Source organism: Dipodomys ordii, unplaced genomic scaffold, assembly GCF_000151885.1.
Source record: "Dipodomys ordii isolate 6190 unplaced genomic scaffold, Dord_2.0 Scaffold26, whole genome shotgun sequence".
NCBI classification, from domain to species: Eukaryota; Metazoa; Chordata; class Mammalia; order Rodentia; family Heteromyidae; genus Dipodomys; species Dipodomys ordii.
In genome coordinates, this window is record NW_012267242.1 from 8161770 (window position 1) to 8233858 (window position 72089).

General features: G+C 44.3%; 1 protein-coding gene and 1 pseudogene across 1 annotated transcript; both read left to right on the plus strand.

The window, feature by feature from the left end:
* The first annotated feature begins 2523 nt into the window (after window positions 1-2523).
* On the plus strand, window positions 2524-13966 carry Marc2 (mitochondrial amidoxime reducing component 2). The gene is made up of 7 exons (XM_013014990.1): window positions 2524-2572; window positions 3794-3992; window positions 5910-6069; window positions 7249-7389; window positions 11578-11639; window positions 11729-11800; window positions 13647-13966. The coding sequence occupies exons 1-7, from the start codon at window positions 2524-2526 to the stop codon at window positions 13771-13773; spliced, it is 810 nt and encodes a 269-aa protein (XP_012870444.1). The 3' UTR covers window positions 13774-13966.
* Window positions 13967-20817: 6851 nt separating this feature from the next.
* On the plus strand, window positions 20818-41818 carry LOC105984712 (annotated as a pseudogene).
* The last annotated feature ends 30271 nt before the right edge of the window (window positions 41819-72089 follow it).

The window sequence follows — 72089 nt, forward strand, 5'->3', positions numbered from 1 at the left end:
GAAGAAGGGGAGGGAGGGAAAAACTTCATTGAGCCAGGCGCGGTGGCTCAGGCCTGTAATCCTACCCAGAAGTCTGAGATCTGGGGATCCTGGTTGGAAGCCAGGGCTCCCGCTGTGGTGTGGGCAGACCACGTGCTCCTAAGGGATGTTCCCCCTCCCCCCCCCAGATTTCTAATCCTGCAGAGCTGTTCGCTATTATTATTATTTTAAATAAACAATCGTTGCCTTAGATCTCAACCCTAGTCCAAATGCAGAATTACCAGGTCTGGGGCCCAGGAGTGCGGAGCGGCGGAGACCCCTCAGGTGCTTCTGGTGCTGTAATGGAAAGGTTTTCTCTGGGACCCATCTGCTAAGAGCTGAGTCGAGTCTGAGTGATGGGAGACACCTGATTTGTGCTGGAAGGACTTCAGGCTCAGGGGGAATGGACCCCATCCCGCCACGCTGGGGAGGAAGCAGAGTGTCCACACACACACACGGGAAGTGGCCTGTGTGCTTTCTTCATGCTCAAGGCTATCCCGCGGTGTCTGCTCCTCTTTCTGTTCACTCTAATGGTGAGAATAACTTGCTTTCCTGGGCTTCTGATCATCGCGGTGTGGCTAGACTAGTGCTATCTTTGCATTTCTGCTTCCTTGAGCAGCGTCAAATCATTAGAACTGTAGCCAGGTGCCAGTGGCTCATGCTTGTAATCCTAGCTAATCAGGAGGCCTAGATTTGAGGAGGTTTGAAGCCAGCCCTGGCAAGAAAGTAGGAAAGTCCTTGAGACTACAATCTGCAATAAACTACTCAAAAAAAGGCCAGAAGTACCACTGTGGCTCAAGTGGTAAGAGTGCTTGAGCAAAAAAGAGACTCGGAAACAGCATCTGGGACCTGAGTTCAAGCCACAGGCCGGACCAAAAAAACAAAACAACTATCACTTTTGTTTTGCACTTTCAGTATATGTGTTGCCAAAGTGGGCACAAGATACATTCTTGAAATGACACTAGGTGAGGCTGAAGAGGGTGGAGGAGAGGGCCATCAAATGAACTTTTATTCAGTGCTCAATATGCAGAGACATGGGGTGAAATCCTGTCCTGTAGATTAGCTGATTCACGCTTTGTAAGTATCTGCTGGGCTACAATGAGCCCAATCCTGCTAATGGGAAAATGGTGTCAGACAAGATGAGTATCTTACCCAGGATCACAGACCAGTGTGCGCTGGAGGGATTTGAACTCAGACTCCAGCACTCCCTCCTGCTCCTTCTGCCAAGGCAGTGGGTGGTGTGTGAGTAGAAGAGTTGTCTGGAGGACCGGGAGCCTTTGGGCAAGGTCATCTAACCTCACAGAGCCTTGGCTTTGTCAGAAAGTGGAACTTACTGGCCTCTAAAGCCTAGTCTCCCCTAGACTTTATTTAGTCAAGGATAACATATTTAGAAGTGAGCTGGCCAGGAAGAACTGAGCTCACTGAGTTTTCAATAAGATGACCACAGGCATCCCCAGAAGGCAGGGAAAGGTCTCTGGAATAACTACCTTCTGCACCTGTGCCTTTGGAACTGTGTGAAGAAGCTGAGATTTTCTTCTCTAAGTGCTCTTTGCTCTCTGTTGCTTGTGACACTTCCGTTCAAAGCTCAGCATATTTGCCCTTGGGACTCTGAACTTTGCCATTCAGCCGAAAGTTGGCATGGACAGGAGCTGGGCAGGTCTTCCCTGTCCTTGTAAACCACATGCAGCCATTTTCTCTGTCTGTACCCTTTCTGAAGCCAGCCTAGGTTTCCTCTGTGTAGACAACAATGCCTTAGTGAAAAAGCGTCCCCATGTTTATTATGGAGGAGGCTTTGGGAGGTTACAGGGCCTGGCCCGAGATCTTCTGATCCTCCATCCAGTTCTTACACCCGCACAGCACACACACTACGGTGTTCACTCAGCTCTGAATTCAAATCCTGCCCGCACATCTTGGGTTTGTGATCCTAGGTGAGAAACTCAGTGTGTCATTTCTCGCCCTGTTCCGCTTGCCTTTTCCTTTCCACCCTCTGTAGTGGGGTTCCCGCCTCTCCTCCACGATCAGGCTCAGGCCTTCCTGCTCAGGTCACTTTGTAACAAGCAAATGAGCTTCCCTCATGGCCTCTGCCTTGGCCTCCGCATGGTGGTCCCTCTCTTGGCACAGTGGCACTTTTGGAGGATCTGAGCCCCGTCCCAATCCCTTTCCCACAGGCTCATGTTTTACCTGTACAATCACAGCGCTCGCTTGACTCTTGCTGACAGGGCTCGAAGCCCTTTGAGAAACTCATCCTGTCTTTCATATCTGACAGAAGAACTAATTATTCCTATTAGACGATGTTACGTGGGCGCAGGGGATGCAAAGTATCATTACAAAGTTGACAAGGTAACCAGGTGGCTGGCATAACAGATGACAGCCATTAATCTCTTACAGTGTGTGGGTTTTGCTCTGTCCCAAGTCGGAGCTCATTGCAATTCTAGCCTTTGTCAACCGCAGCAGCGAAGCCCCAAGTGGTTGTAGAAGGCTGGATCTGGAGCAGGGCTGCCAGCGATGACTGCTGGACTAGAGAGAGTTGGGAACACGCAGCAGTCACCCATCGGTGCAGAGTAATACCTCTGTGTGACACCTTTGTGGTTGTACATAGCTCACACCCGAGGGAGTCTTGTCTGGGAAGGGAAGAATCTGTCAGAAAGGAAAGGTGTGGCCTTTGGTGAGATGACCCAAAGTCATTTTGCTCTGTGGTAGCAAGAATCTCTGTGATTGGGCAATTAATAATTAAACGGAGGGTGTTTACTTAGCACAAGGTTGTAAATGATGGAAAGTCCCAGCGCTTGGCTCTGGCGGGGCTGGTGGTTGTATCATAGCTAGGCCTAGGGCAGCCCTGCGTGGGCCAGAGAGACCTGGCTTTTCAATGAAGCCACGGCTGGAGTCATTCATCCATGAGGACAGTCCGTGCTCACAGGTCTCACCTCCAAATGCCATTCCATCCATTTGAGGATTAAGTGTGAATACTCAAGGAGATATTCCCCATGCACAGAGCCCAAAGATAAAGCCAGAAGTGAGCCATAGCCTCAGCCCAGGGGCCAGGACTTGAATGAAACAGTGAGAATTTCCCTCCGTTACAGGTGAGCGGATCAGAGAAACCTAGAAACCAAAGAAACACCTAGAAAGAAAAAGGTAGATTCTTTCGAGGGGAGGCTTGCCACCACCCAGCACCGCCGGCTTTTGGGAAGACAGTAGCAAAGTAAAGGAAAATAAAGATAGGGAAGGAAGGAAGAACAGAAAGAAGGAGGAGTGGGAACAGAAAGAGAAAGCGGGAAAGAGTAACTTCATAGAAGTGCTTCAACAGGAAAAAAAATAAGAAACACAGAGGAAAGACATTTAGGTATTAAAAGAAGCTGGCCGCTGCCGCCAGGTCCTCATGGCTACTCAGGAGGGGAGGCTGACTGCGAGGATGAGTGTTTGAGGCTAGCTGGGGCAAGAAAGCTCATGAGATTCAATCACAACCAATAGTTGGGCATAGTAATCCATGCCTGTTATTCACAGCGACCGTAAAGATGCATAAAAATGAGGATGGTAGTCCGGGCTGCTCCAGGGAAAAAGCAACACCTTATCCAAAAAACAACAAACCCAACCAAACAAAACCCCAGGAAAAAAGAGCCAGAGATATTGGCTCAAAAGGTAAGCTTGCCAACCTAGCAAGCATAACACCCTGAGTTTAAACTGTAGTACCACAGAAAGAAGAAAGAAGGAAATTAAGAAAGAAAGAAAAAGAATGAATAGAGGAAGATCTGGCGAGGCAGGAGAGCGATTTTCTGAGTGTGCGCTTGTTGGCTTCCCTGCAGGTTTTGGTTGGTGATTAAGGAAGATGGACACATGGTCACAGCCCGGCAGGAGCCTCAGCTGGTGCTGGTCTCCATCACCTTTGAGAATGACTGCCTGATCTTCAAGGCTCCAGACATGGACCAGGTGGTTTTACCTACCAAGCTGCCTTCCTCGAACAAGATCCATGACTGCAGGTGCTGTTCTGTTGGGGGACAGTGGAGAGCTGTAACAGAGATGGTTTTCCCTGGGCTCCTCCCTACATAGGCTACTGTTTGTACGAAGGGTGAAATTGGTCAAGGAACTATTAAGGGACTATATAGTCTGGCTTGGGATTGGGCAGGGCTCAGGTTTGGTAAAATGTTGCTTTGAGTGCACCTTGGACTAGTTTTTTTGTTTTTGCTAGTCTTGGGGCTTGAACTCAGGGACTTGGTGCTGTCCCTAAACTTTTCTGCACTTTCTACCACTTTAAGCCACAGCACCACTTCTGGGTTTCTGGTGGTTAATTGGAGATAAGAATCTCACAGACTTTCCTGCCCAGGCTGGCTTTAAACTGTGATCCTCAGATCTCAGTCTCCTGAGTAGCTAGGATTATAGGCGTGAGCCACCAGCACCCAGTGCAGGACTAGTTTTAGTCAGGTATGCTAAGATTCATGGCTAGAGAAATGACTGTCTTTAGAAAGAAATCATTCCATGAGCAGCTTCCCCCAGTAACAGCAGCCAGGGCACAGAGAACCACCCTGTGACCAGCACGCCCTAGCAGGTGGCCTGTGCTTCTGACTGGCTAGTTTTGAAGTTGAGGTTTCCACAAGCTTCTCCTTGAATTCAGTTCATCTGTCCGAATAGCCTACAGAACTCAGGAAAACACAGGTACCAGTTTATAATATTATAAAGAACATTCCAAGCTGGGCCCTGGCAGCCCACGTCCATAATCCTAAGGAGGCCGAGATCTGAGGATCGTGGCTCAAAGCCAGCTTAGGCAGAAAAGCTTGTGAGACACTTAGCTCCAGTGAACTAGCAAAAGGCCAGGGGAGGAGGTATGGCCCAATCTATAGAACACCAGCCTTGAGTAGACAAAGCCAAAGGGGAGAGCATGAGGCCCTGAGTTTGAGCCCCAGAGCCCAACACAGAAAGAAAGATTGTCTCAGAGGTTAAGGGTGAAGAATCAGCTGGAGTTGGGGCAGGGTGCCAAGACTGGGCAGGGGGTGGAGCTTCTCCCATGGCCTCTACTGGTTGGATGTCTCTACTCACTTATATATTCCCAGCAACCTAGAACCCAGACCTTTGGGATTCTATGAACCCTTGCTTATGTGGACATGATTAATGAGATAACTGACCCTGGATGGATTCATCAGTCCAGTGTACCTACCAATTTATAGTCCTGTGACAATTCCATGGCTTTTAAAACCTCCTAGAGAAATAAAGTGGAAAAAAAAAACAAACCCAAAACAGACTTAAAGACCACTATGTTAGCTAATGTGACCCATCTCCCCATTTGCAGTGGGTAGATATTCTATGATTATCTCCAATTTACACCCCAAAATGGTCCAATTTATACCCCAAAATGGAGTGTCATAGTTGATGAATGATTTGAGACCAGGCCTTTGTTTTTCAAGCGCAGCGTGAATCTGACTTGTGTCTCTCCCTCCAAGAGTAACTCAGTCCTCACCACCCATGCCCTAGCATCTAGAAGCTCGTTAAGAATGCGCCCACCTGGGTGACCATGTCTGAAATAGATGTACCGATGACCTGATTTACGAAACCGTAACCCCTCTGTACATCACCATTGTATACATCACCATTGTGATAACAATACAAATTAAAAATAAAAGCAACGAATGCCCATCCCCTGTCCCCCTGGTTGTAACTCAGACCCACTGATGCACGCTCTGCATTTGACCATGTTCTGTCAGCTGACTCACAGGCACATTAGGGTTTGGGGAGCTCTTGCCCTGCCTGCTGCCCCCCTCTATCTCTGTGTAAGTTTTACCCCTGCTTCATCCACTCCTGCCCAGCTTTGGCCCAAGGACCATGTATTAGCCCCCTGGGATGTTGTTGACACATCATTCAGTGTGACCCTAGAAGTAACCCGGTGCTGTCTTTCACTCCTGCAGGATCTTTGGCATTGACATTCAAGGCCGAGACTGTGGGGATGAGATAGCCCAGTGGTTCACCAAGTTCTTGAAAACAGAAGCATTCAGGTTAGTTCAGTTTGAAACCAACATGAAGGGACGAGTATCAAAGAAGATTTTACCTACTAATGAGAATTACCAGGTGAGCTCACAGAGGGTCTGTATCTGTAACCAAATCACTCTAAACCTTCTGAGTTCCTTTTGGGCCCATGGGAGATTCCCAGGAGCCCCAGTTAGTAAAACGTGGTCCTGGCTTGGGTGGGTGGTTCCAAGGGCGTAACCTGGGCAGAGACACCGAGGCTGGAGAGGAGGGTAGTCCCGACACTGGCATCTCTCAGGATTCTCAAGGACCGGGTTTAGTTGGTGCCATGGGAGGAAGGGCCAGGGATGATGTGCAACTTGGGAGGACAGTAGTTGGAGAAGCAAACATGACAAGTCTGTTTGGGACGAAATCTGATTTCCTGAAATGGCAGAAGGGTTGGCTCTCTCCCATCTCCCCTCCCTCCTTGCCTCCTTCTCAGTTTGGGGTGATGTCTTTATTTCAGGCACTGGGAAGGATTTCTTCCCAACAAAACTGTCCCTGCGACCCAAAGACAGAGGTCTTTGTTTCTTCTACGGACTAAAGTTCAAAATGCAAGGATTCCAGGAATTTTCCCCCCTCTGTAGCCCTTGAACTAGAAGCACCTTGAAGTCAATGCTTTTTTCTTTTTTTTTTTGGTCGGTCATGGGGCTTGAACTCTGGGCCTGAGCGCTGTCCCTCAGCTCTTCAGCTCAAGGCGAGCGCTCTGCCGCTTGAGCCACAGCGCCACTTCTGGTTTTCTAGTGGTTTATTGGAGATAAGAGTCTCACAGACTTTCCTGCCCCAGGCTGGCTTTGAACGGGATCCTCAGATCTCAGCCTCCTGAGTAGCTAGGATTACAAGCATGAGCCACCAGCGCCCGGCTGGAAGGCAATGCTTTTTAATTTTCTGTTTCTTATATGGAACAGTATCTGGTGCCTGTATATGATCAGTAAATACTTGATGAGTGAACGGAGGGGACCAAATTCTTACTAGAGTGTAGGTGGTTGGCAGCAGAGTCTTCTTTGTGAGGTGAATGGCAAATAGCATTTGGTAAGAGGGTGCCCCAGCTGCGGTTCTGCTGCTGTGTGTGTGGACAGAGGCTGTGTTCTAGCACGGGCTCAGCCAGTTTCCAAGCCCAGACACCTCTGTGTCCTGAACACCACTTAGGTGGTGTTGCTTCCGTACCTCACCCAGCTTTGCAGCCAGGCTCAGAGGTCTCGAAGGGTTCTGCAGCCTGGCTGTGCTATGTTCTCTGTGCAGGTGGCCTATCCAGACGCCAGCCCCGTGCACATACTCTCTGATGCCTCCCTGGCAGATCTGAACACCAGGCTCAAGAAAAAAGTCACCATGGAGAACTTCAGGCCAAATATCGTGGTGACAGGCTGCGGTGCTTTTGAGGAGGTAAGGGGGCCTGCCAAGCTGGGCGTTCTGGTCAGACCCCCTCTCAGGGGCAGCCAAGGGAGCTGGGTAGGGCGGCAGCTTCTCTAGTGCTGGCCACTTGGAGTTGTTCACGCGTTTCTGCCGCCATCACCTCACTGGCCACAGGGGGGCGCTACTCTTTGATGTTCTGGCCCTGAACCATAGCCAGTCTGAGCCTTAGCATGTATGTGTCATCCTAGTTCAGGAATAACAACAGGGAAAATGAAGAAAAGAGACAGCCATTTTCCCATTTTCCTCTTTCTTGTACCACCAAGGAGTGCTGTCAAACACTGGAACCCAGGCCCTAAGGTGGAATCCACCATGATACAGAAAGTCACTTGTGAACTGAGCCCTTACTGACATTTTTTTTTTTTTTGCCATGGCCTGAGTTTTCTCCACGATGTCCTATGTGACTGACAGTAGAAAATCCCACCCATCTCATCTCCTGTGGCCTTAAAGGGCCAACTACCTCAGAAGCCAGTAACCTTGTCATCTGCCTATGATGCCCACATGGCTGAGTGTGTCTTGATTATCAGAAGTATCGGCCATCATACTGAGCATGAAGAAATGGGGGGGAAACTTGCTGATCCCAGAAGTAGCAACAGGTACCACGGATTGGGTGCCAGGCTCTGCTCTTGGATTTTCCGATGACCCTCTATGATATGGATTATTATCTTCTTTTTATAAGGAGGTAGAGGCTAAGCAATGTCAGCTAGCTTTGTCCAGTGGGTGCATGATGGTATTTTTAGAACACAGGACTTGTCACCCCAGCCTCTGTGGTGTTAGGGTAATGATGCAATATCGAGTTAAGTAGTTAGCTCAGAAGAAATGCTTTTAAACATCGCTCAATTCTTTGCTTCCCTGGACCTAGTACTTATTATTTTTTTTCTAGAAAGTCCTCTGGCCATGCATATTTTTAACAAAACAACTTTTACTAGGAAATGATGCTAACATTGCTGATTTATTCTGCCTTAAATTAGGGCACCCAGAAGTTTGGGGCTAATGCATTAACCTGTCTACCTCGCACCATCAAAAACAAACAAACAACAAAACTCGAACCTTTTCAATGAGTATGGTTCTACACAAAATGATAATGCACATAAATATTTAGTAGACCAGCTAACAATAAAGAATAGCAAACCTGAGCATGTGGCAAAAATAAAACAAAACAAAACTCACATCATAAGCGGGGTGCTGTTGGCTACTTAAAAAGGCTGAGATCTGAGAATCATGGCTCAAAGCCAGCCTGGGCAGACAAATTCATGAGCTGTTCTTACTTCCAATTAATCAGTAGAAAGCTGGAAGTGGAGGTGTGGTTCAAGTGGTAGAGTAAAAAGCCAGGTAAGAGCTTGAGTGCCTGAGTTCAAGCTCCAGTAGTGGTGAAAGAAAAAGGAAGAAGGAAGGAAGGGAGGGAGGGAGGGAAGGAAAAAAAAGAGGGAGGGTGAAAGGAAAGGAAGGAAGGGAGAAAGAAAAGAAAAAGAAAGAAAAAGAAAAAGGCAAGCAAGAAAGAAAGGCAAGCAAGCAAGCAAGCAGGATAATCTATACTAGGTATAGGTTAAGTTTCATACATGTAATGGCTTGCTAAGCCCTTGTATGGATTCTGGTGAAAAGTCTTGTAGCCCATTATCTGTGTGTCCTATGCTGCTCAACACCAGCACCCTACCTGCCTTCCCTCAGCTCCTTTTTCTGATTGCGATACTGGTTGTGCTGGAAAACCTCATGTCCTCTTAGCATTTATAAGATGTCTACAAACTCACAGAAAATACTTAGGATTCATTCCAGAGTAGAGCCCATTGTACTCAGCCTCAGCCTTCTCTTTGACCTTTTCTCTTACTTCCAAATCAAAAACTCCAAAGTGCTGGGTGCTGGTGGCTCATGTCTGTAATCCTATCATCTACTCTGGAGGCTGAGATCTGACAGTTGTGGTTTGAAGCCACCCTGGGCAGGAAAGTCCATGAAACTCTTATCTCCAATTAAACACCAGAAAACTAGAAGTGGAGCTGTGGCTCAAAGTGATAGAGTGCCAGTCTTGAGCAAAAAGAGCCCAGGGATAGCGCCTAGGCTCTGAGTTCTAGCCTCATGACTGACAAAAACAAAAACAGAAACTCTATGGTAAACGTCTTCACTGGAAGCAAATTGTTCTAAGGGGTCTGATTTTGTCATCCAGCAAATAGGCCATTAACCAGCTAGTGAAGTAAGCCCCTCTAGTGGGTTTCATGTTTATGGAAAACCCTAGAATCTTCCTAGAGAATTCATTTTATTAAGTTGTATTTATTAGATGATAATGGGAAGTTGAACTATTATTAACTTAATTTCATTTTCAATCATTTACAATTTGTTATTTTCCTTTAAAATGGAATTAATATTTGCACTTAAACAGAATCAGCTTGTTATTTAATTTTACCGCAAATAACTCTTTATGACAACATACAGTGATCAGATTAGGCGTGATCTAATTGTGAATAACGATTGTTAATTAGAGCAGTGGGCATTTGGAGATGCTGGAGATGATTCTTAGAAAGCCAGACAAATTGCTAATCTAAACAAGATTCCTGCAGTTGAAGAATAGTTTGATAGCAGAAGACCTGAATCTGTTTTGTTAAACTAAGACATCTAACTGAACTGTTTGTATTTTCTGGCTTTCGATCGTAGTCTCTCTGCAGAAGCTTCTTGGAGAAGAGTAGAAAGTGCTTTGACACTGGTGGCTCACGCCTGAAATCCTAGCTACTCAGGAGGCTGAGATCTGAGGATCATGGTTCAAAGCCAGCCCGGGCAGGAGAGACCGTGAGACTCCTATCTCCAATAAACCACCAGAAAACTGGAAGTGGTGCTGTAGCTCAAGTGGTAGAGCGCTCGCCTTGAGCTGAAGAGCTGAAGGACAGCGCCCAGGCCCAGAGTTCAAGCCCCATGACCGACAAAAAAACAAAAAACAAAAAGAAAGTGCTTTGAAAGCCTCTACAGTACATTGTTCCTGTGGCCACAGCGCCCTCGTGTGGTCAGAGACCGCCAGTGATTTTTATTTATTTATTTTAATCTTACTTTATTTCTGTTTTCTGGCTGCCTTGATCCAAGGCGTCTGACCACTCTTCACTTCCCTTCTAGGAGGTCACAGTCACTGGGAAGTCTGCGACAGGCTGTGGTCATCTCATAGTTTGAGCAATGATTTTTACAGGTCTTGGTGGGGATATGGAAGCTCCATTTGTCACAGGCTAGGCCCTGGACTTCTACGAAGCAGACAGTTCTCCAGCCAACTGGCTGTAGAATATGAAGTTTGTTTCACCCCAAAACACTTTCCTGTTGGGAATGCAGAGCATCCACAGAGACCTCTGTGTGTCACTCTGTAGCTATAGTCCTACCAGGTGGGAGGAGGTTTTTTTGAGTTTTGAAGACCCAGTTAGTACTGTGGTGCTTTTTGTGTGGTGTTAAATCTCCCTTCTAGGCCCTGCAGAGTTTGATATCTGAAATGAGGCCCTGGCAGCAATCCCCCTTGGATGCAGCGAGGCAACCACATCTACATTAGTGTGTATCTGTCAGAGTAGATCATATCACGTGTGTATAGGTAATATAACCAATACCTTTCACCTATTGTAGGTATATGTTTATATATATATATATATATATATATATATATTTGTGTGTACCCATGTTTGTATATATGTGTATGTGTTGTGCAGTTTTTGAACCACAATCATCAGATCTCAGCCTTCTGAGTAGCTAGGATTACAGGTGTGAGCCACCAGTTCCCAGCTTGAACATTCATGTGTGTGAGTCCGCGTAAGGAGAGTGGCCTCTCACTGTCGACTAATGAGTCTTCTAGTTCATTGTGAAGCTCATTGCACACTGTACCACGTGGCAGCAGTGTGATTACTGTGCTGACAGAATCAGGGTTTCGAGATGCCAAGTGGAGAGGTAGATGTCCGGGGCTGGAGTTCAGCCATGGAGAGCTTGCCTAGCGCACACAAAGCCCTGACTGCCACCCCCAGAAAAAGAGGGGTGGGGGAATGGGGAATGGACAGACCCTGGACTGGGCCACACGCTGCCTGCCTTCGGTCCTTGTTGGAGATGGTTTTTGGGGTCTCCTCTTCCGCTGGGTTGCTCCGTGATGTCGGCCAATGGATGAACCAACCAAAACCCGATTCCCAAAGATGACATTCCCCTTTCTCCTTCCAGGATACCTGGGATGAGCTGGTGATTGGTGACGTGGAGCTGAAGAAGGTTCAGTGTTGCTCTCGGTAAGGGCAGCAGTGAGAGCCAGCCTGGCTGTGTGGGGTGCCCATGGGCATGATGCCAGCCCTCCTCACCCTCGCTTGTTGTGTGACAGGTGCATCATGACCACAGTGGACCCCGACACTGGAATCATAGACAGGAAGGAGCCCCTGGAAACCCTGAAAAGGTAAAGTATCCCCACCCCTGCATCCCCTGGTGACCTGTGGGCTAGGGGGCTGTCTGCCTAGGCTTCGTGGAACCTCCTTAAACACTCCACCTTTAGAGTGTGACTTTGTGGGAATACTTGTAGCTCTCTTCCTGCTCCCCCCATAGGAGGAGCTTTTGATAATTTTGTTGTTGTTGTGTTGGGGAGCTTTGACCTGAGTGAGTTTTAGACTGCAGTCCCCTTACCTCTGATTCCCAAGTAGTCGGATTGCAGGCATGTAGGATTCTTCTTGAGATAGGATCATAACTAACTTTTTGTTTGGGCTGGCCTCAAATCATGATCCTCCTATCCATCTCCTTTTTTTGGGGGGGAGGGCCTTGACCTCAAGGCCTGGGTTCTGTTCTTGAGTCTCTCTGTGCTCAAGGCTAGTGCTCTACCATTTGAGCCAAAGTGCCACTTAACGGCTTTTTCTGAGTAGTTTATTGAAAATAAGAGTCTCAAGGATTTTCCTCCCCAGGCTGGCTTCGAACTGTGACCTGCAGATCTCAGCCTCCTGAGTAGCTAGGATTATAGGTTTGAGCCACCAGCACAGTGCTCTACCTCTTATTTAAGTGGGATTACAAGCATGTGCCAACACTCCCAACCTGGCTTTTAATTGTCTACAGTTCCATTTTGAAATGTTAATATTCTCATCTCAGAGACAGGCACTGTCTGAGTTTCTTTTGCTCAAGGCTAGCACTCTACCGCTTGAGCCACAGTGCTATTTCCAGCTTTTTCTGAGGGATGGAACCCAGGGCTTCATGCATGCTAGGCAGGCACTCTACCACTAAGCCACCTTCCCAGCTCCTCATCTCAATTTTAATATGTTTGTGTGTATACTTCCAAATGAAAGCCTAATATGTATTCAAGGGTTTGGTTGTTGTTGTTAGTTGTGGGGCTTGAATTTAGGGCCTGAGCTTTTCCACTTAAGGCTAGTGCTCTACCCCATTGAGCACCACTTCCAGTTTTCTGGTGATTATTTGGAGATAAGAGTCTCACGGCCTTTCTTGCCCAGGCTGGCTTAGAACTGCGATCCTCAGATCTCATCCTCCTGAGTAGCTAGGATTACAGGTGTGAGCCAGCAGCACCTGGCTCAAATTCTTTTATTAGAATTAGCATAATTGAAATTATGCATAATGAGATATGAGAAATAATGGAACATAATGGGTTGTGAGAGTTTGTATTCCAGAGAATTTTTATTGTGCTATAGATTTTTTCTTTTGTTATTTAAAGAATTTTGACTTTAGCTCTTAATGTAGTATCTGTCCCCCCCCTCCCCCCATACCAAGACTTGAACTCAGGGCCTCAGAATCCACTCAGCTTTCTTGCGCACAGCTAATGTTCTACTACTTGAGCCACATTTCCAGTTTGGCATTTTACTGGTTAATTGGAGATAAGAGTTTTATGAACTTTTCTGAATGGGCCAGTTTTAAATCATGGTCTTTCAGGTCTCAGCCTCCTGAATAGCTAGGATTGTAGGTGTGAGCCACTGGCGTGCCCAACCCTTATTCTGAGTTTTCATAAATACTTGTCTCATTGAAGTTTGTGTCTGTGTGAACAAAGAATTTGTATTATAATCACACATATAATAAGGCTTTTTGTTTTGACTTCAAACTGAAGCCTTGTAGGGGGGATTGTTTAGATATTTGGGTTCCTTCTAGAAAACCCAGAATTGTTTGCAATTTGATTGTTTACATAGTTCCCTGATAACCTTTTAAGAAAAGGTTTGCTGTTGGTTTTATAACCAAGCTGGGAAGGAAACTGAGTTCTGTGGCCTTCCATTGTTATTTCCTTGGGTGTCTGATGACGAATTCGTTGCTGCTTTCAGCTACCGTCTGTGCGATCCTTCTGAGAGGCACCTGTACAAGTCCTCCCCACTTTTTGGGGTCTATTATTCTGTGACAAAAGTTGGAAACCTGCAAGTTGGCGACCCTGTGTATCGGCTGGTGGAGTGAGGATCCAGCGGGGTGCCTGGTAAAAGCTCGACTTTGTGCCTAGATCTCCGTGTCGCCCAGCTGTCTCCTCGTTTGCTTGTGTGAAGATGGTTTTTACATTATGCTACTTTGATTCTTTGGCAAATGAACAGTTGGTGAAGTGGAAAAATGTCCTTGTGTTCCATTCCCTTTCAGTAATCTGTATGCTTTTACTTAGTCTTCTCCAGCTCTCTTTCCTATTTGAATATAATGAGAGAGAGAGAGAGAGAAAGAGAGTTTGTGTGTGTGTGTGTGGGGGGGGTAATCTTGAAATTAGAACCTGAATGCTGTTCTTGAGCTTTTGTGCTCAAAGCTAATGCTCTACCACTTGAGTCACAGCTCTACTTCCAACTTTTTGGTGGTCAACTGGAGAGAGGAGTCCAGGCTGGCTTTGAACTGGGATCCTCAGATCTCACCTTCTAGAGTAGCTCGGATTATAAGTGTGATCCATCAGCACCTGGTTCCTTGATTGCTTTTAACATCAATAAGTAACTGTGGTGTTTCAATTATGAACCATGGACTAAATGACCAACTAACAAGAAAATTTTTATTGTTCATTCAGCTTTCAGCAATCAGGAAAATTCTGATGATGACTTTTAACAAGAACATCAGCAATACTTCAGCAAATCCCTCCCATCCAGCGTTAGCCCCTCTTTCCCTGAAAACCAACCTCTGATTTTGACTTTCCAGGGCTCTGGATGCCCCAGGTTAATGCAAGACACATTATCAAAATGATTTGGGAATATGAGGGTGTATTAATTTTAAGTAGTGAAGGCTTTTTAAATAAACAAATTTGTATGGGTATTTTGAATGTTGTCACAGTGATTTCTTTTTGGTCCCTACCTTTAATATAGATGAGTAGCAAATGTGTCAAGGGTTAACTAAAAAGCTGAAAAAATTGTAACTTTATTACCTATCATTCTTTGTTTTAGAAGAAAAGGGAGAAAATATTCTGAAGGGTTAACAGTCTCACAAATGCCTACTGGGCTGATCCTTCCACTCCAGGGTTATGATGACTGTGAAATTATTTTATAGACCATGTTTTTATATTTGATGATGACTTTATTAAGTCCTAAGGAATTTTGTTTCTGTGTAGCAAAGGTACCTCCAAATGCAATTCGAAGTGAAATGGCGGGGGGGTGGAACTTAAGAGAATCTTGAGATGTAGGAATGGGAGAAAGCATGAACACGTTTTAAAAGTACATATATCTATATATTTATAACAGACATGAACTAGTTCAATATCCATAAACAAAGAAATACGCAACCTGTGAATGATCTAACCCACTTAAAAAAAATTGTGGTTTCTTTATTGCTCTGAAATGAGAATCTCCATCCTTCTTTGTCTTTGGTGTGTATGAGGAGTCTGCTTTTGGCTTTTCCTCATTTTACACGAGAAGGTCAGTCACCGGCTCACCCTCCTTCCACCAGGGCCCAAGGCCAGTTGCAGAGGCCTGGCCAGATCAACTGGTCTTGGGGGAGGGGCTGAGAACTGCCATGGAGGGCGTGCTCACAAATACCACGCTCGGGAAAGCCAACCATCTTCTTTTACATTTCCTCTGGGGTGCATCACAGCAGTGCGTGCATTGCCAGCGGTTTCCCCACCTCCCAACACAGCGGCTCTGGTTTCACTGCCTGGGGAGAGAGAGGAGGAGGGAGGGGCGATTGATGGTGCTGCGAGGGAGTGGAAAAGGTAATCTCCCCGGATCTACACATGCATGTTGAGGAACAACACTTAAAAAGACAGATCGTGTAATTCACGGGTCCAGCTGGGGAAAAGGCCCAATCACCCCCAGGACCGTCCTCTCTCTGATCCCAGACACTCAGGATAACACTAGCCTCAGAGACTCATGAAGGCCAAACTCACCCCGAGGAGGCCGAGGTTGGGCATAATCTTGCCGACTTGGATTCAAGATTCAAGAGAACTGCCCCGAGGGTCTGCTCTCATTCCCCGCGGCTCACTGGTCTGCCCCAGCAACCATCCTACTCAGTGGCTTTAACAAGAAGGCCCAGCCTTGACGTCTCCTGTGAATGACGATCTCCTAACCCTTCGCCCCAGGGAGCTGTCCCTGAGCTACTTGAGCCGCAGCTCTCCTTAGTTCTTCTTCTGGCCTTTTTGTGGTTAAATGGAGAAAAGGGACGTCACCGTTCTGGCTGGCTTTGAACCTTGATCTACAGATCTCAGCCTACCAAGGAGCGGGGATCACAGGCCTGAGCCACCAGTTTCCACACAGCCAGCAAACCAGCAAGCCGATGCCTCTGCGGCCTGGGATGGCGGTGGCTTGTTCTGTGCTTCGTTTTGGTAATAGAAATCCTATTTGCCATGTAAAGAGTAAAAAAGAGAAAAAGCTGAAGTAAGCTAGAAAAGAAATATGACTAGGAAGCAACCGAGGCGTGCTGATTCTCCTGGAAGCGCTGTTAGTGACCAGCCCGGCTCCCTCACCACCTCTGATGAAGGGGGGCGGGTGAACCCCCCCCCCTGTGTCCCCCACGCTCTGCCCCCTCCCCCACCCCGCTCCGGAGCTACCCGCCCCTCTCCCCCGGTGCCACGCCCCTCTCTGCCCTCGCGCCACGCCCCCGCCACGCCCCCTCGCGCCACGCCCACCGGGCTCCAGCCCCACCCCCGTGCTCCACCCCCCCTCATCTTCCGGCCCCTCCCCTAGACGCTCCTCCCACACCCTCAAGCCCCGCCCCAGACACCCTTCCCTATGCCCAGCCCAGGAGAGCTGAGCCCTCCCCCAGCGGGACAGGGCAGGGGGTAGGGAGTTGGGGGGGAGAGGTGAAGGAGAGGGGGGGTTTGGCCCAGGAAGTGCAGAAAATGAGAGAGGAGAGGGTGGGGAAGAGCGGGGGAAAGTAAAGCTTTATTAAGCTAGGCACAGAGGCTCAGGCCCGCAATCCTACTCAGAACTCAGGTCCGAGGAGCCTGGTTGGAAGCTACCCCGGGGCAGGAAAGACCTTGAGACTTTTTATTTCCAATTAAGCAGCAAAACAAGTTGGAAGTGGAGCTGTGGCTCAAGCCCTGAGTGGACAAAGATAAGGGACAGAGTCCAGGACCTGAGTTCAGCTCCAGAATGGGTCCAAAAACCTTTAGATGTTTGCAGCAAGTAAGGGAGTGATGGCTCTCCACACAGTGTTCTTTTGGGACACAGAAAGCAAGGAGCTTTTCCCGAAAGGAAATCATTTGCATTAGGGAAGTCTGATCATCTGCAGAAATGGACCTATTTCTGAGCATGCTCCACTTGAAGTCCTACTTTGGCCTCCTGGGCAGATTGTTTATGATTATTACAAGCTAGGTTTATTCTAGGTCAGTGGCAAAGTCTGGGTGAAAGTGACTTGATTTCACCTGCCCCCACCAGCTTAGGTACATAGGTTGCTCCTAAAGGTATGTGTCCCCAGCTAACTAAGAGAGGGTTGCCACCTGCTTTTCCTGAGTTTCTGAACTTTTGATCCCTTAGTGAATGTCTGAAGTGTTGGGAAGGTAGCTCAGGGCCAGCCTCTGCCCCCTAATAAGCTTTTTTTTTTCTCCTATGAAACATGGGCTGATTATCACCAATCCTCCTCCTGCCTAGAAAGTTTGTGGTTTTTATCTGTGGAATAATATCAGAAAAAGAAAATTCAGTCCACACTACAAAGCAGCAGAGCCTGCCATTTCTCCAGTTCGGGGATGGGGAGTGGGGTGGGGAGGGGGCATGCCTGGCCCCCAGTGGCCCAAGTGGGGTCTTTTGCTGGGAAGAGGAGGTACCAGGCTGACTGAGTGGCTGGGGTGTATGTAACAAGAAGCTATAAATGAGTTTAAACTAAAAGTAAAGACTGTCTTAGACTTATTTATTTCTCAGTAACAGGGCACTAAATCCAGGGACTTGCACATGTTAGACTCTTCAAAAAAAAATAGTTTTAGGGGCTGGGAAGGTGGCTCAGTGGTAGAGCGCTTGCCTTGCATGCCTGAGGCCCTGGGTTCGATTCCTCAGCACCACATAAGCAAAAAGAAAAAAGCCGGAAGTGGCGCTATGGCTCAAGTGGTAGGGCACTAGCCTTGAGCTGAAGAGCTGAGGGACAGCGCCCAGGCCCAGAGTTCAGGCCCCATAACTGGACCAAAAAAAAAATTAAAAAAAATAGTTTTATTTTGGTGCAGAATAGCTTTGCAAATCAGACACACAAGGTCAGCGAGACCAGACCAGAGTTCTGCAAAGGAAAGTGGGCTTGCTTCTTTTCATTTTAGCAAGCCCAGCTGTAAATTTGGGAAGCTCCTTGCAATTGAAAACAGGTCACTTGGATATTTCTGAAACCTTTGCCACATCTTGTTAGACACTGAAACATTGTTTTCCCTGGCAGATTCAGTTTCCACTGTGATGGCTGTGTGGTAATTTACTCCTGCCAGCAACTCTCTCAGGCTATCCTGTGACCATTCCCCAGATATGTTGGTTTTGACATTATCAAAGGGATAATGTGTGACCTTCTCCCAGAGGACTGGGCCCTCAGTGGAGAAGTTTGGGTTCCCACCACCTTCCAGCCTGGTACATAGCAATTTCATTCTTAGGATTAGATGCCTTCTGTGGCCTGGTGCTGGTGGCTTATACCTGCAATCCTAGCTACTCCAGAGGCTGAGATCTGAGGATCGTGGTTCGAAGCCAGCTCAGGCAGGAAAGTCTGTGAGACTCTTATCTCCAATAACCTATTCAGAAAAAGCCAGAAATGGCATTGTGGCTCAAGTGGTAGAGCACTATCCTGAGCACAAAGAGGCTCAGGGACAGCACCTAGGCCCTGAGTTTAAGCCCCAGGATTGGAATAATGATAATAATTATATATATAATAAAATAAAATGGTGTCACTTTTGTTTTGCATGATACATTCTTGAAATGACACTAGGTGAGGCTGAAGAGGGTAGAGGAGAGGGCCATCAAATGAACTTTTATTCAGTGCTCAATATGCAGAGACATGGGATGAAATCCTGTCCTGTAGATTAGCTGATTCACGCTTTGTAAGTATCTGCTGGGCTACAATGAGCCCAATCCTGCTAATGGGAAAATGGTGTCAGACAAGATGAGTGTATTACCCAGGATCACAGACCAGTGTGTGCTGGAGGGATTTGAACTCAGACCCCAGCACTCCCTCCTGCTCCTTCTGCCAAGGCAGTGGGTGGGTGGTGTGTGAGTGGAAGAGTTGTCTGGAGGACCGGGAGCCTTTGGGCAAGGTCATCTAACCTCACAGAGCCTTGGCTTTGTCAGAAAGAGGAACCTTCTGGTCTCTAAGGCCTAGTCTCCCCTAGACTTTTTTTAGTCAAGGATAACACATTTAGAAGTGAGCTGGCCAGGAAGAACTGAGCTCAGTGAGTTTTCTGAACTCAAGAGCACAATAAGATGACTACAAGTATCCCCAGAAGGCAGGGAAAGGACTCTTTGGAATAATTACCTTCTGCACCTGTGCCTTTGGAACTGTTTGAAGAAGCTGAGATTTTCTTCTCTAAGTGCTCTTTGCCCTCCGTTGGTTGTGGCATTTTTGTTCAAGGGTCAGCATATTTGTGCTTGGATTTGGCTAGGGACTCTGAACCTGTGTGGATAGAGAAAACATGCTAACTTAAATACACACGAGGCAAAAGGACAACTATTGCATGATCCACTTATTTGAAGTCTCTGGAAAAGACGAATAGAGATAGCAAAAATATTAGAGGTTATTGGGGGGATGAGGGAAGGCGATGCAAGAGGAATTATTGCTTGGGATGATGGCAAGGTTTTGGAAACAGTGGTGAAAAAAAAGACCCACTCTTTGTCAGTGACTTTGGGACATTATGAATAATACTGAGTGACTATCACAGAGAAAGTGTCTAAGTCTTGGTTTTTAGTTCTTTGTAGTTTGTACTAGGAGTATGACAGATATTTAAATAAATCTATATCCTATATATCATATATATTACATGTATCTGCAAATAAACTTAACATATATTTTTAGGTTTTATATTGCCTGTGTGAAATGGTGGAGAGGTAGAAATGGCTGGGCAGCAGCCAGATTATAAAGACCTTTGAGCTTCACTTGAGTAAGTTTTAAGCCAGGCACTGGTGGCTCACACCTATATCAGGCTGACACCTGAAGATTGAGTTTTGTTTTGTTTTGTTTTGTTTTGTCAGTCATGGGGCTTGAACTCTGGGCCTGGGTGCTGTCCCTCAGCCCTTCAGCTCAAGGCTAGCGCTCTACCACTTGAGCCACAGCGTCACTTCTGGCTTTTACTGCTTATGTGGTGCTGAGGACTCAAACTCAGGGCCTCATGCATGCAAGGTAAGCACTCTACCACTGAGCCACCTTCCCAGCCCAAGACTGTGATTTAAAGTCAGTCTGGGTAGAAAGTCTGTGAGACCCTTATCTCCAATTCAGCAAAAGAGTCAGAAGTGTAGGTGTAACTCAACTGATAGAATGCCAGCCTTGAGCAGAAAAGCCAATCAGAATCATGAGGCCCTTGGTTCAGGTCCTAGTTACTGGTATGCACACATGTGTACACACACACACACACACACACACACACACACACCAACACACACACAGAGCTGGAATTTTACCCTGGAAACAGGAATTGTGGAGGGATTTTGAATGAGGGGATACCAAGTTCAAATTTGCATTTTAGAAACATCAAGCGTGGCTATTACTAGGAAGAATTATTAGAAAGAATACTCCTGCTGGTATCAAGGATTTGCAGTGGGGCAGGGCTGTCTGTGGAGGATGAAGGCTGATAGAAAGACAGTTAGGCAAAGGACTTAGACTAACTGTATTTCCCAGTGTAGCTGGGGTAACTTGCTGGGGAAAATGAAAGAAATAGCTATTACATTTCAGCTGGGTGAGGGCTCAAGTGGTAAAGTGCTTGCTTAGCAAGCAGGAGGCACTGAGTTCAAATCCAAGTGCCACGAACCCGCCCCCCCTCAAAAGAAAACAAACCCAAACTGTCTGTTTCTTCTACTGTGTGTCAGGCATTTACTTCCTTGTGCTTTTATACAGTCTTTGTGTGAAATAAATTCTTGTTATCTTCTTGAAGAATGCTTCATGAAAGAGGTCAGGCTTCCTGAAAGTTGAAATGAAAATGTAATTAGTGTCTTTAATTCTGTGCTATCAAGGAGCTCAGATGCTCTGCCTGTTCTATGTCAACTACTTGAGTGGTTGTTCAACACTGAAATTAACCAACAGGCTGGTGCTGGTGCCTCACAGCTGTAATCCTAGTTACTCAGGAGGCTGAGATTTGAGGATGAGCCTTGGAAGTTAGCCAAGGCAGAAAAATCTCAGAGGTTCTTTTTTTTTTTTTTTTTGCCAGTCCTGGGGCTTGAACTCAGGGCCTCTGCACTGTCCCTGAGCTTCTTTTGCTCAAGGCTTAGCACTCTACCACTTGAGCCACAGCACCACTTCCAGCTTTTTCTATTTATGTGATAACTTAGGAATGGAACCCAGGGCTTATGCATGCTAGGCAAGCACTTTATCACTGAGCCACACTCCCAGCCCTGTGAGATTCTTATCTCTAATTAACCAATTAAAATAAAAAACTGAAGTAGAGATGTGGTTCAAGTGATAGAGTGCCAGCCTTGAGTGAAAAAGCCAAGTGAGGCCTGAAACCCTAAGTTTAAGCCCTTGTATCGGCACACACACACACACACACACACACACACACACTCAAAACAGTCAGCAGCCTCTGCTTGCTTGTTGCTGAGTTTATGTTTAGGACAGACACACACACACACACACACACACACACACACACGCATGCACACTGGGGCTGCCTATCATGATGGTTTACACATGCCTTGTGTTTTGAGACTGTCAGGTTTGGGCTTGTGATTAACAAGGAGGGTGGACATGGTTACTGCACATCAGGAGCCTTGTCTGGTCCTGGCTTCCAGGGCCTGTAACGGTGAGCCCCTCTCAGTGCCGGCCCCATGGAGGACCTGCCGCTGCCCATCAAAACACCTGCCACAAATGCAATGCCAGAGTGCAGGTGAGGAGGGGGCGGGGCGCAGCCCAGGGTGAGGAAGCATTGCTGTGACTTTGAGGACCTGGGGACAAAGGAAGCATGGGCAATGGCAGGGGCATGAGCCCCCGCCCCCTCCATCCCCGCAAGGCCGCGTCCTCCTCTTTGTGGATCTGACAGGAGAAAACGGGAAGCAGCTGCCTGGTTCTGACACATGCCCATCCTAGGTAGAGGACAAGGCGTGCATTTTGACATGTCATTGACATGTCCTTGCCAAAGGGTCAAGGACAGCATGGGATGCAGCCACCGGGGAGAGGGTCCTGAAGGGGGGAGGTTAAGTCTAGGAATTGTTGCAGGACTGGTACCTTCCAAATGGAAGTCACAAGTAGCTGCGGAAACATGGTATCATCCTGGTGCTAGGTTGCTTAGTGCTCGTGCAAGGGCAGTTTCTCATGCCCCAGGAGCTGCTCAGTGCCAGAGGGAGGGGCTCAGGTTTGCAGGAAGCTCTGTTCAGGGGTTCTTTTACTATATTAGGGAGACTGCAAGAAGGACATTTTTCTAGGAAACTAGCTCTGTCCTTAGGAAGCTACATCTATAGTTGCTTTTTCATCCCATGATGAGAAAATTAAGCTTATTTAAAAAAAATAATTCGGTGGTTTCCTGATTAGAACAGAAATGTACATTTATTGTTGAAATGTTGGATTCCCCCTTCCCCAAAGCAACAAAGAAGCAACATCTGAAGTAATCATAATGAATACTTTGGCATATTTTCTTTTTGGTATCTATGGTGACTACTTTTTGTTTGTTTGTTTGTTTTTTTGCCAGTCATAGGGCCTGAACTCTGGGCCTGGGCGCTGTCCCTCAGCTCTTCAGCTCAAGGCTAGTGCTCTACCACTGGAGCCACAGCACCACTTCTGGCTTTTTCTGTTTATTGGTGCTGAGGAATTGAACCCAGGGCCTCATGCTTGCAAGGCAAACACTCTACCACTGAGCCACTTTCCCAGCCCTATGGTGACTACTTTTAAAACCAGATTGAATGACTGGGCATGATTATGACTATAATCCCAGTAATTTGGAGGCTGAAGGAGAAGGATTACAAATTGGAGGCCAGACTAGGCTTCATTACAGCAGATAGTATCTTTAAAAAAAGAAAAGAAAAAGAGAGGAGTGAAGGGAAGGGGGAAAGAAAGACCCAAATGGAAACAAATACAGCAATAAAAATGTTAAACACTTGAATATGGTTTATATTGATATGGTGTTTTTAATGTTTAAAAAAATCTTCAAAAATGCTATGTTTTCCATAGTGACATACTATTTCAGATTGTTGATGTCTACCGAATTCCATAATTAAAGCTTTGAATTGTTTTCAGGTTTTTCCAGTATAGAAAAGGTGATTGCTTTGAAAAATATAACATCTTGACACATGTTTTATACCTGATATTTCTTGGGGGGGGGATGATGCTAACAATGGTTTTCCTTCCTTCCTTCCTTCCTTTCTTCCTTCCTTCCTTCCTTCCTTCCTCTCTCTTTCTCTTTCTTTCTCTCCTTCCTTCCTTCATCCCTTCTTCCCTTTCTCCTTTCCCTCCCTCTCTCCTTCCCTTCCTCCCCCCCCCCTTTTTCTTACTTTCTATTTTTGGTTCTAGGGCTTGGACTCAGGGTCTGGGCACTGTCCCTGAGCTCTTTTGCTCAAGGCTAGTGCTGTACCACCTTGAAACACGGGGACACTTTCAGTTTTTGAGTAGTTAAAGTTTCACAGGGACTTTTCTGTCCAGGCTGGCTTTGAACTGTGATCCTCAGATCTCTGCCTCATGAGTAGCTTACAGTTTTGGGCCACTGGCACTCAGCCAGTTTTGTTTCTTTTTCTTTTCTTTCTTTCCTTTTTTTGTGTTGGTCATGGGGCCTGAACTCTAGGCCTGGGCACTGTCCCTCAGCTCTTCAGCTCAAGGCTAGTACTCTATAACTAGAGCCACAGTGCCATTTCCGGCTTTTTCTGCTTATGTGGTGCTGAGGAATCGAACCCAGGGCCTCATGCATGCAAAGCAAGCACTCCACCACTGAGCCACCTTCCCAGCCCCAGTTTTGTTTCTTATGAGTACAGATCACATAGAGTTTTGATATAGGTTGCTAAATTAGTTTATAGAAATTTTTTGCTAACTTACACAGCGATCAGTGTATGAACATATCTAATTGCATTCTAACCACTGTGTTCAAAAGTATCATGCTTTTTTTTTTTTAACAAACTTCTTGCTAATTTGCCATTTTGATGGTCAGAGGTAAACTTTTGAGCTATGTCAATCAGAATTTGTATCTCCTGTTCCTCCCTATCTGATTTGCTTGTTTGCCCTGACTAAATATTTACCTACACTTTCTTATAATTCGCTGTTTGGAAGGTGTTGGGGTGGTGGCTTAGTGGTAATATGCTTGGCTCCAGTGTCTGAGGCCTTGGATTGGGTCCTCAAGCTCTGCAAGCACACATGTATCCAACATTCTTTTTCATTTTATTGAAATTCCTTGGTGCTGTAGGACATTTTTTCCACAGATCTACAGAGGCCTTCCTGGTCCATGCCCCAACCAGGCATATCACCGTAACTTGCAACACTTTGGAAGACTTAGACTCCATTAGTGAGCACTGCTAGAGCAAAGATCTCAAGAGCCACTGAGCTCTGGTTGGCTTGGGTCACTCTTGTGTAACAGAGTTGGAATTTCAGCCTGTTTCCTGAAGATTCCTGATGAGCTCTTGGGGCCCTGGGTTCACTTTGAAGGGTCATGATTCCAGCTGGCACAGCTGCTTTCATAATGGAGGCTGTTCTTCAGTCTCACAGACCGACTACCACTAATGTCACCACCTACGGTCACTTAGCACTGCCCTCAAACCATGCCTGCCGCATCTCTGTCAGAAGTCAGAGGAACATTCAGATTGTTTTGTGTTTTGGCTTGGATTCTTTGGGACAATGCCCAAGTAAAAGACTGGACCCAACAACCAGCAAAGAGGTTTCCAAAAGACTGTCTCTATACATATTTTAATAATGCTGATGTTGTTCAAGGTGTTTCTGAAATTCACTCTTTAGTCATTAACAGAGAGAGGAAGGGAAAGGAGGGGGGGAGAGGGAAGGGAAGAAGGAGAGGAGAGGGAGAGGGAGGAGAAAGAGGAAAGGGAAAAGGAGAAGAACGAAAAGAGGGAGAGGGAAAAAAGGAGGGGGAGGGAGGGAGAGGGAAATCTCCCCCTCTTAATGGTTAATTTGAGTTTTCTTTAAAAAAAAAAGCAAAAAGTTCTGTGGCTACAGACGTGATCAACCTATTTAAGGTTTAAAAGATGAGGTTAGACTTGAAAGTAATGTGTTAAGTTAGGATGTTGATGCTACTTTCTGAGGTGGCCACTTTGGAAGGTAGAACTCATTTGGATGTATGAATTTTCATGTGTTTGTTTTATGTAGGAATTTCTGCTTCATCCTGATCCAGGAAAAGTAAGACAAAAAGACTGGTTGTTTGGTGATGAGTTTTTCTCCTAATTCTCTAGACATGGCCATGATAAAGTCAAGCCACAAACTATTTGTACTTCTACTTAATGTTTGTCTTAATATTGATTCTGCTTTATTAAAAACAAATAACAAACTTAGAGCCCAGTGCTAGTGGCTCATACCTATAATCCTAGCTACACAAGAGGCTGAGATCCAAGTCAAATCTTTTGTGCTGGTGCTAGGATTTGAACTCAGAATCTTGTGCTGTCACTTAGTTTTCTTGCTCAGGCTCACCCCTTGAGCCACGCCTCCAGCCTAGCTTTTTGCTAGTTCTTTTAGATGTGGAGTCTCAAGGACATCTCTGTATACTCTAACTTGGAATCATAATCCTCCAGGTCTCTACCTGCTGAATAGTTAGGATGACAGATGTGAGCCACTGGTGCCCAGCGCCTAGTCACTTCTTATCTGTGTCAGATTTTCTAGAATACTTTTGCTTATGGCTGGCACTCTACTACTTGTGCTATGCCTCCAGTGCCCTGATAGACCATTTTCAGGTCAGCTGCTGCTCATTATCACTGTGCTATGTATGTGGAACCGGACCTGTTAATGAAGATTTCTGGTTGTTCTCCAGTTGAGGGTCAGGAATGATCAGGTTATATGCGATCACTTCACATGGGTGTATTCGTTTTCTTCTAGAAAGCTCAGCACATTTCTGAATACATGATCTCACTTATCCTCCCTGAATTTCTTTCAACTATGCTTCAGAGCTAGTATTTGAAATAATAGGCAGTTGCTGCACTACTTGCGCCACACCACCAGCCCTCTATTGCTTTATTTTTCAGGTAATGTCTCTTGTTTTTCGTACGGGACCTGCCTTGGAATGCAATCCTCTTTCTGAAAGCCTCCCACATACCTGGGACTCGTAGCCTGTGACAGTGGGTTCATTGATTTGAGATGGGGGGTGGGGGAGTCTAACTCTTTGCTCCTAGCTGGCTTCAAGCGGTGCTTCTCCCAAGTCCTAGTTGGGATTAGAGGTGTAAGCCTTCACACCAGCTTCAGTCAGGTTTTTATAGTGTGAACGGTAGAGCTTCAAGCAGTGCTTTATTTCATTTGGAGTTAAATGGGCTGGGAGAAAATGCCATCCTGTGATGAATAATGCTCCAGCTAGGGTGCTGCAGCTTTTCCTGAATCATCTAAATTATCTTTTCTGAATCACCCTCAGAGCTGTGCTTGACGTTTGCCCCGCCACCTCCTGCAGAGTCCATGGCCTGGATGTGTGGCCAAGGTGGATAATCAGCTTCTTAAGGACCAAGCCCTATCGCCTGGTGCACATCGAGCCCACATGTGGCCATGAGGGTCTTACCAAATGAAGGACTTGTTCCAGCCTACGACCAGGTAAGAGGCGTGGCTTGCTGGGGAGGGAGGTATGGGGGATAAGAGCAGTCTCTCTCAGCAACTCAGACAGAGGCAGCACCTTCTGAACTCAGAGCTTTGGTTTTTCCTGGGTTACTCAGACAAGCAACAGGTGGGGAAAAAGTCCTCATGTGGGGTGCAGTATTTGTGCTGCTTTCCCAGCTGGCCCTGGCATTTTTACCCAAGATTATCTACTCTGTTATGCATATGGGTACTCATTCTGGTGCTCATGGAGGTTTAACTATGTTTTACATCAGCATGTAAAACTGATTCATTCTGGCAGGTTACAGAATTACGATGTGCATGGGGCCCAGAGTTTTTAGTTTGTTTCCACTGCCTGTCAGATTACAGCTGTGCAAACTGGAGTGGACACGAGGGATGGCCACAGACCTCAAGGGATTACACAGGCCTTTACAGAACCCAGGCAAAGTACTTGCCTAGCAAGTGCAACATCCTGGGTTCAACCCCTAATATCAAAAAAGAAAAGATCCCCCCAAATACAGTTGTTGTTGTTTTTTTTATAAATACAACCAAACAATAAAGAATCCAGGCTTTGTCAGGTACAGATGGCTCATGCCAGTAATCCTAGCTATAAGATCTGAGAATCATGGTTCAAAGCCAGCCTGGATAGAAAAGCTTGTGAAACTCTTACTTATCTCCAGTTAACCACCAAAAATCTGGAAGTGGAACTGGTAGAAGTTCAACTGGTAGAGCACCAACCTTGAGTGAATAAGCTAAGGGACTCTAAGTTCAAGCCCCATTGGCAATACCAGGGGTGCATGCATGCACACACACACACACACACACACACACACACACTCATGCACACACACAGAACTTTTCTTAAGGCTGCAGGAGCACTGTACTACTTGCACTATTACAAAAATTAGGATCATCTAAAGTACCCCACACCAACTTTCAGGGTCCATCAAAGATCTTTCCCCATACAGTTAGTGAATATTTTGATCCAATATAATGAGGCCAACATACTTGGCCAATTTATTAAACACTGGAGAAATTGGAGGCTTCAAGAGGTGAAGTGATGTCCCAAGGTTCATGCCTAGGGAGAGGACTCCAAGGCCATGTTCCCTTCATGCTACAGTGGAGTTCTGAGAGGCTACCAGTGTAGGTTTGAAGCTGTAACTTTCCTAGGGACAGATGTAGGAAGAGAGAGGGGGGAGGGGAAGAAGGGGGAGGGAGGAAGGAAGAAAAGGAGGGAGAGGGAAAAAGAGAGAGAGACTAGGGAGAGGGGTTTCCATGAACAAGGCTTTGGACCCTGTATGAGATTTCTGTGTTTCCTTAGGTTGCCTACTCAAATGTCAGCTCCTTCTTGGTGCTGTCTGAGGTGTCACTGGCAGATCTCAACTCCAGGCTAGAGAAGAAAGTAAAGGCCTCAAACTTCCCGTCCATTGTTGTAATTGAGATAATGTGGCGGTAATTGAGGTAATGTGGCGTCTTCTCTGCTTCTTTTCCTTTGTTTTTTATTTTTACTTTTGTCTTGGCTGTCGGGTAAAATTCTTTGAAAGGATGAAATGCTTATTGACTGGACTGTGCAGTGATTACCTTGTAAAATCAGCCTGAGGAGGCAGATTCACCTTGAAGCCAAACTGGTTTGGTCTGCCACTTGTGATCTGTGTCACCTGTGGAACCAAGGGAGCGTGCGCTGGGTCTTGTTAAACATGGGCTCCCTATTTAGTTGGGGCTCTTTTGAGAAAGGGGAACGTGGTGGAACATGGCTGCTGGGGGTGGGTGTTGGGGTTGGGGAGGAGGGTAGGAGGGTGTTTGGAGTACTGATTCTCCTTGAGCTTGGTGGGCCTATCCTAAAACACTCCTTATGCTGTTCTCATTCAGCCCTCATGTGATTCTGCATGAAGACTCGAGGCCAGGTATCTAGTGGTCCGTGTCATTCCGGCCACAAGCTTACCTTTGCAATGGCCTTGATATAATCTCTCTTCAATCTGCCACAGATGCAGCAGTTGGTGGCCTGGGGGCGTGGAGGAAGCTGTGAATACTCAGCAGCGATGTTGGTGCTCGGGAACTGGGGAACTCTGGGTTTGTCTGTGGAACAGGAGAGGGAGAGGGGCCTGGAACCAGTCCTTAACTTGGGCCCCAGAGAAAACACTGAGTGCAGGCAGCTGTATTCTAATACTGAAGGAATGAATTCTGCCTCTCAGCTTGACTGTGGGCGAGTAGATAGGATGTGGTGCTAGGGATACAATCCGGTAAGTTGATCCTTACAGTCAAACCAGGGAATTCAAGGTTTGCTTTCCAACTCCTCACTAACTTATGCCTCACCTTGCCTGGGACATGGGGAATCATGTCTGCCTAGGGTTACCGTATGAGAGGATCAAGTGGCAAAGCACTAGCCTTGATAAAAAAAAAACGCCCAAAAACATAGGCCCTGAGTTCAAGTCCCAGGACTAGCACCCAAAAAAACTGTCCAAACAAAAACCTCTCCCAACTTTCCAACCATGAGCATTTCTTCTAGGGAAGTCAGAGATGTTCCTGGTGTAAAGTGGGTAACTGTGCATTAGCACCCCAAGACCTAGGGTCAGGTTGTGTCTCAGGGTTCTTGTGTGGACGAGGAAGCTGCCTGTCCTTGCTCACCTCTGTTCTGGGTCATTCAAGCTTCAGCAGAGGAAAGAATGAGGGGTTGGCTTAGAGCAACTCATTGACATTCCTCTCCCAGAGCTGTAACCAGGAGACTGTTCCTTTGGAGGTTTTTCTGGTCCAGGAAAAGAGAAAAGAGCTGGCAAGGGTCTCATGGAGTGTTTATGTTCCTCAGGCTGAAGGGATTTCTCCCTGTTGTGCAGGGATGGAGAGAGGCACTGAGAGGTCAGATGCTGGGCCAGGGCGATCCCCACGCAGGGAGAAGCAGAGGAGCTGGCTTTTTATACCACAGGCCAGTGAAGCCCTGAGGATCTGAAGGCCTACAGGAGGTCCGGACACCTACACCCTAATCCTCCTGTTTCAGGAAGTGGCTATCCAACAAGACATGGAGAGGTCCTGGAATGCCTTAAAGCCTCTGGTTCCTGCAAGTGGAGAAATGTAGAGCATTTCACTTGGCCTCCTCTGGGAAGAGAGCGAGGACTGTCAGGTAGACAGCAGTTTCGGAAAGCTCCAAGAGGTGGAGTAGACTGCAGAGGTCAGCAGTAGCATTTGCGTCGCTCTACAATCCGAGTGGAGGCTCAAACCACAGCTTTCCCCCTGGCCACAGACACTGACTCCAAGCATTCTTTCCCCTTTTCTGCCCCACCCAGGGGATGGCATGCTTTCCATTCTGACAGCAGGGTCATGTGGAAGTATTTTGAGATGAGAGGGGTGGAGAGTAGGGCATTCGATCTAGGAGATTTCTTTGGATTAGATCTAATTCTATAACCCCCTTTTCCATTCTGTATCGATGTGTATCCTAACTAGAAACATTTTCTCTCTGCCAGTGGCTGCTGATAACACACTATGGCTGAGCTGGCCTGGTTTGTTTTAATACCCCCTTCCCTTGGTGGTTTACAGACCCTGGGAATTGAGCACAGGAGAGCACGCATGCACACACACTCACTCACACACACACTCACACACACACACACACACACACGCGCGCGCGCAATGGGAAAAACCACTGCTGTTCCTACAATAACCAAAGTCCAATTCCATGAGGCTTCAATGGAGGTGCGAAGCCATCCACACGATTTTCTTAATAGCAACAGGGCAGGAGGCGTGAGCTCTGGGCTGAGCCAGGCACTCTAGCCCGTCTGTCCACATGCATGCTTCTGCTCTGTGGTTTTTCAAAACCTCTGCACCAAGGAGTTCCTAATTAATATGCCTACCCCCAAACTCTCTGTCTTCTCTGTTTCTCCTCTTGGAGGTCTAGCCCAACTTCAGGATGTCCAGAATTGAGGGTTGAGTCTCTGCCGCAAGTCCTGCCCGTTCACTGCAGCACATGACAGCTTTGACTTCCAGTTGCTCAGGCCCGGAACTCTGAACCAGCCTTTCTTTCCTCTCTTTCTCCTGTGTCCCATGTTCCTGCCCCTCACCGGTCCTAGTGACTGGGTCTTATCCTTGTTTGTTCCCTTCCAGGTCGCCGCCACTGCTCCTCCTTGTTTCCACGCTCAACCCAGTCCCACTTTATCCCTTGCTTCTGTGATAGTTGTCCTAACTCATCATTCAAGCCAGGGGCTCCCTGAAATTCTGTGGACCCCCTTCTTCTTTCTCCCCTTCTCGTATCACATCAACTCCTTCAATGTCACCATCTGCCACCCTGGGCTCCCTCCGCAGGCCTGGGGTCTGTTGAGACCCCAGACACAAGGTCATTGTCATGTCCCCTCCAGGATGCTCAGACTCCTGGCTTCCACTTTTCAAGGTTGACCAAGGGCGCTGCATTCTTTTCTTCCAGCCAGGCTTAGAGCTTCTTGCTCCTCTCTGTGTCCTGTCCCTCCCAGGCCAGGTCATAGCGACTCCCCTCTCTGATGGTATCTCTGTGGGTGCCACCCAGGGTACCCGCCCACCCAGGGCACCCTCTCAGCAGTGCGACTGCTACACTCAAACGCCTTCCATGGCTCCGCATCTTGCAGAAGGTCCAAACTTCCCACTTGCTCAGTTTCCTCTCTATTCTTGCTACACTTTGCCTTGCCAATTTTTATTTTCTGTAAACAGGCCAAACTCAAAAATACAAATTAGAACCAAAAATACAATTTCTTGGCCAACCTAAACTCACCCCTGTCCAAGGGGAGCCAAGCCTGAAAGCTACCTGCCATGGGATTTGGCTGACAGCTAGATTCAGGCCACATGGTACTGTGCCCCCCCCTCTTCAGTCCACCTCCTCCAGGTTAAGCCCTAGCAGAAGTTCCATAGGTGTGACTTTTATCCCTTTCCACCCCTTCACCATGCAGGTACTTACCATATGGTGGGATTTTTTTTAAAATTTTATTTGTGAACATACTGTACATAGGGGTTACAATTACATGGGCAGGATAATGCGTACATTTCTTACCAAGCATTGCAGCCTCCTCCTTTTGTTTACCCTTCACATCCCTTCCCAGCCTCCCCCCTCCCCCCCAATCCCAATCCTTCTCCTTCCCCCCCATCCCCCCACCCCGCACCGACGTTGTAAAGTTCGTTTTGGACATGACAACTTGTACTTCTCATTGTTGCAACAGGTCCACCTGTATCTTTAAACAACTGGTTTTTCCCCATCTCCTCCTCAAGTTATACTGACATCAAATATAGTGAAAGCAGGGGTTATACTGTGGGGGAGGGACATACAAAGCAACAAAGAGATAATCTTATAAATGCATTAGAAACACATGCATGAAAGAAAAAAACATTAAAATACATATCTAAGGGTTCATTTTCCTGACATCACATTATCTGACCTTTTCCGCTTGACTCATACATATACTAGATATTGCAAATAAGGGAAACCATGGGACCTATGTTTCTTTGGGCCTGGCTTACTTCACTTAATATAATTTTTTCCAAGTTTTTCCATTTCCTAACAAATGGGGCAATGTCATTCTTTCTGATGGTGGCATAGAATTCCATTGTGTATATATACCACATTTTCTTGATCCATTCATCTACTGAGGGGCATCTGGGTTGGTTCCATATCTTAGCTATGGTAAATAATGCTGCAATCAACATTGTTGTGCTGGTAGCTTTAGTGTGGTCTTGTTTGTAAACAATTGGGTAAATGCCCAAAACTGGGATTGCTGGGTCATAGGGGAGTTCTATATGAAGTCTTTTGAGGAACCTCCATACTGCTTTCCAAAGTGGTTGAACAAGTTTACATTCCCATGGTGGGATTTTTTTTACCTTAACTTTCAACGACTTATTCCACAGTAGTTTTTATTTTCCCATAGAAGGATCTCTGGAAATACTTCTCTAATTCATAATAAATTCCCTAAAAGAAACTTTCATCTCTCTACTTTTGTACTTTTTAAAGATGTACTATTTATGACCGCAGTGCCCCCTGGTGGAGAAATGTTCATAGACGTGTTCACAGTGTGGCTGCTTTAATCTGCCATTGTGGATTTGAAAAATACACAGCAAAAGGGACCCGGGTTGTGATTTAAAACCAAACAAAGCCCAATGCCAAGCAAAATAAAAATCATACGATACATATATCATGAGTAACACACGATGTAGGAGTCAAAACTCTGAGGCCGCAGCTACCTCGAGGCTTGTGGTCTGCAAAGGACATGGCAGTTCTGTTTCACCCTGTATGGCTTTGCCTTTAACATTCAGGGTCTGTGCTTCCCCCAGGATGGGTGGGAGTGTCCTCGGGGTCTGTCAGAGCTGTAGTGCTCTGTCCTTTATTCTCGCAGAGTCCATCCTTCTTTTGTCTTTGGTGCTGGGGATTGATCCCTAGGCCCTAGACATTCTAAGCCTGTGTTTTCCCACGGAGCCACAGCTCTGCCCTGCCCTTGATCTCAACTTCTGCCCTCCTTCAATGGACTCTCTTCACCTCCAGTCTCTCCTGGTCCATAAAACTCCCTTCCTGGCAGACCAGTCTGAATGGGATCCTCTGATTATTGCCTGTAGTTAAACCAACATACCACACTGCCTTCTAATGCCTTTTCTCAAGTTTTCTAGAAATTTTTAAAACATTTCATACTAGCATATTATTTAATTAATGGGTTTATAAAGGAAGGGTTTCTTGTGGCATTTTCATGCATGAATATAACATTTGGTTATACTCAGGACCCCTCCACCCTTTCTCTATCTTCCTGGGATTTTTGTGTACATACTTATTGGATCTTTGAGTTTGCACACTTGAATGTCTTGACTCATAGCTCAATCTGAAGGATTCAGTCCACTAACTTGATTTGTCCTGCTCTTAGACCCAGTGCTTGGAGAGAGACCTTGTCTGGAGTGGTGGGAACCCCTGTAAATATTCTCCTCACCCAGAAACCAGGTCCTTTTCTTGATTTGTTCTTATCTGGCCAGTGGAAATTTACCAGGGTGTTTCTACATAGCCCAGGCTGACTTCAAACTCAAAATCCTCCTCCCTTAGCCTCCTGAATGTTGAGATTGGAGGTATTTGCCACCATGCCCAGCTGATATATGATTCTTAATCCACGTACCCTCAGGCCTGCACCAAAGAGCTGATGCACTCTAGAATGATCAGTAATCCCCTCTACGGGGTCCATGGCCCCTCTTCTAACTCCCCAGGGGTGGGATATGACCCATTTCCTTTTGGGGTGCATTTCCATGACAGTTGTCATAGAGATATTTCATCCTGGGCAGCAGACACGTCGCAGGGAACATGCGGGGGTGTGGGCATCCACTGACCTCTAGGGACTGAGATCTACGTCCACCCTCTTTGACCTACACGATACTCTTAGTTGTGACTCTTGGGAAGTCCCTTGCACAAGTGTGTTATGGCCAGGGCCCAGAGGTATTCACACGGATTTATGCTTTTTCCTCTTAGGATTCTTGGGGCAAGGTTCTTATTGGGGACATGGAGTTGAAGAGGGTAATGGCTTGTACCAGATAAGGTTCTTCCCTGCCCCTGCTGAGGTGGGGGAGGGAGGCGAGGCCACACTGCTCTGTCCTCTCTGTGTGCTCCGTGTGTGTGTGTGTGTGTGTGTGTGTGTGTGTGTGTGTGTGTGTGTGTGTCCAGGTACATTCTTACCACAGTGGATCTGGACACAGGTGTGTCATGAGAAACACTAAAGAGGTAGGTAAAATTGCACAGCAATGGCTTCTCACAGCTGGCTGTATTGCTTGGGATAGCAGTGATATTATTGCTCAGTATAAGCAGAAAGAGTGAATGAGGGACGCTTCTCATTGGTCCCTTCCACATTAGCTGATGCAGGTAGAGTGTCAGATCTCCTCCCCACAGCCTCTGGGCCTGACTTGGCATCTCTGGGTATAGGCAGGCAAAGCCTAAGACCTCCTTGAGCAGAAGTCATGCCTGGGGCTGGAGAGGCAGGAGTCATTTTTGGGAACGTGGGTCCTTGCGGCCTCCTCTTCCTGCCTACACCCAACTCACGGCTGGCGCTTGTAGGGGAGCAGGTTAGTTTTCTCTGGTCAGTACTCCTCCTCCTCTGCTCATTCTGCTTCTCATAAGCTACAATCTGGCCCTCGTCTTGTGGAAGCTGAAGCTCTGTTCCAAGTGCTGCCACCCTGGCTGGCGTGGCCCCCTTGAGTGCCAGGCCTGGGCCAGCCCTCCCTGACTAGCACCTGTGGCTATGGGGGGGGAGGGGGTTGTGACACCTGAATAAGCAGATGGCCACTGAGGACTTGGGCTACCTGCCCCAGAAAGGGAGGGCCGAATGGAGTCAGACAAGGCACTATGCAAGGAATCGAGGTGAAAAGGGGGGCATAGGGAAGAGGAATTCTTGGGGTGCTTTTACCTGACTGTTCTAGCATTAGCCATGAGTTCAAAGGACCGTTCAAACAGGGGCATATGGACCAACTTAAGGAACCACACCGTTGGCTTTTCTTTTTCCTTGTTGTGAATAATGTACCTTGTGTAAGGCCCTGGATTCGACCCCCAGCACTGCAAAATAAATAAGTAAATAAAGAGTCCCGTACTTGCGCCAGTTCCACACATCCACTGAGCATTGGAGGTGGACACTGTGAGATCCAGTGCACTGTGTGACAGGTTATTGTGAGAGAAGACGAGTTGTGAGAAGCATGGATGACACACCATGGCTATTGCTAGACATGTGCCTACTCCATGTCAGGCCAAACAAGAATCCCCTCTTCCTGGTTTCCATGGTGACAAAGGAGCTATAGAGCACAGCCAGCAGGAAGTGGAAAGAGCCCTCATGTGGGAGCCCAGAGGCCAGTGTGTCGAAGCCATCCCCGAACGCCGTTCAGCTAGGCCCTGTGGGTTTTGTGTAGAGTAAGGTAGACAAGGCAGAGCTTGCTGATTGTGTGTGCAGATCAAAAGTGCTTTGGAGAACGGATGGCCATACCTTTTTATTTATCATGTTCTCTGCCCCTCCTCCAACACATTCTTGGTCTCAGAAATCCTCCCCCAGTAGATTTGGAAAGTTTATGCTCTTGCAGAAATGGCATCCCCACACCACACGGTCCTATGAACTCATGGCTAACGCTAGAACAATCAGTCAGGTAAAAGCAGCCATCCACTCTCACCCCAAGAATTCCACTCACTCTCTGAGTCTCTCCACTGGGACACTGTGTTTATAGAAGGAGACGAATTGACCCCAAACACAGAGCCAGGGCAAGAGGTGGGGGAGGGTCCCACACGGCTCCCCACATCCCCGGGAGCTTCTGCAGGCTTTATGCAGCTCAACAGTCCCAGCCCTAATTGCTTGTAATACCCGGGGAGACAGCGCAGCCAGCGTAGGTGTCTTCTCGGTAATTTATGCTCTTTCCAGGACAGGTGGTCGTAAATTGGGGAGAGAAAGGTCCCACTGCAGCGTCACATAAATCACAGGAAGGGAGCACACAGCCGTGTTCACACAGCCGCTCAACTGCCCTGCCTGTGTCATGGCGCCCAGAAGCGGGTGCTGCTTCTGCACTGCAAGTGTCAGCAGGGACACAGACCTCTCCCTTCTGCCCCGGCCTTGCCCAGGACACCGGAAAACACACCAGAAAATCCCTGGCTTTGTGCTTGCTGGGCAGGTGTTGTAACTCTGAGCTCCTGGCCCAGCTCTTGGAGAGACCTCTACACGTTTTAGGCTTCCTGCTCATTTTTTACAGGCATGAGCCATTGATGCCCAGCGGATTTGACCTCTTGATAGGATGCTTTTTTGGCTAATGCTCTATCACCTGAGCCATGCCTTCAACCCTAAAAACATTGCATGGTCTCATTTGTGTGTGTGTGTGCATATGCTTGTGCTCAGTGCATGTGCTTGTGCTCAGTGCATGTGCTTGTGCTCACAAGCTTGATCTTAGGGCCTAGGTACTGTCCCTGAGCTTTTGTGCTCATGGTGAATGTTTTACCACTTTAGCCACAGTGCCATTTCTGGCTTTTGGGTGGTTAGCTGGAGATAAGAGTCTCATGGGTTTTCTTACTTGGGCTGGAACCATGATCCTCAGATCTCAGCCTCTCCAGTAGCCAGGGTGGGTATCGGCATGAGCCACCAGTGCCTTGCTCTTCCTGCTCTTTTAGGGTAATTATATGTGTCTTTATATTAATTGAAAGAACACACCAAGACATTTATTTTAAATGAATTTACAATTTTCTAATTCCAACAGAAATATGTGTATGCATGCATTTTTTTAAGGCATAAAAGATGCATGTATGAGACAACACTGTGATTTCAGTTGGTTGAAAAATGCCTGAGTTGCCGAAATGGAATTTCTTGCAATGCCTAACATTTCCCACAAGGAGCCGCTAGCATCCTCATTTGCTTTTCTTGCACCTTGACAGCCGGCTTTGGCGATGGCTGAGGAGCTGTGGGGAGGGGGAAAGCTCTCCTGGTCCTGTCTTTCCAGGTGGGGGTGGGGTGGGCGTGTACTCAGACTCAGATGTGGCTCAGCCATTGCGTAGCTGAGGAGCATATTGGATCACTTTGTTATTCCCAGGTCTGTGGGATATTCAGGAGGAATATGAGTGTCCAAGGGTTGCACCGTGAGCACCTCCTCCTCACAGTAAGGTTCTTGCCCGAGCCTGGCTTTAGATCTGGGTTGCCCTTCTGTACTCACCTGTAAACCAGGGGTGCCATGAATTCCCATCCAGGATTGGGGAAGGATAGAAAGAGGTGACAGGTGTGAGGTGCTTACTACATCTGGAGAAGTTGGGTTAGGCCCAGTGACCCCACAGGGAGCCCCAGTGGCCACACTGCCCCTGATCCTGAAGGTGCCACTGGAGCCAGCAGATGCCGGGTGCCCCCCCCTCTCTTGCCGATGGGGGAGAGGCAGGAGAGAAGAGATGGCTATTCCCAGGGGCCAAGGCTAATGTAGGCTGTGAGGGAGGAGCACTCTTAGCAGGGAGGGACGGCCTGGGTCATCAGCTCTCTGTTTTCTTTCATTCTTTCATTTATTCATGCATGCATGCATGCAAGCATGTGTTCAACAGTTTCCATAGTGGCTACAACGTACCAGTCCTGTTAGCAAGACTTGGGAATACAGCAGAAATACAACAGACTGAGTGGGCATAGCATGGTGTTCAGAGTCTGGAAGCGCTCTCTTTCCTCTCTCCTCTTTCTTCTCTCATGGTTAGAACTCAGGATCTTGTGCTTGCCAGGGAAGGTACTCTACCACCTGAACCACAGGCCCTCAGTTCTAGATTAATTTTGAAATAGGTTTTATACCCAGGCTAGCCTGACCTCCATTTTCCTATTTACATTTCCACATAGCTAGGATGAAAAGCCAATTGGTTATGGTGGGGTCATCTAAACATTTGTGGGGGTGGGGGGCTGTGCTGGCCTAGAACCAGCATTGATCTCTGCCTCTTGAGTGGCCAAGGTCACTGAGCCCTGCCTCTTTTATTTTGTAAACAAACTTGCTGTCCTGGCTCCGCCTCTCAAGTAATGGGGCTGCAGGCATATCCCACGATGCCTAGATCATGCTCTTTAAAACAGTTACACCCACCAACATATTTACTCATTCAACAAACAGTTTGTGGGTCATAGTTGACACACAAGGCCTAGCAGGATGAGGGATTCACACACACTTGTGTCCTTCCCAGGGACTGATGCCCTCTCTTATAGAACAGATAGACATGACCCTTAAGACAAGACACAGAAAGGTTTGTAGGAGAGAGAGAGAGAGGGCTTGATGAGGGGTCTCTGAGCTTCCTGGCTTGGGGATCCTTTCTGAGATATGTGTCTCTAGAAGGAAAGATAGAATTCAGCTTCTTGAGTAAGTGGAAGAGGGACCTACATCAGGAATCAGCAAGATGGTAAAATACAAAGCAAGGGAACAGAGGTGTGGCTTAAATGATAGAGCAAAGATAAGACCCCCGAGTTCAAACTCCAGTACCACTCAAAATCAACAAGAAAAGCAAGCTGAATGCACCTGCAGGCATTCAGCAGAATGCAACATGAGTGTAGATAAGGAGCAAAGGGTGAAGGGTTTGAACAAGCTGTCTGCGGCCAGTTAGAGGCCTTGCATGAGAGGCTAAAAAACTGGATTTCTACTCTCTCTCTCTTCCTCCCTCCCTCCTTTCCCCTCCCCTGTACTAGGGGGCTTGATCTCAGGGTCTTATGCACTTACTTGGTTTTATTGCTCATAACTAGGGCTTGCTACTTGAGCCACATCTTCCTTTCTGTTTATTTGCCAGAGAAATAGAAGTTTCTCCAATTAGTCTATCTGGGCAGGTTCCAGACCATGATCCTTGGGTCTCAGCTAGGATTACAGGCATGAGCCACTGGCATTGAGTTGGATGGTTATTTTTTAGGTACTAGGGTGCCATGAAGGTTTCAGAGCCTAAGAATGACAAGATCAGAACAAAATAAAGAGTCATATTAGTCAATGACTAATTGAAATAGGGATGGAGAAAAGTGGTTGGCTAGAAGTTATTGTTTCTTCTAATGCAGGCTGAGCATGCCAGATGCCAGTCCATGACGCAGAACCAAGAAAAAACAGTAAAGACAATAGTGTTCTGGGAGAAGCTCAGGATTGGCAGCTATACACAGGAAGAGAAGGGTGAAGGATCGGCTTCAGGTCAGCAAGCCTGAGGGTATGGCTGGACCATAGTTCAGGTGACAGGTATGGAGGACTGGGGGCGGGGGCAGGCAAAGAGGCTAGGTGACAAAATACGTCTAGACATGTTGCATGTCTAATCTCTTAAGACAGGGAAAGGAGACTTCGTGTGGGGAAAAGCTGTGGGCTGTGGTCACTGACCTTATTCATGCTGGGCAGGGGGTAGGCTGACCGCCGGCCCAATGCAGGGCACACTTCTGTTAGGATGGGAATGGAGTCTGCACAGAGTGGGTACTTGCATTCGCTCAAACAAGCCACCGGCTTCTGGTGTGGCTGTCACTCATTGCCTTCTCCCTCATGCTGCAGTTACCGCCAGTGTGACCCTTCACAAGTAAAGTTATATGGAAACTCGCCCCTCTTTGGACAGTATTATATTCTGGAGAAGCCAGGGACAGTCCAAGTAGGAGACCCTGTGTTCCTGCTGGGCCCGGTGGGAGCCGGATGGCTCTGGAATGTCAGACGTCTTTCAATGACACACGAAGCACAGTGTTTCTAAACCGACCACGTCATATTTTCTGCAGATCTCAGATGCAAGTTTTTCCTCTTTTTGGATCTGGATTTGGATCAGCCCTTCCTGGGTCCCACAGAGCAAAGGAGTCTTGCTCATTTTAAGTAGGATTCCATTAAGTGATTTAGAGGAGAATGGGATTTTGAAAACACCCTGTTTAACTGCGATCACGGACTCATTCCTCCTCCTGCAAACAGCAACATAAACATCACTCTCATCTTTTCTACTCATCTTTTGGAATAAGAAAGAATATGAGTGGGTGAGCCAGGAGTAAGTTTCAGAAGGTTTTATGATTTGTGTGCATGAGACATAGAATGAAAAATTAAATTGCTTCCCAAATTAGGCTGCAATGTCAATTCACATTTCTCCTCAGGTCTGGATTTGTTTTTTTGGTAAGGTCATAAAACGAGACAAAAGTAATTCTGTTTGTTTACTTTTACTCCCCCTGCCCCATGAAACAAAATATCAAACACTTTCTACGAAGGATTCAATAGCACCTTCCAACAAGTGGGTAGTGGTACAGAGACGGAAGGACAATTGGCCTAATGAGTGAGATTTGATCTTGATTAAGGAAATGATGGTGCCTTTTTATTTTTTTTTTGTCAGTCATGGGACTTGAACTCAGGGCCTGAGCTGTCTCTGAGCTCTTTTGCTTAAGGCTAGGCTAGCACTCTACCACTTTGAGCCACAACTCCACTTGCAGGTTTTGAGTGGTTAATTGGAGATAAGAGTCTCATGGGAACTTTTCTTCCAGGGCTGACTTCAAACCACCGAGATCCTCAGATCTCAGCCTCCTGAGTCGCTAGGATTATAGGCGTGAGCCACTTGCCAAGGTGCCTTCCTAATGAACAAAATGAAATAGATTGAAGAGGAGGTAATGCCATCTAGTGGTGATGATTGGCAGCTCAGCTCACCGTGTGGGAGGGGTGAAATAACAATCTGTCATTTTCTAGAAAGACTTCTTTCTAAAGGAAGAAGGTAGGCCCCAGACATTCTTTACTTCTTTGCTGTACATTTATTCCCTGAGCTACACTGGCTGTGTGGCTCTAGAAGTTGCTTCTACCTTTACACAGGTTTCAAATCATGATTAGATGCTCCTTATAAATTCAGGTTGGAAAAAATTCTGCTGTCTTCGAAGGGGAAGAAAAGTGATGAGGTGTGTGATGTCACCTCCCAAAGGGGAAGAGGAAATGTGGTATGTGTTTTGTTGAAACTCAGTTTTTAGGATGTAATGATTCAACTCAACGCATCTTGTAGGGTACATTCTTTTCAATGTCTTTTAGTCTTTTCCTTGCAGTCAGAAGTTGACTAAATCATGAAAAACTGTTCTAAAAACTGAAAAAATAAATAGAATCTTCTTTGACTGGAGTCCGATATTACTAATTTCTTGCTTTGAAATTGGACTTTGGACGCTGGCTGAGGGCTGGGTACATGATTCAAGTGGTAAAACTCTGCCAAGCAAGCATGGGACCCTAAATTCAAACTTCAGTATCACCAAAACAAACAAACAACACAACAACAAAACCCATGGAAAGCCAACACCTCTAACACATGGCTAAGATCTGGTTCCCCTCCAAGAAGACTTAATTCACTTAGTTCCCAGGCCGATGCCTATGCCTGAGGGGTAGTTGAGCAAACCGGAGTTGTACCAACAGCTCTGCATTTTTTTATTTGGGTTTTACGGAAGTGCTCGGTAATCACTGAGGTCTAGTTGAACTCCAGGGTGAAATTACAAGTTAAGAGGTGTGTATCTGTGTTTTTTTTTTTTAAATTGGAAAACGCTTGCCAATTTTTTTGGCACACTTGAAGTAAAAAAATTAAACCAATTGTCCAAGTAACCTGGGCCAACACCTCCCCCAGGAAACCCTTTGTAGGCTGAAACTAAGGTCAGTTGAGAGAAAAGAGGCCAGCAAGTAGCCTACCTAATGGGCCCTGGAGAAGACAGGATTCTGAAACTGAATAGAAACTGAACCCAGGGCTTTGTGTTTGGTGCTGTGCTGTTTGTGAGGCGGTTGCCGGTAGTGTGGCTCCACACAGGTGTCTTCTAAAAGTGAGAAAACGAAAGCCATCTATGACAGCACGTGGTGATGCTTCTCAACCCATGATGGAACTCGGTCCAGACAAACTCTTGTAACTCAAAAAGGCATGGAATACCTCCACGCTACTGCATATCCCAGCAAACATGGTACCTTGTACACAGCTCCAAGGAGACCAGGGAAGCCACCAGGTTCCATGCTCTGGCTCCTGCCTCAGAGACAGCACTTACCTTATTCCCTGGATTAATCTTCTGGAACAGCTTGTAGGTTCAATAACTAAAGGGGTTGAGAAGTACTTTCCCATTTAACTTCTCCCATGTCGGATGGGCACTCTTGGCTCTTGACCAGTCTTATTCATTCCCTTCTTCTGGTCTTCCAGTCATCTTCTCTACCTTCCCAGAACATTCTAGAATGCTCTTTTCCTTATCTCTCTCAAGGAACTCACAGCCCTGGGCTCTTTCTCTTCATTCTTTTTTCTCCTGTACTTTTTATTTTGTCAGATCCGGACTCTTATCCTTAGTGGAGGGGACCAGAGTCAAGTCTAACCTTTCTTTGTCTTCTTTTTTTTTTTTTTACAGGTTTTCTGAGAGTACTATTCATAAAGCACTGTCAGGATTGTTTCTGATGAATATTTTTGCACCTAATAAAACCTCAGAGAGAGTGAGTTTCCTTGGCGTAGGGAGGAGGTACCTTCCAGAGGACTTGTCCAAGCAATTAGAGCAGCTTGTTGGCTAGCTGGAGGCCCAGGGTGGCGGAGGACAGCTGGAGGGGTCTTCTTTGCAAGCGGCTCTGGTTCACATCAACCAGGAAAGCTCTTTGTAAACACATGAATAATTGATTGTCCAGTGCTCACATAGCTACCGAGGATCTGAGCCCATGTGACTCATTTGCAAGCCATTCCTGTCGTCCGGACGCCATAACATTGGAGGAATGATGAGCCTTTCTTGGAGGTTTTTCTGTGGCTGGAGTTGCCAAGACAAGACTGTAATGGTTTGTTATGATGACCTCTGTTATTCCATTAGGCTCAATTGCTTTAAAAAATGATGTGTGCATACTTGAGGAACGTTTTTACCCTTTACGTTGACCTGACATCATAGTTTATATTACCAAATGTATTAATGACAGAGGAGTGTTTTCATGTCCCAGGGACAAGTTTTAACAACTATAATCTGCCTCAAGTCATCATAAATATAAATGTATTGGTCAAACAGATCTCGTTAATGTGGCCAAGATAAATGTGAGTCTATATTTTAAGGCAGTTGAAGCCTTAAAACATATATTTGGAGCTTTTGGTGTAGTAAAAAGATCTTGTATACGTGCTATCAAAAGACCGGGAGAACGAATGTGCCCCCTTTGGCTTCACCATGGACAGATATAAATGTCTTGAGGATGTCGAGTGAGATTGCTCACATAGTTTCTGGACACCATTAACGCCTGATGGGGTGAATCTTAGTTCTTAAAGCTGTATTCTACTCTTTATGTGTGCGGGGCTTTTGAAAAGGAAAGAAAGCTTTCAGATCTTCACAACATGTTTTCTAGCCAACATTTTTCTAAATTACACTGTGTCTTGAAAGTTTAATTATAATATATCCTCCTTGCTCCTTGAACACTTGATTGCTGTGGGACAAGTCACTTTCCCGGGCATGTGCGTGTGGTATGGTCACTGCTGCTGGAAAGGTGCGTGGCTGCCCATGGTGCTCTGGGCATGCTCTGTAGGGCAGATGAGCATTGTTTGCCCCTTTCTTAAGCTACACTCAGAAGTGCTGGGCTTTGTTAGTGGTGTCTGTATTTTAAGCCTCTTAGGCAGAAAATAAACACTGTGTGTGTGTCTGTACGCACGCGCGCGTGCGAGCATGCACGTGCACGTGTATAGACTTAAACTCACACTTTTGCTTGGCTTTTTCCACTCAAAGCTGGTGTTCTACCACTTGAGCCACAGCTCCACTTCTGGCGTTTTGGTTAATTGAAGAATCTCACCCACTTTTCTGCCTAGTCTGTCTTCAAATCTCCAACCTCAGATCTTCGCCTTCTGAGTTGTTAGGTGTGAGTCACTGGCACCTTGCTGGAAATGCTTTATTATTTTTTTTAGTTTTTCTTTCATTTATATCCAGATATTTATTTATTTATATTTTATTATAAAGATGCTGTAAGAGGGGTTACAGTTGCATGAGTAAGGCAATGAGTACATTGCTTGTTGATGATTGTTACCCCTTTCCTTGTTGTTGTCCCACTATCCCTTCCCTCCCCCACCTCCCCCATACCTCCCCATCCCACCCACCCTTCCTCCTCCCCTCCCCCAAAGTTGTAAAGTTGACTTCCAATATACTGTCCTGTGTGTATCCTTGTTGTAATGGATCATCTGTGTCCTTGTTTCAGCGTTTTGTTATTCCCCTTCCCCTCCCCAGATTAAACACGTGTATATACAAGATGCAGAGTACCAAAATCAAGTACAGTGACAACAGGGGATATGCCATAGGGGAAAGAACCTACAAAAACAACAGCAACAACAATAAAACATAAAGTCACTTGGTACATTTTAAGCAATAATAATAAAGGCAGACTTCTTGTGTCTATATCTTGGGGTTCATTTCACTTAGCATCATCTTATATGGTCATATGTACATGGCCTTTGAGCTTTTGAGCTCATCTGATAAGATTATCCTGTATGTATACTAATTCTTGCAAACAAGGGAAACCATAAGACCTAAATTTCTTCGGGACTGGGTTACTTCACTTAATATATTATTAAGTGAAGTAAAAAAAAACACATTTTAGAAATGAGTTTTAATAGTGTTTTTATTTTGAACTGTGAAGATGTAAGTTTAAGGCAGTAATCTCTCCAGCATTTTTACTGGGGTGAGTTCATCTCCCCCCAGGTATGCTAAACCAGTTGTCACTAACTTCTCCAGTGAACTACAATTGCTTGTCAATAGATGCTGAACACTGGATTGCGCTTGTTCCCTTAGAAGAATCTTCTAGAAAGACTCTTCCATTCTGAGCGATAGTTCATGGGGCACAGGAACTGGATTTTGCCTGGGTAAGTTCTGTGGGAGAGGACACTGGAATCCTGTATTGGTTGGTGTTTTATTGTTGTGGTACCTTTATGAGTCCGTTTCATTTTACTGGATAACTTCTAGTAAGTCATGCTGGTGAACGTGGCAGGAAATAATTTGAGATGAAAAACAGAAGATGTTCTCCATTTTCTGTTTTGACTGTCTAGAGACCTCAAAGAACACACTGTAGTGAGCTGTCTTAGAATCGGGGCCAGGCCCCTCTGCCTGTCTATCTATAACACAGCAGCCTGATGTTGGACTGGAGTTGTCTCCCACTCTAGCATAATGGCTAGATGTACTGAATTTTGAAAACAGAGTAATTTTGGAGTAGAAAGGATAAGATCTATGTAGTCCTTCCATCTTAGTGTGCAAAGAGGATTTTAGATCCCTATAATCTGCTTCATTATTACAATCCTGATTGACCTGGATGTGCCCAAGTGAAGAGACATTATTCAATCTCAGTCCCTCTCTACACATAGATGGGGAAGAACAGTGAAAGGTCATTGGTCAAGATGCATTGTACTCACAAACAGACGTGTTGGACTGAAACTCCCTTGTACAACTACTTACAGGCAATAAGGTAATAATTAATAGTGTAAAACAAATCAATGATTGATTTGAATGAATCAACAAATAAGAAGGCTCCAAACACAGCACTGGTAATGACAAAAGCACAGGAGCCAATGATAGGGTCTTCCTCTTTGTTTCTTTTCCTCAAAGACAAGGCGAGGCTAAGGATGGCAGGGATCCATTGCCACATCCCCTCGGCGCTCAGGCAGAGTGTGAATGCCACCTGGTTTTCCTCTCTCTGCCTCACAGCCAAGCTTCGGCGCAAGCTCTTCTCATGCGAACTGGAAAAGAGGCATTTCAAGCTTCAGGGAGAGATTTAAAACCTTAAATCCTTCTTGAAAATAACCTGCCTCTCAGGAATCCGAGGTCCCAAAGTATTATAAAGCTTTTCCTTGGGCTGCGGAATGACTACATTATTAACTGTGATTACTTAAGTCTCCCAATAGAAGGATGTCATAAATCTGAAAGTATTTGTTCTGGTTTGTGACTAAGCAAAACTGTATAATATTAAATCAGATGTTGTTATAAACATATGAAATGACACATTGTCCCCCCCCCCCCGCTCTTCCACTGTCCCCCCCCAACTTAGGGCATTGTTGCATCAAGATTGTTAAAATGTTTTTAACATTCTTGGATCCCAATGTGGCTTCTGAGAGTTTTTCTTCTTTCTGAGCATAAACATTAAATAAAAAGGGCTTCTGTTCAGTGTTTTCCCAGAGAGGTAGGAAAGCCGAGTAAGGGCGTTTTATGCCAGTGGCATACTCTTCTGTGGGAGTTAAACAGGAGACATGGGCTGTGTGTGTGTGTGTGTGTGTGTGTGTGTGTGTGTGTCTGTCTGTCTGTCTGTCTGTCTGTCTGTGTAGTGGAGGAATGAATGGCATCCTGATATCCTGGAATATTCAGGTTGGAATCTTAGACACAAGGTCTTAGACACACGATCTTAGACATAAGGTAGTTAACCATCCTTATGACCTGGGCCATGTTTTCAAGCTCGAGCTCCATTGTGTCTGAGGGAGATTCTATAGTTTGGATCATGAATATACCCAAAGGCCCACATGTTGAAGATTTGGTCTTCAGCATCTGGTGCTATTGGAAGATTAGCAGGTGGGGCTTAGTGGAAGGAAGTTAGGTCATTGGAGGGTGTCCATGAAGAGGATGTTGATTGGGACTCATCCTTTTCTCTTTCTCCTTGCTTGTGGGAGCCAGGCAGAAGCAGCCTTCTCCATTTTAATACGTTCCCTTGTTATATGCCCCCCAGACAGTGAATCAGCTCACCATGAAATGAACCCTCCAAAACGATGAGCCAAGTTGGGTCATGATAGCTTACACCTGGAATCTTAGCTACTCAGGAGGCTCAGATCTGGAGAGTTGTGGTTCAATGCCAAGGCAAGGCATAAACGTTCTCTAGACCCCATTTCCAAAAGAGCCAGGGGAAAAAAAAAGTAGGGCTGGAGTTGTAGGCATGAAGTGGAAAAGCCTGAGTCTAAAGAGTAAGAACCCCAGTACAGGTGAACAAAAGCATCACAAACAAACAAATATAAAAAAAATCCTGTGAGGCAAAAGAACCTTTCTTCTTTATAAGGTGATATACATCAGGTGTTTTTGTCACAGTGATGGCAAGCTGACAAATACAGATCTTGAGGTTGGGGAAATTTTTCAAAAAAATTCTTTCCATGGTGTCTCTTCCTTTCCAAGTCCTGAAGGAAAAGGGCATTTCCTTTCTTTACAAGGCTCTCTTAGACAGAAAGCTTTTGCAGACACCTCCTGTGAGCACCCAGCAGCAGAAGGGAAAATGTGCTTCTCCCACTCCACAAAAGAGGGATGACAGTGCACAGGAGAACCTGTTGACCCGTCTGGATTTGTCCTACAAAAGGCACTGGTTCCATGGGCCATGAAGAAAGCATTGACTGGCCCTCACAACTGCAAGAGCTGTTTCCTATGATGCCAAGTTGTAAATCCCCATTGATGGACCAAGTCCAAGTCTCTGTGACTTCCTGCTTGGAAAGAAAATTGCTGATAGGACAGGAAAGATGTCAGACTATATCACAGACCTGCAGCTGTCTTCAGAGATCTTCCTTCTATTATGCCCTGTGGCAGGTGTGTGTGTGTGTGTGTGTGTGTGTTAGACACATAATCAACAACATATCACATAAGCACAACCATTTAGAAAACTTGTGTTCCTACTGGTTAGTGGCTGGGCTGGACTTCCTTTTTCCACCCCAATGCAGTGGTGGAACCACTTGATGATATACCCAAAAAGACAAGGAAAGAAATTCTGGGAAGAATTTTCAGCAAGACTGAAAAGAATTATGGATTTTCTTGTGCTGGTGCTCAGGTAGAATTTTTTGGTCCATTGTTTCTAAATATATGTTATAATTAGGAAAATACATCTACTCTAAAATAAACTGTAGCCCTAAAAATTATTTTAAGGGACCAGTTTAGGATGCTGACCATTGTTTAGAGTTATGCTGACCCCATAGCCATCTGCCACACGTCAGAGCATGTCAAGTATAGCTGGTAGCTATTGCCATGTGATGGAAGTATAAAACCCACAAGAGATTTCAGTCTTAGTAAAAAAGGAAAGAACATATGCTAGCTTAGTTGCCACTTAAAAATAATTAGCATTTGAGTAAGAACAATTTGACCAGGCTCTGATGGCTTACATCTGTAATCCTGGCTACGTAGGAGGCTGAAATCTAGAGAATCATGGCTGAAGGCCATCCCCAAGCAGAAAAATATGCTAGACTCTATCTCCAAAATAACTAGCAAAAAGCCAGACTGGAGGTATGCCTCAAGTGGTAAAGTGGCAGTTTAGCAAACACAAGCCCCTGTGTTCAAACCCTAGTACTGCCAAAAAAAAGGTAATCATTTAGATATGCTGGATTCAAAAAATGATTAGAATAGAATTTATCTGATTATCAGCATTAACTTTTACTTTTTTTATTTTTATTTTTTGTTCCAGTTGTGGGGCCTGAACTCTGGGCCTGGGTGCTGTCCCTCAGCTCTTCAGCTCAAGGCTAGCGCTCTACCACTTGAGCCACAGCACGACTTCCGGCTTTTTTCTTTTTTCTTATGTGGTGCTGAGGAATGGAGCCCAGGGCCTCAGGCATGCAAGGCAAGCGCTCTACCACTGAGCCACCTTCCCAGCCCTAACTTTTACTTTTTTTCCTAGTAATGTGACCATTATTAGAAAAAAATTAAGCTATGTGAATGGGTGTTGTATAAGAGATCTCGGCTAACCCTTCTTTAAAAAGGATGGAGGAGGTCCTCGCTCCTGTATAACGCATCTGTAGGCACGGCTTGGCCATCTCATCTAACCATAGTTTTGGAAAGGTGGGAACTGATTTTCCTCATGGAGTGCTGGAAATGTTCTAGACCTAAGTAGTAGTTGATGTTGGTTCCACAATATCACGGATGTACACATTACTACTAGTAATAAAATTCATATTGTATGTATTTTTACTGTAATAAAAAAATGATGTCCGTGTCTCCTCATTTAATTCTTTGGTTGTACAAAGCTTGTTGGGTGTGGTTTTGCTTCAAATAGTAGCTTCAGAAAAGCAGGAGTATGGGGGTGTAAACAGAAAAAGCTGGGCTGGAGACTGTTAGAATGCTTTCTCTCTCCTTTTAGGAAACATTACCATGTGTTTGCGTTTCCTGCCATCTTTGCCATCCCTTGTGGAGGCTCCAAGTTCTTAGAGATCCTTGATCCTCGTAGTGTGCTATTCTCTCTCACTTCACTTTCCCTACCACTTAGCATTCTGCCCACTGCTATACTTTCTTTTCCTACTCAGATAATTCTTCCCTTATAATTCCTTAGGTTATGTAATGTTAGGGAGAGTTCGTGCACTTGATAGTTGCAAACAAAACAAAAACGAAAATGGAAAAAAAAAAACCTTAGACACCTTGATTAAGCAGCTAACCTTCCCTATTGACTGAGAAAAAGCTAGTGCATTCTGTGCAAATCTGGAATCTAAATTCTTACCTGCACACCCCATGAACTAGAAGTGACAGCAGTTGTCCCCAAGGAAGGGAAGAAGTGGGGAGAAACGGGGCTGGGGTAGGAAAGGTCTGTTAGTCATCCAGGTGCTCTTACCTGAGAGTTTACACTTGAGAAAAATTGATTGAGTGTGTAATGTATGTATGTCACATATCTGAATGTATGCCACATATCAATAAGAATTTTAAAAAATCACAAAGAACACTTCTGTGAGATCTTTTGTTGTTTTTTGTTTTTAAATAAAGAACCGGAGTAAATCAATATGGTGGAATGTTCCATGAGAATGGCCACTAGGGGGCACTGGAGCCCCTTCTTGTGGGGATGTGAGTAGACAAGGATGGATCAATAGTCCCAGCTGCCAGCGTGGCAGCTAGAGGTCTCTTCTCATAATGCTCAGACCAGAGACTTGTGAGGAACCCACCCAACTTGACATTCACCTCAATACTTCTTATATCTCCATTTGAGGCACTAGCGAAGGACAGGACAGAGCAGGTTTTTTATTTAAACATTTTTCTCCACAGGGTACTAGTGGCTCACGCCTGTAATCCTAGCTACTTAGGTGGCTGAGATCTGAGGATCATGGTTCAAAGCTAGTCTCGGCAGAAAGATGAGACTCTTCAATAAACTACTCAGAAAAAGCCACTGTGGCTCAAGTGGTAGAGCAGAAAGAAGCTAGCCTTGAGCAAAAAGAAGCTCAGGGACAGTGCCCGGGCACCCAAGTTCAAGCCCCATGGCTGACCAAACAGTAACAAATTCCCACTGAGTGTAAATCAGTATACAAGAAGGATACCTGCATGCCCATGTTTACTGCAGCTGTGTTCACAATAGCTAAGCGGTGGAATCAGTCAAGGTGCCCAACAATCACAGAATAATGATGAAAATATGGTACCTACATACCAGGGAATATTACTACATACCAGGGAATATCACTCAGCTGTAAAGAAAAATAAAATTTTGCCATTTACAGGACAATGAATGGGACGGGAGATCATCATGTAAAGTGAGAGAAGCCAAGCTCAAAAAGCGACATATCTCACGTTTTTGCTCATCTGTGAAGTCTAGGTCTCAAAAATACAAATTCACACATATCTCTATGTATACACATACATGCACATATACATACATACATATATCCACACACACATCTAACAGCAGTGTAACTTGGAAACTGCTTGGAAGGAGGAGGGAGAGGGAGGGGTGAGTATTGATGGGTATAAATCATATGCGTGTATGGAAATGTCATAATGTACAACCAACATGGTAATAACAGGTGTTACTCTGAAAAGCAAAAGCAAACTCTCCAACCTCAGCATTCAGGAACAGAAGGACCCATGACTGAAGCTGGCTTAGTTTCTGAGGGGAGGAAAGACACTTCAGGAATGCCATGCTCTTAGAAGAGGTGTAAATGGACCCTACCCGCCTTGTAGGAAAGGAGAGATGGCTGTTCCCCGTTATCACTGCGGAAATCCTGCCTTGGTGGTAAATTCAGCCCGCAGCAGAGCCTGCAAAAGAGGTTACTGGGAGAAGCGTGGGGCTGAGAATGTTGATGGGGGCGGTTGTTGGCCAGATAGTGGCCAGGAAACCGGAGACCAGCCGGGGAGCCTAGTTGAAGGAGCATCAGAGGAAATGGGAGAGGAAAAGTAAATAAATGAGATAAGCAACTTCATTGGCTTCCTCCCTTATTATCCTTTTGTTTTGTGTCTAGGACTCTCACCTCCCCTGAGATCTCCTCTTCTGGGCACAACAGCCTGGAGCTGACTCTGAGAACCAAGCGTGGGCACCTACCTCCCTGACTTGACTCCCCCAACTCCAACCTGGGGATCCATCTCAAAGCTAGGCCCAGGCAGGCTTTCTGCAAGCTCAGAGCTCTGTCCCCACCTCTTTTTTTTAAAAAAACTTATTTATTTATTTTAAATTTTATTGTAAAGATGCTATGCAGAGGGGTTTCAACATGAGTAAGGTGATGAGTACATTACTTGTTGATCATTGTTACTCCTTCCCCAGTTGCTGTCTCTCTATCTTTCCCTCCCCCACCTCCCCTACTTCTTCCCTCCCCCCACCAACCTCCCCCACCTCTCCAAGTTGTAAAGTTGGTTTCCAATATACTGTCTTGTGGGTATCCTTGTTGGCAATGGGTTATCCTGTGTCCTTGTTTCAGCATTTTGTTATTCCCCTTCCCCTCCCCAGATTAGACATAGGTATATACAAGATGCAGGGTACCAAAAGCAAGTACAATGACAAGAGGGGAAAGAACATACAAAGGGAATAACAACAGCAGCAACAAAAATCACGTGGTACATTGAAAACAATAACAATCAAGGCAGACCTCTTGTGTCCGTATCTTGGGGTTCATTTCACTTAGCACCCAACTTCGAAGAGTTGAAGATTTAGAGTGGAATATTTGTGAGACTCTTAGCTCCACTAATCCACCAGAAAACTGGAAGTGATGCTGTGGCTCAAGTGGTAGAGCGCTCACCTTGAGCTGAAGAGCTGACGTCCTCACCTCTTGTAGTGCAAAGACTCAGAGGCTCTCAGCCTGGCTGCCTCCTACAAATGCACACACCACAGAGACAAGATGTTGGGTCCCTGGGTTAATAGCCATCAGCTTGGAGGGCTGGAGTTGAAGCATCGATGTAGAGGGCTGGGCTTGCAGTCAGAAGGAAAGAGAATGCATAGTGTGCTCTTGGCAGGGGTTCCATCCTTAGCCCTAACAAAATAACAAAATAAAATAAACAACAGTAACAACAAAAGTAACATTGGTAGGTGGAGAGTTTATCCTCTTCTTGGATCTCAGCGGGACTGGGTGACATGGCCGCCTCTGCTGGCCTGAGTGGAAGGGACCACCCCAGGCTCCCACATCCACTGATTGGCAAATCTTCAGATCCCATCATACAGGCGAGAGAGACTGGCAGGTGCCTGCAGTGGTACCTGCCTGGCCCCAGCATGGCTCCCCTGGCTAGGATTGAGGCCACAGGCAACTTTATTTATTTTATTTTTGGCAGTACCAGGGATTGAATTTAGGGCTTCCTGTTTGCTAGGCTGGTGCTCTACCATTTGAGCCATGCACCCAGCCTTCTGGACATTCTTAAATAGGATGGCAATACCTACCTATGATGTTGTGGGACCTAAGAACGTAATATAAGCACTCTAGGGTGCTTAAATATTAATTGTTTAGCAAGGCCCATCGGGTTGTGTTATGAGTAAGACGTTACCAGGAACTCAAAAAGCTCATGTTTGCCAATGGCTTACCTTACTTTGAGACTCTTTCAGGAAGAACTGTTACCCCGATTAAACAAATAGACTCCTCTACTGTCAAGATCCCATGCTTATAGAGTTGTCCAAGCAGGGAAACCACCCAAAGAAAAAGGAGCCACGCAGTTTGGAGCACCTGTCCCTGGTGTAGCATGGTAAGGCTCCTCTCTGAAATCACTGGTCCACCAGTGCACCATTTCTATCCTGTCCACATCAGTCATGGGAACAGGTCCCTGGACTCACGTCTTCTAAGCAGTCAGTGCCTTGGGGAGAAATGTCTAGATTGCTTGCTTATGTCCAGGCCTGAATCTCCTTTCTGGTAGACCAGCCTCTTCGACACAGTTCTCAGTATGAAGATGAAGTCTTCCAAGTTAGTGTCTGCAGGGTGAAAAGGCCAAGAGTAGCTTTGTTGAAAGCCTGTTAACTTTTTCTCTGCCCTGTGACCAGTCTTCACAAAGATTACAGGGTATTAGACATAGAGATGATATCTTTAAGCCTGTACACTGTCCATCTCCTATGCTCCAATCCTTGTTGCTAGGAATAAACAAAACACACACAGGCATCGCTGTCATGAATGGGGACTAGCATGCAGGAGGGTATGCTGGCATTAAGCAATAAATCACACAAATAATTAATTACTAGTGTGATGGTGTGCAAGGTGCTAAAGGACTATTTTATTTGAGCCCTGCAGGAGAGTTGCCTTAGTCTGGCAGGGTGTGGTGGTGGTTAGTGTTAAAAGTGAGGTAAAGTAGCTGGGTATTGTGATGCATGCCTACAACCCCAGCTACTTGGGAGTTAGAGGCAGCAGAATTGAGAATTCCAGCCCAGGACAGTTAGTAAGATCCTAGCTCAAAATTAAAAATAAGAAACAAAAGGGCTGGGTGTGTGAGTGTTGGGGGAGGCATGGCTCAAGTGGTAGAATTACTTGCCTAGCATCAGCCAGGCCCTACGTCCAATTTCTAACTTCACAAAAAATAGAAAATAAAAAGAGAATGTGGAGATTACTGTTTCAAGTGAAGGGACTATTATGCACATGCATGTGCCCTGCCTGGGAAGGGACACAGTGTAGTCTACTTACACCCAGTCCAGTCCTGCATCACAGCTCCTTCATTGGAACTCGCTACAAGGTTTCTTGACTAACCATCCAGAGGGGATCAAGCCATGCTTAATTACAAAGCCATCTCAATTTGTACTCTTTTCTTATTGTACTTACAAAACCTGATGTGCTTTTTCCCTCCTCCTTTCCACCCATAAAGAGAAACTTTATGAAAACACACATGCACACACTCTCAGAGGTTATTATAGTTATTAGGACTTGGCCAGATTGAAGACTAAAATTTGATGGAGGTTTTTGGAAGATTCCATGGATACTAGAAAGAATTCCCTCTCTCCTACCACCAAGCATAGAAATAGTAGGATTATAAAAACACAAATTCCTCCTTAAAAGAAAAGAAGAAATTTTCTGAACTCAAAGTTTGGCTTATTCTAAAAGCAAAGCACTCATCCCACAGTCTCACAGTGTCTCTCTGCACCTACCTTTTCTCTCTGGCCCATTTTTCCCTTTATTTCTTGGATGGAGTCATAGACCAAATAGAGAAGAAATTGATTTTAGTCTTGCCTCTTGACCTGGCTGTGTGGCCCTAGTGAATACCCTTCCCATCTCTCAGACTCAGTTTCTTCGATGCAGCAGGAGGGACTGAGTCACAAGGCAGGAGTGTCTCTGAAACTGTAACTTGCTTGGTTCTCATGGGTGAACCTCCACAACAAGATTGTTTGGTCAGGACCTCAAAATGCCCTGTAAGAGGCAAAAGTGGGGGCAAAGCCTTCCTCACCCTCAGAGACCCCATTGGCAGAGCCAATATAGGTACCAGTCAAGGGTGTCTTCTCTTCCAGGTTACTGCTTCTGTTCTCCAGAAATACTTCATCCTGCCTTTACCTATACTTCACTTCTGTAGGCATTAGAACTCCTGACTTTCTCAGCGCTGCCTGCTCTTTTGAAAAAAAAGTATCTCCTGTAAATGTCCAGATAAAGAATTTAATTCTTCCAATATCTATAACACAAACAAGAGATGAGCTCTGGGTGAGGGTCACCTACTGGGTTAGAGAGAGCCAGGGCCAGCTGTACATGATTGAAATGAAGTCAACGGGATGTATATAGGAGGAGATTTTCTATGGGAATCCACTCAGCAAGTATGGAGGCAGAGGAGGCTGAACAGTTGCTGTTTGCAAGCTGAAGGATCCAGGAAGCCAATGGCTTTAAATCAGTCTGAGTCTGAAGGGTTGGGAAGTAAGACAAGGTCTGTGGCTGGAGAAAATGGTTGTTCCAGCTCACAAGGGAAAGGAGCAACAATCCAAAAGCAAACAACAGGTGCCAAATATAAAAAGGTCTGTGGATCAGATTTAGCCTGTGACTGCCTCAGAGTGCAGGCAAAGTATTTGGTCCTGTCTACATTGTATTTACAAAACTGTTATGTTTAGGGCTGGGAAGGTGGCTCAGTAGTAGAGTGCTTGCCTTGTATGTATGAGGCCCTGGGTTCGATTCCCCAGCACCACATAAGCAAAAAAAAAAACCTGTTATGTTTAGCTTTGCATTTATCTATTAATAATTATTCCCCCCTTACCATGAGTTGGGATTGTGTTGGAAGCAGGGAGAATAAGTAAGACTTAACACACTTATATATGAAAAAATGACAACATGATTTAATGGATGCATGCTGGGAAAATTAAAGGCTATTGGAAACACAAAGCAAGAATAAGTTGAATTTGAGCCAAATGGAAATACTGGATGTGAGAAATATGATAGTTGAAATAATCAGAGGTGAGCTAAAAGTTTCTCATAATTTCTTTAAAATATGTAATAGTTTGAAGCAAAAATTAGGGTATTGTCTTTTGTATTTATATTGTTTTTATAATGATATCTATACCTAATATATATCACATATATAACAATAACACAAAGGCTGGGGTGGATAAATGAAGCTATAATGCTACACTTTTCTTATGTTTCATGTAATATAAAAATCTAAGTTGAGGATCAATTATGCAATCCCTAGAATAAATACTAAAAATGCAAAGAGATGAAGCTTAAAAGTGAGTAGAGAAGGGGCTGGGAAGGTGGCTCAGTGGTAGAGCACTTGCCTGGCATGCCTGAGGCCCTGGGTTCAATTCCTCAGCACCACATAAGCGAAAAGAAAAAAGCCAGAAGTAGCACTGTGGCTCAAGTGGTAGAGCGCTAGCCTTGAGCTGAAGAGCTGAGGGACAGCGCCCAAGCCCAGAGTTCAGGCCCCACGACCGGACCCCACCCCAAAAAAAGTGAGTAGAGAAGGTAAAATGGAATGCAAAAAATTCAGTGTAAAAGAAAGAAAAAAAGAAAGAACAGAGGGAGAAAAAGCAAATGAGAAAATAAAAATCAAAGAGCAACTACTGAACCAGATCTAACATATTCATTGCTGTATTAAATGTTGATAGATAAATAAATCAATAGGCCAAAGTAAACTATCTGACAGTTTCAGCCCTAAGAACACAGATTTGAAAGTCAGTGATGGACAATTATGTACAATATAAGCAGTAAGCATAAGAAAGCTATATAAATTATCATTAATGTGTTAATATAGGGCAGATTACACTTCAAAGCAAGACATCAGGCTAGAGAGAAAAGACTAACTTCGTAGTAATACAGGGAGGATTCAGTAGAAAAAGAACAATTCTATATAGGTATGCATATAATAACAGCTCTAAAATACAGAAAACAAAATGGATAGACCTAGTGGAAAAATGAACAATTCTACAATCATAACTGGAGTTATTTTTGAACTCTCAGAAATGAGTAAAATTACTAGACAAGAACCAAAAAGTCATAACATATGGAAGATCTGAATAATAACACCTATCAACTATGATCTAAATGCTATTTGACAAACATTATAGAGAACCTCTATAGATTATTCATTGCTTTTTTGTGTGCATTTAGAACACTTACTAAGGTAGACTGTATGCTGGACTTAAACTTTTTACTACAACATAGAATTAGATCAGATGTCATTAACAATAAATTTCATATTGATAGGACTATAGGCAACAAGGAGATAGCCAAGGGTATGTATAGTTTTAATGCTGATATTGAGGAAAGTGCTAATATAAAATCTTTTTAAATCTCTATGAAGCTTAAGAAAGAAGAGCATTTAAACCCATAGTAAGTATTAGGAGAGAAATAATAGAGATAAGGAGTAATCAATGCCATCGAAAAGAAAAACAATAGAGGTGATTAACAAAACAATAAAAGACTCATTTAATGAAAGGAAACATATGTCTACTCAAAAAGGTTTTACAAAAATGTTTATAACAGCTTCACTCATAAAATACAAGTGGACACAACTTAAATGTCTACTGACAGAAGACAAATCAATTGTGGTAGAGTCATACAATGGTGTATTATCCAACAATCAAAAGGAAGGAACTGTTAACACAGACAACAGCGTGAGCCATTCTTTCCAGCATGCTGGGCAGGCAAAGCTCAATCAAAAAGAAGAGGATACCATAGGGTTCAAATCATATGAGACCAAGGACAGGAAAATTGATAAAAATAAACTTCATGGTCTAAAATATTAAAAAAATTAAATATAGCTGCCATCTGTGGGACCATGGAATGTTGGAGATGTTTCACATCTTGATGTTGTATGAACTTCATGCTATGTCCATTAGCCAGAATTCAACACATTGTATGTACATTTGGGATCTGTGCATTTCACTTCTGAAATTTTTGAAAAAAATAAAGAAAAAGGAACCACAAACAGGCAATAAACTAAGTTTGCTTACTGAAGTGATAAAGGGTACTGCATGAGTAAATATATTGAAGAAAGTGAGAACCAAAGTTCTTAGTGCTGGAGTTAGAAATATAGCAACAGAGAAGCAATGGAATGGACCCTGTGTTGTTGAATTGAGATTATGGATACAGCATCAACACCTGTGTGTGTGTGTGTGTGTGTGTGTGTGTGTGTGTGTGTGTGTGTGTGTCTGTGTGTGGTCTATGTCCTTGTTCTCCCAGATGATCTAAAAGCTAGACGCTAGGATGCACCAGTAGCAATAGTCATAAAGTATACCCAGATTTTACTTTTAAATGTCATGCAGCATTACAATGAGTCAGGACTCGATGGGAGGGAGGGTGGTACGAGGCCTGGCGAGCCCAGAACATCGTGCTGTACCAGGAAGCCAGGAAATGCTCCACCAGTAATAATGGGAGTATACCAAAATTATATTCAAGCTAGAGAAAAGTGTTCATCACTGGCCATATCTGTGATAAGTTTACAATCAAACAGAAAGAGTATTAGATTCAACTGATTAAATAAAAGGAGGATCTAACAACCCATATTGATATTAATAACTGGCTGAGTAGATACATGTGGGTAAAGAGCATGCTCTTCTTCCTTCTAGTAGAGAGAAGGATGGAGTCAGATGGCTGCTAAGTCAGAAGAGTGCAGTTTTGGAAAGAATCAGAATCTTCACAAAGTCTTAATGATCTTCCAATATGCGATTTGTAATTTGCAATGGAAATGATGCTAGCACTTTGTCTTTCTTTCTTTCCTTCCCTCCCTCCTTTCCTTCCTTCCTTTTCTTTCTTTTTTCCTTTCTTCCTTTCTTTCTTTGTTACTGGGGTTTGAATTCAGTGTCTCATGTTTTCTAGGCAGGTGTTCTACTGCTGGACCATGCCCTTTTATTGCACCAGTCATTTCTCCAATTGGTCTCACACTTTTTTTTTTGGTCTGGAATCTCCCATGTAGCTGGGATTACAGATGTGTAATCCCATGCCTGTCTTATTGAGATGTGCTCTCATTAACTTGTTGATGAGGCCAATCTTCAGCTCCCTCCTCCAAGTAGCTAGGATTACAGGTATGCACATTTGGCTAGAATATTCTTATATCTAAAGAAATAAAACAGTTAGATATTTAGGTTTTGGGGATTTTTTTTTTTTTGCTGGTCCTGGAGATTGAACTCAGAACCTGGGCCCTGTCCCTGAGCCTCTTTGTGCTCAAGGCTAGTGCTCTACCACTTGAGCCACAGTGCTACTTCCTGTTTTTTTCTGAGTAGTTTGTTGGAGATAAAGAGTCAAACAAACTTTTCTACCTGGGCTGGCTTTGAACTGTGATCTTTAGGTCTCAGCTTCCTGCTTCCTGAGTAGCTAGGATTATAAATGTGAGACACTGGCACCAGGCTCAGCGAGATAGTTAGAATTAAGGGACTGGCAATATCTCCAACTTATTCACAAATAATTAAAATGTATGTGTATATATGCATATATGTATGTATATATATATATATATATATATATATACACACACACATACTGCTAAAGCAAACAAGCAAAATGCCAATGGCTGGTCGGTAAATCTGGGTTAAGTGTAATGGGAGTACCTTGTAATGTTAATTCCATGTTTCTGTCATTTTGAAATCATACCAAAATTTTAAGTTACCAACTAAAAGCCATGGGGTTGTTAACTGATTATTTAATAGGAACAACTGAAATAGTAAGGATTTAGAGGCAACCATATATCCATTCCTTAGGGGATAGAAAAGTGGAAGAGGACACACACAAAATAAATTGAATTAAATTGCATATACATGAACAGACACACACACACAGAGTCATGTACCATAAAAACAATGTTTTAGTTAACAAAAGACCACTTATACTGTGGTGGTCATATAAGATTTCAATGGATCTGAAATATTTCTACAGCCTTGTACTTTTATTGTATCATTTTATGTTCAGATGCATTCGCATAAGTGACTATGTGTCATCACCTTGCAATAGCCCAGCATATTCAATATCATGACATGCAATCTAACGATGCATTGCTCAGAAGGTCTTTGTAGTTGAGCAACGTGGTTGCACATGTGGGTGCACACATATAAAATACACATGCATACATGACAACAAAATGTACTGTTTCATGAAAAAGCAAAGAAGGAAAAGAGATGCACAGCTTTGGACTTTGGACTGGGTGCTGAGAAGAGCAAGAGAGAAGAGAAATCACGCTAGAAGACTAAGGGGAGGAAATCATAAAGTACACTAAAAGAAAACAAAGAGCCTTCAAGGACCAGTAATGACTGCGTCATGTACAGATAAACACAATTCATTTAAATGACTGGTGTCCACAAAGGGAGGCTGAAGAAAGGAGTTGAAGGAGGAAAGGAAAGGAGAGGAAATACTGAGTCCCCATTATTAGACTTAGTTTTTAATCTTTAATACAATATTAAACTAGCATTATTTTTATTAGATTTCATTTTTAATCTTTAATTCCTCAATTCTTTTCTTGCCAACCAAACTGCTTTTTTTGTTTATGAAACTTAGTGAGATATTAGGAAAGGTACAGACAAATGACAGAAATTAAAATGTCAGGCGGTCATGAAAGCAGTTATAGCGACTGAATTCAGTTCCTGGATTCTTTTCTCATCACAACATCAACTACAACTCAGCCATGTTGCTAGATGTCAATAGACAGTGTGAATAAGACAGACACACTGCCTTCCTCCCTCACAGTCCAGTGTGCACACGTCTCTGGAGAAGTCCATGAGTGATGACTGACATAAAGAAGGCCTAGAACAATTGCTTTGGCTGAACTTGCACCATGCTGCTTGGGAGATTGGACCCCTTACCATTTCCCTCCATGCATACATCACTGTCATTTGCAGGCATCCCTCTGATTCGTGATCTTTATAATGTTTCACCAAATATGTCCAGATTAACTTGTTCTGAAAGAGTCACCCTATGTACCCTACAGAACAATCCTTAGGATCGAGAGGTCTTAGATCTACTCATGGTACCATTTGTTGGGCCCTTACTGCTGTGCTTTGCTGTGGCATCTGGGCTTTCCTGTGAAAATGCAGGAACCTCTCATTCCCTGGGCGTATTAAAGATAGGTTGAGGTTAGAATCTGGAATAATCTGGATCTTTGGTGGTTTTTTTTTTTTTTAAAGCCATTGCCTGTTGGGAAGTCAAATCCAACTGCTATTGTAGTCTTCTTTGAAGAGAAAAGAATTTGAAACATTTTTACAAAGCTTAGCATGAATCACTACCTCTTTGTGACTGTCGTCAGCAGTTCAGAATCCCAATAATGAGAAATATATTTTTCCTGGTCTGGGATGCAAACCACATTGTTTATACTTTTATTTTTTTTTTTACAAAAAGAAAGAAAAGGAAAGGAACAATAAAAACAAGACATGGTAAGAGCTTTGAAGTGCCTGGGTACAATGGTGGGTTCCTTTGTGGAACAGCGGATTTTCCTAATGCCACTCAGGCAGATTCTTATCAACCGTTTCTGAGCAGTAGACAATGCAAACGATTGGGCATGAATAAAAGAACAGATGAGAAATAAGCTGAGAAGCAGGCAGGCAAGGGCTGGCCCTCATTGAAAACAAATAGTAGAAGGGGGGAGAGAGTCATGCTTTATCTGCCATGTTCTTTTTATAGCTCTGATCGGAATTGTTTTCCCTTGAAAATGAATGGAGTGCTGGAGGAAGCTGTATGGCCTTGCTCTCCAATCTTTTTTTTTTTTTTTTTGCTGCGGGGTGGGGTGCAGCTGTGTTGGTGCATTATTCTTCATAGTCACCATCATCAATGTCCTTGCTTTCCAGTCAGAATGGCTGAGTGGTGACAGCAGTGGTTGGCTTTAAAGATGGGAAGGTCGCGTGGCTAAGGATGGTGGGCAGCTGTCCTGGGGAGTCTCCTGAGATCAGAGGAGGTGTGAACGGAGGTGAAGCAGAGATGGGGGTGGCATTGGAGCAAATGGAATCTAGGAGGAGTGTTCCCCAGTGTACCATAAAGCTTTCTGAGGGCAGCAATCTATCTTCTTCCTCTGGTTTGCACCATCAAAGCGTTGCATGTATTTCTAGAAAATAAATGCTTGGGTGGTTGATGGATAAATGGCAAGAACAATTGCTCATATGGGGATAAGTCAAATAAGGCTAAGCAAACTGAGCCATCAACCAGGTGCCCAGTGAGTGATGAATGGATAAAGAAAATATGATACTTGTTTTTATGTGTGGATGTATATATACACATATATGGGGTATAAAATATATCATATATGTACTGTATATATATACACTACACACACACACACACACATACACACACACACACACACACTTCAATAAAGACAATGAAATGGCATCATCTGCAGGATGATGGATGGAACAGGAGCTCATCACATTGAGTGACATAAACCAACTCACAAAAACCTGAACACCACATGTTTGTGATCTATGAACTCTGGACCTAAAATGATGCTGATGATAATAGTATATGAAAGTATAAGGAAAATTGTGGGGGCATCAGATGGGGAAAGAGGGGAAGAAAAGGATACGGAAGGGTGAAGAGGATTGAAGTATGTTGTATACATACATATGCATGAAGACAGTATGATGAAACCCACCAAATACTATTGGAAAAAGGGAGGAAGTAGGGGAATATTATAGAGACAGTAAGCTTGTCTAAAATATACTGTGAGTATCTATGGAATTATCATTATGATATCCCCTTGTACAATTAATAAGTCTTCCTGAAAAAGTAAAATTAAGTTAAAACACAATAAGCCAAGACTAGAGACATATTGATTTGAGTTGATTTGATTTTCCAAATAGAAAATAGTAAATCATCCCACAACGTTACTGCTGTGTGTTGGGTTGCTGAGGCAGTATCTATCTGATATGGGCTCTGTTCAGACCAGATTTGGCCACTTCAATCTACTAGATAAAAGGGAACAAGCAAAGATCTGGGTGGACTGTAGATAATAATCAGCCCTGGCTCCTGCCCTTCATGCAAATCATGGAATGAGAAGAAAGAAATGCAGATAGGGAAAAACTGGGAGAGAGTCAAGGAAGAGGTAACATTGCCCAAAAAGAAAAGAACTCATTACCTGATTTATAAAACAGTAACCCCTCTGTATATCACCTTAATTATAATGATGAAAAATATAATAACAATTTCAAAAAAGAAATGCATATGTGATCTTGCATCACCCGTATCTGAGAACATGAGTTATGCTTAGAAATGTAATCAAAGTTTATGAGATACGGAGGGGTAAGAGATGGATCCTGTTAGGTTTTAAAGAAGAGGTGGCCACATAAGAACACTACCACGCATGTGGTATTCAGGTAAGGGGTAGGTTTATTCATCCTTCCAGCTGGCACCAGGCCATGTTGGCCTTCCATGTGGCTGGGAAAAGGCCTGGGAAAGAGAGCATCTGGCCCTGGGCTAGGCCTTACCTAGGGTAGGGGCAGGGAAAGGTGTGGCCATATGGAATCCAGATGTGACCTCAGCAGATGCAGATGTGACCTCTTCCAGGTGTCCCAGTTGCCTAGGTAACGCAGGTACTGGGTGGAGACTTTGCTGTGAGGAGGGTGGAGTCTGCTCGCCATCCAGGAGCAGACCTTACAGATCCCAGTTTGGAGATTGAACACAGAGTTGTGATAATAGCCCGGTCTTACATTACGGTGTGCCATACAGCTGATGAGTGCTTTACTTGAATCATTTCATTGAATATGTATAGTGATCATATACTGTACATATTAATACTATTTTCATTCAAATGAATGTAATATGGTTCTCATGTGATAGAGATCTACCCAGCTCAGGGTCTACAAAGTACACAGTGTGGCCAATTGTACTTACCTGGCTCCACTTCCAAGCTCATTCAGTTGTTCACGACTTAAGGTCTTCACCTTTGTGGAGCTGAAATCCTCAGCTCTTAGATGCCACCTCTCTTCATAGGCAGTGGACAACATGACTGATTGTTTCTTCAAAGTCAACAGGAGAATGAGTGCTGGAAACGGAGTATGTCTTCTCCAAACTCATATGCTAAAATCTTAAAACTCCTGGTCGTGAGGGTGGAAAGCCCTTGTCAATGGAATTAGTGCCCTTATCACAGGGACCCCAGAGGGCATTCTAGCTGTCTTTCTTGCTGTGGGAGGATATTAAGAAGATAGCTGTTTGAAAACCAGAAACAGAACCCTCGCTAGAACCCTACTGTGCTGTCCTGACCTTGGCCCAACAGCCTCAAGAACTAGGAGGCATAAAACCCAGGTGTTCATAGCTCACTTGGTTCATGGTACTTTGCTATACCATGACTGAGTGTCTCTCTCCTGAGAAAGCACCCAGGCCCCCTTTCAAGACATTCACTTGATTAACTTGGACCTACAGATGATAACATCCCCTTTGGATCAATAAAAATCAACTATGTTTTGGGGATAATTACATCAGAGAAATTGCTCATCTGATCTTTGATACACAAGCTGACCAAGTCATAGGAGTGATGCTTACCCCATTCACAGAATCACCTGCACTCCTAATGAGATTAGGTACTCCAGGTACATGAAGAGGGGGGGTTGGCATTTTGTGAATTTATTCTTAGCCCTGTGCATGCCTCATCACCTAAATGTGGCCACAGTAGTCTGTCTATAGAGCCATACAGATTTTGGAAGTCTGTGTCTTTTTCTACAGGATTTACACACCATCTGTCAGTCTGTTTTGGCCCTAGGCCAGCATTTATGATGGAAAATTTCATGGGAAAATGGTGACATTTGTGTCAAAAGCTGATTTAATGGTTAACAAGGTGATTATCTTTTAATTATCTCTCCTTCCCATTCCCCACCATGGTTGTTGATGGTCAAGATGTAGTTATACATATGATTTATTGAAAGGGCTAAAGAGGAAGAGGCCAAAGCGAACACCTAATAATTGAAAGGAAACAACAAGTCTGAAGATATGTAAATGTCAATTGATGGAATTGGCTTCTAGACTTGGAGATGTTATCTTTAAACAACCTTGGAAAACAATGTTTTAATTCAATCAAGGATCTCTTCCAGATTGAATCCAGTTGCTTTTTTAAAGGATGTCTGCTGTGACTGCCCCCCTCCCCCCCACAACCTGAAGTATTGTGTTTTATTTGTTTGGTTCTGTTTGCTATTTTCTCACATATACACTTGGCTCCAAAAGGTTGGATAATAAAAGATGGGCATGTCTGCAATGAGAAGTGCATTTGCAAGAAAGTAATCTAGAAATTTCAATCTCATGTAGTGCCCAATGTTTCCATATCTTTAGATAGTTCTTGCAATAGTTATGCTAAATAGCGAATAAAGACAATTTTTACTTCAAAGTCAAATTCTGATGGTGATCAAGCCTGTACTGAAACTTTAATCCCCAGAACAAAAATGTTCATCATTACTTCAAGTCTAAAGAGAAATAAACACAAATTTTGCTGTTATTTTCTATAGCATCCCTGGTTAAGTCTGATCAGAACACAACCAGCTTGTAAAGACTCTGATCTGGGTTGGGTGAAAAAGAGTTTTAACTAGAGAGGAAGGCAGAGCGAATGTTGTGGACTTGACATCTGGGGCCCAACTGGAACCAGTGTGTCTGGAATATTCTGTCAGCCCTCCTTTTCTTCTCACCCACCTTTTCCAAACAGATTCAACCTTGAAGGCCTCCATGACTTTAAATATCTTCCAGGGTTTGTAATGAATCTGTGTGTAGGAAGATGCTTATAAATATTACAAGAGATTTATCGCTTTAGTGTGAAATTCTCTGATACCAGCAGGGAATTTTTAAACACTACCGACAACAAGAAGCATATGGCCAGGGATTCAACTTATTTCTTTGCTTTGCTTTTTTTTTTAATTGTTGTCTGCCAAGGACAATATATTTTTTTCCCTTCTTCAAAATAAACATTGTACAGGAATGTGCCTCAGAAAATGGCTGGGGCTCTATTATATTTCATGCAGCTTTCTAAACAATTTCCAACCCTGGGCTGGCCTGGTGTCAAACAGAAGGCAACCAACAATAGCAAAATCCCATTAAAGCCAAGAAGGTTCCTTCCTGGGGTGAGCCTAGCCAGAAATAGTCATCTTGGCTCATTCTCCACTTTGGCACCAGGGACTAATAATGCACGGTCTCCTAATGGAAATTATCTAATTCCATCCAAGAGCTCCTCCAGAGAGAGCCGGGCTGACGCACTAACAGTCAATATAACAACATTCTTCTTGAAGTGCTGAACAATGGGCCTTTGGAGAGACTGTGATAAACCACGTCAGACTCCGGACAAACATGAGTGTAAAAATAGGCATCAGAGGTATTGACACAACCACCTCATTTCTCAAGAGGAAAGCCCACAGAGGAGGGTTTGTTGGGAGTGTGGGGTGGGAAAACTTCATCAGCTATAGTGGCAGAAGGATAGTGGAGAAGGAGGGGAAAGAGGAGGGGAAGGAGGGGAAGAAGAAGAGAAAGAAAAGATAGGATGGAATTAAGAAGAAGAAAAACTTAGGAAGATGATAAATGAAAGAAAAAAGAAAGAAAGATCCACTGTGCATGATCAGTCAATGTAAATCATACTTTGAGTATAATTCTCCTGAGCTTCATGGATTGTTTTTCAAATGTTATGTGTAAAGGGATAGCCAGGGGGAAACAGTGTTCCATTTAAGGATCTCTCTCTCTCTCTCTCTGCTCTGTGAATTATTGCAGTACCACTTTTCTAAGGCCAAAACGATCATCCCAAGGCAGATACTCGGTTTTATGTTTCTTCATGATAACATGAGGAACATTACAATATGATTATTTGTTTTATGAGCATTTTTATCTTTATTTAAAATTTCAGCTTCCTATGGTTAAGAACTGGCTTACATCTATATTTTTTTCATATCAAGACAATAAGCATCAATTTAAACTGTTGATTCATTGAGCTCAATATTCTGACAACATAAAAAACTCTTTATGGATGGGCAACTCAAGAAGTAAGACTGGAAAATGTCTTTATAGTGGGGTTTTTCAGGACTCTCCACTTCCCTGAGTCCACACCCATTATATCTTCTGACCAACAAGTTATAAAAAGGTCTAGAAGCTGAGTGCTGGTAGCTCAGGCCTGTAATCCTAGTTATTCAAGAGGCTGAAATCTGAGGATTGTGGTTTGAAGCCAGCCTGAGCAGGAAAGTTCTTGAGACTCTTATCTCCAATTAACTGCCAAAACAGCCAGAAGGAAAACTATGGACTAAGTGATAGCATGCTAGCCTGGAGCAAAAAAGCTCACAAACAGAAATTCCCAGATATTTAGGAGTTGGAGATTGGAGAGATCATGGTTCAAGGCCAACTCACATAAAAAGTTAGTGAGGTCCCATTTTAATAAACATGTATGTAGTGACAAATGTCTATAATTACAGCTATATAGGAAGGATAAGAGTAACATAGCTCTCCAGTCTAACCCCAGGGGGGAAAATGTTAGACTTCATCTGAAGAATAGCTAAGACAGAAAATGACTAGGGGTGGCAAGCCCTACCCATCAATACTAGCAAAATGTGTGTATGTGTGAGTCTAGAAATTCGCAAAATAAGATCACTTGTTGAGCTGCAGAGAAAATATTTTTTAAAAATTCCAAAGTGAAGGGGTTGCATAATGTATGCTTCCTAAGTCCCTTGTAATATAAATAGAAATCAACAAAAATGCTAGCCATGTGCCTACACACACAAACACATACTCACACATACTCATGTCCACACATACACAGGTGCACACAAGATACACATATGTACATTACATGTACATGCACTGTGCATGCATGTGTAGCACACATGCAATTCATACATGCATACACATGTATGTGCAACACAAATACACACATGCACACACAAGTATACTTTCACAAATGCTATGTGCATATACACATACACAGACACACATGTAAATATATGTACAAACACATATACATGTGTGAACACATGTGCCCATACACAATACACAGAGGGGCCCACATATTCACACATGCACACATACACACCCATACACATACACACAAGCATCTCTCCACTTGGAAATTTTCAAATAGTCTTCTAAGTGCTTGGGTGTAAAAGCAAAGTAAAGCTATTTAAAAAATAAACTTTAAGGCCTCTTGTAAAAATAAATGGGACCTAGCTGAAGGAATACTCAGAGGAAATTTTACAGTTGTAGAATGCATGCTTCTTAGAAAAAAATGGAAGATTAAAAATAATCCAACTCAAGAATAACAAAGCAATAACAGTGAGCAAGAGTAACAAAAGATAGATAAAACAATATTGAAAATACTAATGCTCATATAAATTCATCCATTAGAAAAAAAAGATTGTCTTCTGTATAATACATTAAGCTAGATGTTAAAATACTTATTTAAATGAAGTATCTGTAAAGCTGTTTGCTGGCATGTTTTGCATAAAATATTGCTAAGATTAAATCACACAATGCCAGTAACAGCTTGATGCAGGAACTGGCAACAGAATAAGTACAAATTAGCTGCTCTGGCTAGCGTGAAATACTTTTCGTCACAAGGAAATCACAAAGAAGCTCGTTTTGGCAGTCGTAATTTTAAGACATTTTCTGACCGAAATCTGCATTTCTTTCCTTAGTTCTATTACTGGTGACTCCTCCTCCCTGCCTCTGCTCCTCCAGCTTCGAAACCTGGATCCATGTACTGAATTTACAGGGGACAGTTTTTGAAATGCCTACTCAAGTAGGGAAGCCATCATGCCTGTTCACAGATTGTATGTTTACTACCAGGCAACACGTGCCCCGTTGTTTATCTTTCCTTTATGGAGGATGGAGTCCAGGTCTTCCATTTCCTGTGGGATTCACTAAAGGTCCTCTTTACTCTCCATTGCTCTTTCCCTTTTCTGTGTGTCTGTCTGATGGTTTGGTCAGTGTGCAGATCTGGAAGTCATGTCTTTGTTGGATTAATTTGACTAATGTTTTGTGGATGATTTTGGCATCTATCTTCATAAGAAATATCATCATATAGTTTTCTTGTGAGATCTTTGGTTTCAGTCTAACTGGGAAGTGTGACCTCTTTAGGTTTGGGGCAGGTATGTGAAGGCCTGGTGTTCATGCACGTTGAATATTGTTAGCATTTGGTAGCATTCACTAATAAAACCATCTGTGCTTTCACTTTGTGGCAAGTTTTTTGTGGAAAGTCCTCTAATCAGTAATGCAATCTCTTTATTGACTATATGCCTATTCCATGTTGTCTTTCTTCTCGAATGAGTTTCAGTAGTGTGTGTCTCTCTAGGAATTTAGCCATTTCATCTATCCTATTGGGTTTGATGACACTCAGTGAGTCATATAATTTCTTAAAATTCTTGTCACTTTTGTGTAATCCCTTTGTGTGTTATTTCTGGTGATCTCTTGTTCTGTCTCTTTTCATTCACAACTTCGGTCTGAAGAAGGTTTTTGTTCCCTTCCCCCCTTTCATTGGTCTCACTAAAGATTTGTCAATTTTACTGATCCTTTAGCTAGCTTTTCGTTTCATTCATTTGTCTCTATTGTTTTACAGTTTCTCCTTCATTAGTTTCTGATATAATCTTTACTATTTCCTTTCTTAAACTTGTTTCAGATTTACCATGATTCTTTTTTTCCCCCAGCGTTTTCAGGAGGAAGGTTGTGTGTGTATATGTGTGTGTGTGTATGTGTGTGTATGTGTGTGTATGTGTGTGTGTGTGTCTGAGAATTGAACCTAAGGCCTTGCACATGCTAGGCAAGCACTCTATCAGCAGATTACATTTCCATTCCCTGGAAGGTTACTTTTACTGATTTGAGATTTTTCATTAAAAAAAATCAACCACTGCAAAAAAAAAAATCAGACATCTACTTATATAAGCCCTACTTGGATGACATATTGTAAATTGTCACCTTTTGTAGTTTTTTTGGGGGGGTCCAGTCATGGGGCCTGAACTCTGGGCCTGGGCACTGTCCCTCAGCTCTTCCGCTCAAGGCTAGCACTCTACCACCTGAGCCACAGCGCCACTTCCGGCTTTTTTCTTTTTGCTTATGTGGTGCTGAGGAATCAAACCCAGGGCCTCAGGCATGCAAGGCAAGCACTCTACCACTGAGCCACCTTCCCAGCCCACCTTTTGTATTTTTAATTTTGGTTATTTAAGATATTTGCTCTCGAATGCTCTTGTGCTTACGTTTTAAAGCATTGGTTATCTACTTTTCCTGTATTCATGAATTTTCCAACTTCTTTCTAATCTCATGTGGTTAAAGAATTTGGTGGGGGCAATAGTGGAGTTTGAAGTCACAGCATCTCACTTGTAAGGCAAGAGCTCTCCCCTTGAGCCACACCTCCTGCCCTTTTTGCCTTGATTATTTCCTAGGTAGCATCTAGTTTTGTGCTCAAGCAGCCTGGGCTGCAGCCATTCCATTTGTCTTCGTGGCTGGTAATGACAGGCACACATCACAGCACCAGCCATGTGTTCTCTGTGTATCTCTCTGTATGCATCACCACGTCCAGCCTTTGGTTGAGATGTAGTCCCATAAAAAAAATTTTTAATGCCTGTGCTGGCCTTGAACTGTGATCCCTCAGTCTCTGTCTCCCAAATAGCTGGATTACAATCTTGAGCCACTATCCCCAACCAATTTCTGCCTTTTGAGTTTAACATTTAACCTACTTATATGTAATGTCTCAGGTTTTGTTGAGCTAAGAATGTCTTCATTTCTAGTTTTTTCTCCCAAAGGGTATTTTGCTCTATGGAAAGTCTATTTTCTCTCTCTCTCTTTTTTTTGCCATTACTTCAAAGAAAATCAAATACCTATTGCAACAATAAAACAAGTCGTTATGTCGAAAACGAACTTTATAACTTTGTTGGGGGTAGAGGGTTGGGTGGGGGGGCAGGGGAAAGATGGGATGGGAAGGGGAAACAAAGGAGGAGGCTACAATGCTTGATAAGAAATGTACTCATTATCTTGCCCATGTAATTGTAACCCCTCTGTACAGTAGTTTCACAATAAAAAAAAAAATATAAAAAAAGAAAATCAAATATCAGATAGATATAAACTTAACAAAACATTTTTTCTTTTTTTTTTTTGTTACTGGTCCTGGGGCTTGAACTCAAGCTTAGGTAGTGTCTCTGAGCTTTTCTACTCAAGGCTAGCACTTTACTATTTGAGCCACAGCTCCACTTCATTTTTTCTCTTTAAAATTACTTTCTTTTTTAATTTACACTTTTATTTTCATTTTGAAGGTGATGTGCAGAAGGATTACAGTTACATAGGTCAGGTGAAGAGTACATTTCTCTTTGGATAATGTCACTTTTTCTCCTTACTCGCTCCCAATTCTTCCCTCTCAGCCCTTGCCACAAGTAGTATAGAATGTCCAGTGAGTACCATGCTGCATTTGTTCACCATTTGTCCCCTCATTTCTGTGTTCTCCTTACTCTCCCAAAGATAGATAAATGAACAAACAAGACAAAAAGAAAGGAAAACAACAACAGTATCAAAGACAAAAACCTCTTGTTTCTATTTCGTGGAGTTCATTTTGATAAATACTGTATTATTTTATATGATCAGATGCACATAGGCATTACATCTTCCTGTTCCTCTCCTAAGAGTGAAAGTTCTATTTTCTTCTTTCCTGGTCAAGAGTTCCTCATATGTGATGAGTATGTTTTCTGCTTTGTTTTCCTTTTGTCTTTCAGCAGTTTGATTTTGACACGTCTCTTAAAACTTTTTTTACTTGTATTTCATTCAGCTAATTGGCTGTGTGTATTTAGAGCTGTGTGATTGTGTGGTGTCTTTGCATCCGTGCGTCTGTAGGATTTTTTTTGGTTGGCTTAGGGTTTGAACTTAGGTCTTGCTTGCAGTGCAGGTGCTTTAGTGCTTGAGCTACTTCCTAAATGCTTTTTAATGCTGGGGGCTGGGGGCTAACGCCTGTAATCCTAGCTACTCAGGAGGCTGAGATCTGAGAATCAAGGTTCAAAGGCAGCCCAGCAGTAAAGTCCATTGAGACTCTTACCTCCAATTAACCACCAGAAAACCAGAAGCAGCCTGTGCTGGTCTGGACTGCTCCTATTTATGCTTCCCACAGAGACGGAATGATTGGTATGGGCTCCCACACACAGCTTTTTTTTTTTTTTCTTGGTTGGTCTTGGGGCTTGACCTCTGAGTCAAGGTGGTGTCCTGGAGCTTCTTTTGCTCAAGGCTAGCACTCTACCACTTGAGCCATAGCACCACCTCTGGCTTTTTCTTAGTATATTGGAGATAAGAGTCTAACAGATTTTCCTGCCAGGGCTAGTTTTGAACTGCAATCCTCAGATCTTAGCCTCCCATGTAGTTAGGATTACAGGTGTGAGCCACTGGTGCCCAGCTGCACACACAACTTTTTATTGGTTGAAATGGGGTCTTGTGAACTTTTTTCCTAGTCTGGAATTGAATCAATATCTTCCTGACATCTGCCTCTTGGGTGGCTAGGAAACGGATATGAGTAGCAACTGCTCTGGTTTCTTGTTTTATGGTCTTGAGACTGAATTCTGAACCTTGCACATGCTAGGCAAGCACTTTACAAGTAAGCTATACCTTTAGCCAAATGTGTGTGTGTTTTTTTTTTAATCAAACCTAGAAAACCGGAAGTGGCACTGTGGCTCAAGCGGTAGAGTGCTCACCTTGA

Coding starts and splice junctions, on each gene's coding strand:
- Marc2 (XM_013014990.1), top strand. CDS start 2,524: ATGACTGCTGGACTAGAGAGAGTTGGGAACACGCAGCAGTCACCCATC. Junction 2,573..3,793: donor CACGCAGCAGTCACCCATCG/GTGCAGAGTAAT, acceptor CGATTTTCTGAG/TGTGCGCTTGTTGGCTTCCC. Junction 7,390..11,577: donor GCTGCGGTGCTTTTGAGGAG/GTAAGGGGGCCT, acceptor TTCTCCTTCCAG/GATACCTGGGATGAGCTGGT.